We start from the raw sequence: 60,948 nt of genomic DNA on the forward strand, positions 1-60,948 counted from the left end.
ACACAGCACCTAAACTGCAGAGAAGCTTCCCACTCTGGCCCTGGAGACCCAACCGCCCTTTGCTCCTTGGCCACATCCCTGGTGTAACCAACTCACAATTCCCCGTGGACCTGGCCTTGCCTCTTCCCCCACTCGGCCACACCTCATTCCCCTCAGCTCTTTAGGTCTCCTGTCCTCCATCCAGCCACTGGGGTCTTCATACACCAACCCCCTCGAAAACACTTCTTCCCTACTTCACAGAGGGTCACCTCCTCCCTTCAGACTCAGCTCAGTGTCACCTGTTTCGGGAAGCTGGCCCCAATCCAGAATCAGCTGCAGCTCTTCCGACCCACCTCCCCTGAGAATGCAGGCGTTTCCCTCCTAGCACTCGCTTCCGCTTCCGCTCCTGAGCTCCAGGAGGCAGAGCCTGCCTCAGTCATCACTGCTCCCAGCGACCTGCACAGGTGGGTCCCAGGACAGCCACTAGAGAAACACTGAATGAATGAGTGAATGAAGTCTCTGGGCGGGAATGCTTCAGTGAGTACCTGAAAGGGTGAATGCTCTTCCCCAACCAGTGTTCCAGAGATTCGACAACAGACACCCCCAGCCAAGGAGAGGGCCCCATACTCCCTTTCAGGCCCTCCCCTATCCAGGTACAGTGAGTCTCACTACTGCCCTTCCTCCCCTGGGGACAGAATCTCCTGCTTTCCAGCCCAGTATCCACCCCCCACACTCCCACCCCCGTCTCCTAAGTGATTTGCCTCCATTTCTCCTTGTGGCATCCCCTCCCTCATGTGGAGGGAGCCAGGTGGTTCCTGTGGGAATCACTAACCCTCACCCACCACTCCCCAAAACCTGGCCAATCAAAGCACTCCCTCCCTCTCCAGTCCCTGTGATTGGTGCAGGGGCAGGCAAATGACCCAGCCTGGCCAATCAAAGCACTCCCTCCCTCTCCAGTCCCTGTGATTGGTGCAGGGGCAGGCACATGACCCAGCCTGGCCAATCAAAGCACTCCCTCCCTCTCCAGTCCCTGTGATTGGTGCAGGGGCAGGCACATGACCCAGCTGATCCAATGGGAGCTGGGCCAGAGTCTTTGGTTGAATAAATGAATGAAGGGGCCCTGGAACCAGCCATGACTGAAGCTAATACAACCTGGACTTTACAGTAACGTGAGCCAATGAATTCCCTTTTCTGCTTAATCCAGGACAACTTCGGTTTCTGCACTTGGAACTCAAAGTGTCCTGTGTAATTTGTTCCCCCTAAAGCATTCTCCAAGCCCCCAAGAAGGAGGGGCACAGGGGCCTCTCAGTACCCTGCCAGACATTACCTCTGGCTCGAAGTGCTGGAGCAGGACTTGAGGGGACCAGGGAAGGGTCTTCCTGACTTCTCAGACCCGGCACCGTCACCTGCCATAGGTTCCTGAGGCTTTTTGCCTCATTCCTGGGGCCCCAGGTCTCATGCCAACAGGGAACCAGTAAAGGCGGTCTTGCTGCTCTGGAAGAATCCCAATGGCAGGAAAGTTCTCGGTCAGTGTTTGCTGGATGGGCCCACGCTTGCGCAGACTGGCAGCTCAGCCATCAGATGGGCTGAGGAGAAAGGAATCTGATTTTATCTCTAATAGTTTGCCCAGATGGAAGGAGGCAATGAACGAATGTCATTACCTGGGGCTCATCCTGCAGCTTGGGGCCTGGGTCACCACCACAGTGTGTCCAGGTCCCAAGTGAGGGGGAGGGGGGGGAGGGGAGGGGATGGGAGGGGAGGGGGAGGGGAGGGGGAGGGGAGGGGAGGGGGAGGGGAGGGGAGGGGGAGGGGAGGGGAGGGGAGGGGAGGGGGAGGGGAGGGGAGGGGAGGGGGAGGGGAGGGGGAGGGGAGGGGAGGGGAGGGGGAGGGGAGGGGGAGGGGAGGGGAGGGGAGGGGAGGGGAGGGGAGGGGGAGGGGAGGGGAGGGGAGGGGAGGGGAGGGGGAGGGGAGGGACAGGCCCTAAGGCTTGAAGGGGCAGTTCTGGAGGTAGCGCTTGGGGTGTTAATGCGGTAATTACTGAGATATCATTCAAGTGGCCCCCTGGGGGTCACTATGATATGATTTGCAGTGGCCGCAGGCCCGTCCCACAAGCAGGCCTTGCCCTCTGAGCACCCCACCTGCTCTGATCTACAGAGAAGGTCCCACCGCGGTCCTGGTAGCTGTGGCTGCCCGGAGGGCTGTGAAACCCGGACAGCGGTCGTGCCCCTGAACCAGGCCTGGCCCACCGCTCGGGCTCAGCCTCCATCTCACACAGCCACCTCGGGGCCCTTAGCCCCACCGGGACACAGACCTGCCACTTGCACGCCCATCCCCGGCCTCAGCTTCAGTCCAGACCCCGCCTCCTGGCCCTAGCATCAGACTCACTCCAGACCCGGAGTAACCCCGAGCGAGGGCTGATCACACCCCATTAAGGCCTGGACCTCCTGAGACTTGATCCGCGAGTGAGCGGGACTGAGTTTTCTGTGTGAGGCCTGCCCAGTGAAACTACAAGGTGAATATTCTCATTTTCATTGGGTTCCTCAAAACAAATGCTCAGACCCTGGCAACAGCCTAAAAGCGGTTGTCATGGAACCGGCAGTAGCCCGTGGGGGAAGGAGAGCTGCCAGTGCCCGGGAGCCAAAGCCTGCTGCCCACTCTGATGCAGATGCGGAAAAACTGGCAGGACGAAGCGGGAGGGGGTGTGTGTCACACTTGGCTGGAGTGGGAGGGAGAGTAGTAATCCGTCACCCAGGAGGCCCATACTCATGCAGGGGGCTGGCTGTGGACGTGCACAGGGCCCTGCTGGTCACCAGCATCCCAGAGGACCTGGAAAAGGCAGCCATCGAAGCCGTCCTGCAGCCAGCCTTCCCGCGCCAGGGCACGTTCAGGTTGAGGAACACGAGGGACGTGAGGGAGGAGAAGGCCAAGGCCGCCTTCATGGAGTTTATGGCGGACATTAATCACGGTGCCATCCCCAGGGGGACCCCGGGCAAGGACGGCGTCTGGAGGGTTCTGTGCAAGGACACGAGAGTCCTGAGGCGGAAGAAACTGTCCTGAGGCAGCTGCTGCATGGAAGGCTCCCACGGGCTGCAGTGGCCAGGGCCCCCGGGTACTCACCTGCCGATTCAGAGACCCAGGCCCCGTTCCTGGTGCAGCCAGCAGGGCTAGCAAGGGCAGTGCGGGGCGGGGGGGGGTCTCAGAAATAGAGCCAGAGACAAAAAGAGGGGCCGAGGAGGACCGCCATTTACCTCTGCAAAAGAGAAGCTGAAGGATTCTTCCATCAGAGCCTGGGCATCGAGCTCGCAGAGGTGGAAGAGGAGGACTTGGGCTGGGATAAGTGGCAATGCCAGCGCGCTCTACGCAACACTCCAAACGGCTGCGAGGAAGCCGTGCAGAGAGACGTGGATGAGGCAGACAGTCAGTCTCCATGAAGTTCTTGGCCCTGGGGACCGTTTTGGACAAAGCCAAGAAGAAAGTGACAGAAAGAGCCCCCCGATGTGATCAGCTTGAGCTGATCACAGAAGCCAGAAGCGGCATCTGCAACACGGTGGCTCTCACGGCCACGAGGGACACACCTGATGAGGTGCTCAAGGGCAGTGCTTCAGGAGGTGAGTCTGAGGAATGAGGCAACCAGGTCACCCAGAAGGGCATGGAGAACCCCGAGTTCTAGACATCATGGCCTACAGGATTTCATCAGACATCAAAACCTGCAGGGAGACGTTGAAAATCGCTTCTGTGATCGAGTCGCTGGGCTGGAGCGGAAAGAAAGACAAGAAAGCTGCCCTGCCCGAGGTCTTGTCCGTCATGGCCAAGGACACTTCCGGAACCCGAGTGAAGGTGGAGGAGGCAGGCCGCCAGGTGGACGCCGTGGTCCTGAGGAAGGCCAAAGACGGCGCTCACTTGCTGGGATGCATCTCCACCGGGGCTGAACCTCGGACCACCTGCAAAGGGAAGAAGGCTCCCGGTGGCCCGCTGGGGGGCTGGGGCGAGGACGAGGAAGATGAGGGCGGCCTCCTGAAGCTAGCGGTGCTCCTGGATGCCCAGGACGTGGCTGAGGTGATAGGAAGAAAAGGAAAAGGCCTGGCAGAGCGGGAGGTTCAGATGCGCCAAAGGCAACCTGGGGGAGGTCTTGGCGCTGCGGGCGGCCCGCGGGAGAGGGAGTCGGAGGACGTGGAGAGCGAGGAGTCTGAGCCCGAGGACCGTGCGTCCAGGAAGCCCCGGGCCAAGCGGGCCCGCCTGGCCTTTAGGGCCCCGGATCGGGCGGGCTGGGCAGCGGCTCCCGCCCCGTCGGGGACCCGCAAAACCCGAGGTGGAGGCGGCGGCCCCGGCGGGCTGGGCATCCCTTCCGAGACGGAAGCCCAGGACGAGGAGGCAGGAAGCAAGAGCAGGAAGGGGCGCGCGGGCGCTGGGGAGCAGGCCAAGGGCGGCCAGCCCAGGGCTCGGCCGCCCGCCAGCTCCAAGTCCACGCGTGGGAAGAAGGCTGGTCGGGGCAAGAGGCTGCCCCCCAAGTGCCGCTAAGGCCACGGCGAGGCTGCCGCTGCCGGTGGGCCCCCAGCTCCGCCCCTCGGCCCTCCCCGCCGTGGAGGCGGCAACCTCTGAACCGTGGGCACTGAGCTCTAAAGTGCGCGCCCGCCCACCGCTCGCTCCCCTGTCCTTTCAGTCCCTCCGTTGCAGGTGGCGCGAGCGAGCCCAAGGGAAGAAGGAAGAGTGTAACGGGCGCCCGCGGAGGCAGCAGCCCTAGGTGACGGGACGGGGTCTCAGGCCCCCCCCCCAGCGGGATTGTCTTTGGGTCTCCCGCGTTAGCGCAGGGGTGAGCGTGTCCGTGGACACCGGGCACTGGGGGAGGCCAGCAGTGCCAGTGAGTTCTTTCTGGCTGTTCGTAGAGCCCCGATCCCTTCCAGACTCATGCTTCTGGCCAGCGTCTCTGGGCCCCTGTCCTCCACCCCAATCTGATGGGGGCCGGGCTCTGTGATGGAAGCTCGGCCACCCAGCCGCGTGGGGGTGTCAGGATGTAGCTGAGCCTTCAGTCAGGAAGGCTGAACCTCCCTGCTGGGGGAGGAGATGATTCCAGGGAGAGAAGCCTGAGAGGCAGAGGGGTTGCTCCTGGGGGAGGGGAAAAGAGGTGAGGGAGGGAAAGGGAGGGGCGGGGCTCTGGTGACCAGGACCAAGGAAGGAGGGGAAGGAAGAGAGAGAGAGAGAGACCCACACCTGCCCTGCCCATCTGAAGTGTAGCTGGTACAAATGCACCAGCTCCTCAAGGCCAGAGCCACCTGCTGGTGCCCAGACACTGAATCTGTCACTCAACCTGCACGGTGTTTTCAAAAAATGGGTATTATTTGAAACATTTTCTTTTTTAAAAAATATTTATTTATTTATTTTTGGCTGCGTTGAGTCTTCGTTGCTGCGCGCGGGCTTTCTCTAGTTGCGGCGAACGGGGCTACTCTGTTGCAGTTTTCAGGCTTCTCGTTGCGGTGGCTTCTCTTGTGGAGCACAGGCTCTAGGCGCGCGGGCTTCAGTAGTTGTGGCATGTGGGCTCAGTAGTTGTGGCTCGTGGGCTTAGTTGCTCTGTGGCCTGTGGGATCTTCCCGGACCAGGGCACGAACCTGTGTCCCCTGCATCAGCAGGGGGATTCTTAACCACTGCGCCACCAGGGACGTCCTATTTGCGACATTTTCAATTTGGGACAATTCCCATACAGAGTGTTGGCTTTTCTCTGCAGTACCAGGCGGTGCTCCTCCCATGGGCCTGTGGTTCCCCCTGCACGTTCCACGAGCTGCCCCCACCTCCCGTGGGCTGACTGTCCCCTCAGCGCTGGCCTGGTAGCCCCTGACTTAAGGTGATAGGGTTCCCCAGTTTGCTGTCTGAGTAAATCAAAGGCCAGAGGGAACTCTGAGGGGGAACCTGTGAGGGGCTGAGGCTGGTCTGGGCCAGTGTCGGAGCTGCCCCAGGACCTGTCTTTAGAGGGGAGGAAATGCCCCCAGAAAGGAAATGCCCACAGCCTGGCCTTAGAGTCCCCCCAAGTAGCCTGGCCTGGCGCTGTCAGGGGTCAGCACGTGCTGTCCAAGTGAAGACGCTTCCGGGTTGTGTCCGCGTCCGTGTGGTGACACGGGCACCAGCCTCCTCTGCCCATCGCAATGTTTTCCCTGAATCGCTATCTCCACCACTGCCCCTCCAGGTCCCCTTGTCCTGGGGCCATTTGTGTATCTGTGTCCAAGTTCCCGTGCCGGGAGGGAGCCCTGCACATCTCGAGGGAGGCACAGGGGCCTGGGGGGGGGTGTGTGTGTGTCCCCACAGCCCAGCTGGACGGTCCGAGCCCCACCTCGGGACACCCAGGGGCAGAAGCTGACTCAGGAGCTGCTTCCCCGGTCGTGGTCGGAAGTGGCCCCCTCTGGGCTGCAGGGACCTCCCCGGGGACAGAGAGGAGCTGACCCTGGAACAGGCCAGGGTGGACCTGGGGCTGGGGACGAAGCCCCTTCCTCCCCAGGAGGCTGAGGGAACTTGGGGGCCTGGCCCTGGGCTGAGCAGCCTCCGGCAATGTGTGGGGTGGTGAGGCCCCACGTGTGACTTCTCCCTGTGTCACCTGGGATCCTGCAGTCAACTGAGTTAAGCACCTGGCCTGGTCTCTGGGTGCTCCGTGCAATGGGGGAGGGGAGCGTCTAAGGCTGGGTAACAGATGCCCACGTGTCATGGCTGATGTGTGGCCAGAACACCCTGGAAACACCCTGTCTCTGTTTTACACCCAGTGTCCTTTGCTTCTTCAGTGCCTGGGCCCCCGCCTGGCCCTTAGCCCAGCATCATCTCATCCTGAGCAAGTAGGATGAGACGATGCTGGGCTAAGTAAATTAAGCTCCACCTCTTGAAGGGAAGAGCATCAAAGAATTTGTGGTCATATTGTAAGATCACCACAGAGATCTTTATCATTTCTTGGCTCATTTTCTGCCAAACCCATACAAATTAAAGCTGCATTTGCACAGGGGGAGAAATTGTTGGCAGTTCCTGGGATTTTCTCCATTCTCCATCACAGCACGTGCTCATGCATATAAGGATTTGCTTGGGACTAAGGTAAAAGGTATGTAATGGGCTCAAGGGCAGATTCCTTCATTTCTTAACAGCACCTTCTGGTTCCATAGGAATTCACAGTTTCCGTCCTGTCTAGATCTAGGGCACATTGAGACAGATAGGGAAATTACAGCAGAGATTCATTACAGGGCAAAAAGGAAGCCCAGTACATCATTAGGAACATTTTCAGGGACAAGTTAAAGAATACTCATTTAGTAGTGATTTAAACATAGCAAGAAGTCAAGCAGTGGGAGGTGCTGGGTTTGATTTAGCAGCTCAACAATGTGAATTTCAGAGTGTGCAATTTCCCTGGCTTCTCCTCATAGTCACAAAATGGCTGCAGCAGCTCCAGACATCATATTCATACACCATGTTCAAAGACAGGAAGTAGGGGAATGCAGAAAGCAGGAAATTTCTCCTCCTTAAGAGTAGGAAAGCCTTTTCCCAGAAGCCCCCAGCAGACCTCCTTTTTTATATCACTTTGACCAGTACGTGATCACATGGCTACCCCCCTGACAAAGGGTGGAGTTGATTAAGGTCAAGGAAGCTCTGTCTGACACCTGAATAAAATCCAGTTTTTGTTAGGAAGAAAGAGGGGCAGGGATAGCTTTGTGGATAGGCAGTAAACAGTATTTCATACATGTTCTGGTTATCTATTGCTGTATAACAAACTACCCCAAAACTTCATGCCTTAAATCAACAAATATTTTGCACACATTCATCTCTTCTCCATGCGGCATTGGCTAGGGATACCTCTACTGAGAGCTAAGGATCCTCTTCTAAGATACCTCACCCCTTTGGCTGGCAAGTTTGGGCTGACTGTCACCAAGAAACTATTCCTAATCGATTCACATACCATGGAATGTGCTATACAAGTGCTTCCCACGCCTGATCTCATGGACTCTGTGCAGCACCCCTATAATGGAGTTACTATGATTTCCATTTTAATGAGGCCCAGAGAAGTTTAGAGCCTTCTGCATCATCACACAAAGGGTGCGTGTCAGAGCTGGGTTCTTTGAACCCAAACCTTCTGGGCTCCAAAGCCTCTTCCATTAAGCTCAGTAATTCCCAGCTCCCTGGATGCACTCTGCCTCTTCCTGCCCCCTCCAGAAATCACGTGACAATGAAAGCGGGGCAGAGTGTGGTTGCTATAGAAACAGCTCCGAATCCACCCTGGTTTATAAAATCGAGCGCATCCCGTGCTGACTTGTACTGCGTTAGCACAGGTTACCTATGACCTGCTGGAGACACGCGGGGGGTGGCGGGGGCGTGTGGGGCTGCTTCTGATTGACTCACTGCTTATGAGTCACAGCTGTGACTGTAGGTGTCGCTGTAAAAAATACCCCGACATCTCAGCGGCTCGCGGCAGCAAAGGTTTGTTTCTCAGGCGTGTTGTTACACATCTGTGCAGTGGGCTGTGGATATTCCCCATTCTAGAAGCCTAAGGGGCAGCCCTCATTTGGGTGTCTTCTTCTGATGCTGGCAGGTCAATGGCCAAACCTGCAGCGTCTGTCACAGCTTCCGCTGGCATCGGGCACTCGGCACATCCCCTCGCAACTGGACCAAGGCAAATCACAAGCCGCCTTGATTCTTGGGAGTCGCCAGCTACTTGGCGACAATCAGGAATGTGTACCCTCCTTAGAGGATCGGTGAACGAATGGAACGATAGAATAATCTAACCCTCCACCGTCACACAGCAAAGGCAAAACCTCTTCCCGTGGGACTTTTGAGCTCTTGTCTCCTGCACTAGGCTGTGCACTTGTCTGTCAGGTTTGGGGATCAGACTGTCCTCAGCTGAGCCCCTCGCTGCCCTGAGCCTCAACGTCCTCATCTGTAAAATTCAGCCTCGGGTGTTCTTGTGAGGTTGGGCTGTGATCGTTCATGAAAAGCATTTAGTACAGCCCAGGGCACGAGATAAACCTAAGCCTTGGCTGTGAGGGTGTTAGGAGCCGGAGGCTGGGATGATGCGTGGGTTTGGAGCGCCTTCTGCTGGAAGAAGACATAACAGCAGGGCTGCCCAGGCCGGGGACCACTGCATCTCAGAACCTCATCTGTAACCATGACCTAACGATGATGTCAACATCGTGCGATTGCTTGAGGACTGATGGTGTTAATGCATGTAAAATTACTAGAGTAATATGATGAATTAAAGGTAAGTGCAAATTCTTTATCCTTCTCCCCATCTGGAGGTGGAGTTTATTAGAATGAAGCGGTAGTCACATTGAGGCTGCCTGCTTCTGCATACGGACTTTTGGAACATTTGCTCTCGGGAAACTCTGTCGGAAGACCCAGCCGCCAAGTTTTGGGAAGGCCGAGCCACATGGAGAGGCTGTGGGTAGACGCTGCAGTTGAGAATCCCAGCTGAGGCACTAAGAGTTTGTTCCCTAAACTACACTATACCATTTGATGGAGGGTAGAGAACCCCACCCAAAACAAATCCTTTGTAGCAGAAGATTTAGATCTAATGGCTGAGGGAAACACTACGTATTTGTAATTTGGGCTTACTATGCCCCCAGGAAAGTGAGCAAATCCAGAAGCCTTTTGGGACTGTTCAAAGAAGGACTTCCCAAGAGTATAGGAGGAATGTATGGCTGATTAATAGAACAGTTTCCTGTTTTCCAACAGGAAGCTTGGGTATATATGCATGGTGACGAATCACTCATCTTCTGGTGAAATTTTTTTAATCCTTTTTTTTTTTTTTTTTTTCTGGCTGCACGCAGCATGTGGGATCTCAGTTCCCTGACCAGGAATCAAACCCGTGCCCCCTGAAGTGGAATCACAGAGTCCTAATCACTGGACCGCCAGGGAATTCTTGGAAATTTTTAAAAATAATTCTCAAGGACTTACATTCTGCATTGGTTAGGACTATGGTTGAAGCTGTTGGCTGCAAGTTCCAAAGGTGCTGATGGGTGTATGTATTTTCTTGAGCTGCCATAACAAAGCACGACAGCCTGGTGGCTTAAACAACAGAAATTAATTTTCTCACAATTCTGAAGGCCAGGATTCTGAGATCAAGGTGTCAGCAGGGTTGGTTTCTTCTGAGGCCTCTCTCCTTGCCTTGCAGGTGGCTGTCTTCTCCCTGTGTCCTCACAAGCTCTGCCCTGTGTGTGTGTCTGTGTCCTAATTTCCTCTTCTTATACCATCAGTCCTATTGGATTAGGGCCTTTTAATCCAATTTAAGCTCATTTAACTTAGTTGCCTCTCTAAGCATTTTATCTCCGAATACAGTCACATTCGAAGGTGCTGGGGGGTTAGGACTTCAACATATGAATTTGGAGAATGACACAATTCAGCCCATAACAATAGGAAACTCTGGCCTGGAGAGACTGTTGACACAAATATTTTCCGGGCAGGTGGGGGAAGGTTCTGGTTAAGTTTCAAGAATGTAAGATCCTTACAAACAGGGACCAGTGCCTGATTGTTCACTGTTAAATCCCCAATGCCCTGCACTGTGTGTGGCACAGAGGAGAAAATAAATGTTTGTTGAATGAATGAATGAATGTATGAATGAATGAGAAGCTTGCCTGTAAGAGGCCATTTTAACCCTACTGGTTTTTTGTTGATACCTTCTGGAATGTAACTCTTCACCCTGAGGCCATAGTTCCTACAAAACGTGTTTCAAATGTTTGTGGTGAGAGGGCTTCCCTGGCGGCGCACTGGTTAAGAACCCGCCTGCCAATGCAAAGGACACGGGTTTGAGCCCTGGTCTGGGAAGACCCCACAGGCCACAGAGCAACTAAGTCCATGCGCCACAACTACTGAGCCTGTGCTCTAGAGCCCGTGAGCCACAACTACTGAGCCCACATGCCACAACTATTGAAGCCTGCGCTCGTAGAGCCCATGATCCACACTGCAATGAGAAGCCCACGTACCGCCACGAAGAGTAGCCCCCACTCACGCACAGCAACAAAGACCCAAAGCAGCCAAAAATTAATTAATTAATTAATTTAAAAAAATATTTGTGGTGAGAAACTTCATTCACTGTACATCTAAAAAATAGGAAATAGAATGCATCACTCCAGCTGGAAATATTTAACTCCCTGATTAAAGCATCACTAATCCTGTTATAATTAACTCACCTTGTCCAAAAAGTGGGAAGGGTCTCCTGGAGTTAAGAAACGGATTGGTGTGCTTTTTCTCCTTTTATAAGTTTATGTAAGTAAAAGGAAAATAAAGTTATAGCAGCTTCATTTTCACATCAGCTACCTGGTCTCTGGATATCTGAGTTTGGGAGCTCTGCTCTAGTGCAATCTGGAAAGGATCATGGATCAGCAAGGGGTGTTTTGGCTACAAGTTACAGATAACCAAACTGACAGCAGACATAAGCAAAAAGGATATTTCTTAGCTTTTTAACTAAAATTTTGGAGGAAGGAGGCTTCTGGGTTTAATCAGTCAAGTATGTTATCAAGGACCTAGAATGTTTCTATTCCTCCACTTAATAGCTTTTGCCTTCCAGCTTGCTGCCTTATGGTTACAAAATGCCAAGCTCCAGGCATCACCTTTTCACACAAAAAGCAAAAAGCAGGGAGGTGGGGGTGATGAGAGAGTACTTTCCTCTCATGCCTCTCCTCTTTTATCCAGCAGCGAAAATATTTCCCAAAAGCCCTCAGCATACTCATTGGCCAGAACTGGCTCACTGCATACAGTAGCTGCAGGGGAGTCTGGGAAAGAAGGGAGCTGGCTTTTTTAGCTTTTATAGTATCACAGTAGTATGTAGGAAAGGGGCTGGAAGTGATTGTTAGATCAGCCAATCAACATTATTAATGACTGAGGTGCACTCATGCCCACCGAAAAAGTAATTTTTATAAGTTTTTTTAAATAAACTTATTTTATTTATTTATTTATTTTTGGCTGTATTGGGTCTTCATTGCTGCACACAGGCTTTCTCTAGTTGCCGTGAGTGGGGGCTACTCTTCATTGCGGTGTGCAGGCTTCTCATTGCAGTGGCTTCTCTTGTTGCAGAGCACAGGCTCTAGGCGTGCAGGTTTCAGTAGTTGTGGCGCATGGGCTTAGTTGATCCATGGCATGTGAGATCTTCCTGGACCAGGGCTCAAACCTGTGTCCCCGGCACTGGCAGGCAGCTTCTTAACCACTGCGCCACCAGGGAAGCCCACAAAAGTAATTGTTAAACATTAAAACAAAGAGAGAGAGATGAAGCTGTCCCTTCTCTCCTGCAGCTTCAGTGGGAGGGTTACTACCTCTTATCATAAGTCTTTCTAAAGAATCAGCTTCGAGGGGACTCCGTGGCCGTCCAGTGGTTAGGACTCTTTGCTTTCACTGCCCAGGACGTTGGTCGGGGAACCAATATCCCCGTAAGCCACATGGTGTGGCCAAAAGACAAAAATTAATATTATAAAATAAAAATCAGTTTCCATAAAGTGGCAGATTGAGAATAATCCCCAAACATCCATATTGTTTTCCTGTACAGCCAGGAGGCTTGAGTGAATTTTCCTGTTACCAGCCTCCTCTGTTCTCTGTTCAATTTAAGCCTGTCCTTGGAAAGAGAATTTGAACAAGAGTCTGGGAGATTCTCTTAGAAACTGTTGCAATTTCCAAAGAAAAATAACCTCCCAAAGAAGCCTACTTTTCTGATTGGCTGTCTTCCTTGATATTTGTTGCCATGGTGTTAACAAGATTAAATAGTCTATTTTTTAAAGAATAAATAACCATAGGTCTTCTCTATCAAATCAGGAAAAGACTATTTCTATCCTTCCACGAACATTATGAATTAAAGGCCCAAGTCTTTTCTAGACTTGCTTTTTAACAAAGAAATCGAAAGTCTCATCCCAACTAAATTAACAAAAGCGTTTATCACAACATCTACTCTCCTGCTAATGGCAAGTATTGATATCGGATCCAGCGCGCCATCTGGTGGTCGGTGAGAGAACAGCAGGACTGTATCTACCGCAAGTCGCCCGGTTTGCGATATGTACTGTTACGGCAGCCCTAACAAATAATGCAACAGGTTTGTTTCTGGTGGTCTTAGACTGATTGGGCCAGAACACCTGACTGCTTTGACCAACAAAATATGACAGAAGTGACATTATGCCCGTCCTGGACCCAGCCTTTAGAGGACAAGCAGCTTCCATTGTGACCTCTTGGAGCCCTGATCTGCCGTGTAAGAATTGCAACTACCCCAAGGGCATCCTGCAGTGAGAAGGCCCAGGAGAATCGAAGCTCCAGGCCTGTGAGTGAAGAAGCCATCTTGAAAATGTATCCTCCAGCCCCAGCTGCCTCAGGTGATGCCACGCAGAGCCGAGATGAACATCCAACCAAGGCCTTTCTGACTTCCTGACCCACAAAATTGTGAACTCCAGTTTCTAGGTACTTGATAAATGTCTGTTGGATCGTTCAATGTATAAACGCCCTCCTCCTTCTCCACAGCCACTTTCCTTTGGCTTCTAGTGTCTCTCACTGTTCTTCTACATCACAGCTACCCCTGGTCCTCCTGATGATTCCTTTTTTCTCACTTTCTTGAGCTTCCATCCTCCAGAGGCTTTGTGATCTAATCCCAGAAGCGACATACCTTTTTTTTTTTTTTTGCCATATTGTATTTGTTAGAAGCCAGCCACTATATCTGACCTACCCCCAAAGGGGTATAAATCTCAGAAGGATGTAAATGCCTGGTGGCGGGATCGTTGGAGACCATCTTAGAGGTTGCCTATCACAAGTACATGAGTTAAGGTGATTATAAATATGACCACGGCTCCATCTGGTGGGAAATGCTGGTAAACAACAGAATATGTGACAAACTGGGGAGTTTTAACAATTCGGACTCCATGAAATACAGAAAACACAGGACACCCAGTTAAACTTAAATCTCAGAAAAACATCGAATACCTTTTTTAGTGTAAGTATGTCCCATGCAATGATCCGTACATACTTATTGTAAAAAATAACTCATTGAACACCAAGGGAGGGGCATCCACGGAGCCTTTGGCTATCCAGCCCGGAACTCAGACACAGGGCTGGTGGGGTCGGCAGAATAATGCCCCCCAAAGATGTCCACATCTGAATCCCCGGAACCCGTGAAAATATTACTCTACATAACAAAAGGGAATGTTTTGCTGTGATTAATTTAAGGCTGTTGAGATCAGGGGACTTCCCTGGCGGTCCAGTGGTTAAGACTTCACACTTCCACTGCAGGGCATGGGATGGGTTCCATCCCTAGTGGGGGAACTGATTCCACACACCACACAGAGTGGCCAAAAAAAAAAAAAAAAGAGGCTATTGAGATCAAGAGTTATCTTGGATTCCTTGGGTAGGCCCACTATAAACACCATGGTCTTGATAGGAGTTGAATTGTATTCCCCAAAGAGATATATTGAAGTCCTTTCCCCTGGGACCTCAGAACGTTCCCCACAAAGATATACTGAAGTCCTCTCCCCTGGGACCTCAGAACGTTCCCCAAAAAGATATATTGAAGTCCTCTCCCCCAGGACCTCAGAATGTGACCTTATTTGGAAATAACGTTGTTGCAGATGTAATTAGTTAAATTAAAATGAGGTCTGGGCTTCCCTGGTGGCGCAGTGGTTAAGAATCCGCCTGCCAGTGCAGGGGACACGGGTGCAAGCCCTGGTCCGGGAAGATCCCACATGCTGCGGAGCAACTAAGCCCGTGCGCCACAACTACCGAGCCTGCGCTCTAGAGCCCGTACTCCACAACGAGAGAAGCCACCGCAATGAGAAGCCTGTGCACCGCAATGAAGAGTGGCCCCCGCTCTCCGCAACTAGAGAAAACCCGCGCGCAGCAACGGAGAAACAAAGCAGCCAAAAATAAATAAATAAAATAAATTTTTTTAAAAATGAGGTCAGACTGGAGTAGCATGGGTTCTTAATCCAATATAACTGGTGTCTTTATAAGAAGACAAGGTGAGGATGCGAGGGAAGGATGCCATGTAAAGATGGAAGCAGACAGTGCAGTGATGCAGCTGCAAGCTAAGGAATGCCCCGGCCACCCCCAGAAGCTGGAAGAGGCAAGGAAGGATTCCCTTACCGGTTTCAGAGGGAGCTTGGCCCTGCCAACACCTTGATTTCCTTTGTTGCTTTTTTAAAAATATATTTATTTATTTATTTGGCTGCATCGGGTCTTAGTTACGGCACACGGGATCTTCGTTGCAGCATGCGGGATCTTTCGTTTCCATGCACGGGCTTCTCTCTAGTTGTGGCGCCGGGGCTCCAGAGCACGCGGGCTCAGTAGTTACATCGCGCGGGCTTAGTTGCCCTGAGGCATGTGGGAACTTATTTTCCCGACCAGGGATCGATACTTCACCCCTGCATTGGAAGGTAGATTCTTAACCACTGGACCAAAACCATGAGATAATAAATTTCTGTTGTTACAAGTCACCCCATTTGTGGTACTTTGTTACAGTAGCTCTAGAAAACTAATACAGTAAGGAAAAGAGGGATGCCAGAGAGAGAGAGAGAGATGTGATGGTGGAGGTAGAGGTCAGAGAGGGAGAGAATGGAAGATGCTCTGCTGCTGGCTTTGCAGATGGAGAAGAGACTGTTACTGACCAGGGCTCTTGGCCTCCTTAATCAATAGAAATTGATCAGAGGCCAGACAAGAAATTCAGGCAAGGCTTTATTGGGGCCCCTGCTGCAGCAGAGGGGAGCGAGAACAAACAACAGGTTCCCTTGCTGGCTCGCTCCCTGGGGCCAGGGGGTTGGGGGGCGAGCTTGTTCCTTATATGGGGTGAGGGTAGGGGTGTGTCCAGGGGCCGGGCCGGAGGGGTGGCTTAGGTGTTTTGCCCACCCCTTAGGTGGTGGTGTGTGCAGGGGGCGGGCGCAGTACCCTGCTTTTGCTCCAGGCTCTTCAAAAGTGGCAGTTGGGTTTTTTGGTCTCTTTGTATCTTTGGTCCAGAATTTGCCCCAAGTGCACATGCACGCAGTTATTTTTAGTCCCATACAGTTTCTTTGTATTTTGTTGCTGGAGGAGGGATGTGTCCAGGTGCAAGCATGGCAGCACTGCAGCAAAGGGTCCCAGGTCCCAGCCTGTCTCAAGGCCACGAGCCAAGGAAGGCAGGTGGCTTCTAGACGCTGGAAAAAGGTTAGGAAATGCATTCTCTCCAGAGCTTCCAGAAGGAGCACAGCCCTGCTGACACCTTATTTTAGTCATATATAACCCACATCAATCACCTCTGCTCCAGAACTGTAAGAAAATTCGTACGTGTTATTTTAAGCCACTCAATGTGTGGTGATTTGTTGCAGCGGCAACAGGAAACTGATATGGCTGGGCTGAGGACAAAGATGCAGGCAGGCAGACAGGAAATGTCATTAGAGAGAGAAGCATAGAGACGAATAAGATCAGGGTGAAAGGGTGAAGATGCCTAGAGGGCCTGAGCACGGGGTGGGGGGAGGGGTCAGCCAGGTACCATGCATAGACCTGGGAAGGGGAGGCCCTGAGGGAGGCTGGTAAGAAGCCATCAGAGAGATGATCGGAGTGCAAAGGACAGAAGCCCAGGGCTGACGCCTGTCATTCATGTAGGGTGGGGGGTGGGGGTGGGGGTGGGGCGTGGAGCTCCCACTTCTCAGGGATGGTCCCCACGTCATCTCCGTGCTGATGTCTTCCCCATACGGCTCTCGCACCCAGCCCGGCTGCCGGAGCACCAGGTCCCATTGGGCCTCGGCTGCAATTACATGCAAACCATGGGTGACGAGTCCCAAAGGTACAAATGGGAACCTTGAATGGAGAGACTGGAGACACAGTGTTTCCCGGTGAGATGCAGTTAATGCGCCAGTTCCACTGGAAAAATGGAAAATCCGAAAGAGCACAAACTTGTCTGTTTTGTCCACCTCTGGATTCCTAGGACCTAGAACAGCAGCTCTTGACGGGGGCGGGGGGGGGGGGGCAAGAGACATCTGGCAGTGAAACCTTTTTGTCTGTCACAACTGGAGTCAGAAGTGGAGGTGGGGCAGGGATGCTAAATGCCCTACAGTGAACAAGAGAGCCTCCTGAACACACACACGTACACACACCCCCCTAAGAATGATCCTGACCATGGCAGACAGAATAATGACCTCCCAAAGCTCTGTGTGTCCTAACCCCCAGAACCGAGGAACATGTTAGAATACATGGCCAAGAAGAATTAGGGTGGCAGATGAAATTAAGGCTGCTAAATCAACCTAAATTAAGGAGACTGGGAATTCCCTGGCCGTCCAGTAGTTAGGACTCCCAGTTCTCGCTGCCAAGGGCCTAGGTTTGAGCCTTGTTTGGGGAACAAAGATCCCCACAAGCCACGCGGTGCGGCCTAGATAAATAAATAAATAAATCCAACCGCATAGGAATTAAAAATAAAACAAAATGGGGAGATTATCCTGGATTATCTTGGTGGACCCAAGGTAATCATAAGAATCCTTAAAAGTGGAAGAGGAAACAAGAAGAGAGAACCAGAGAGACGGCAGCATGAGAAGGACCTGGCCTGATGTTCCTGGCTTTGAGGATAGAAGAAGGGGCCACAAGCCAAGGAAAGCACGTGGTTTCTAGAAACCGGAAAAGGCAAGGAAAGAGATAACAGATTCTCTACTAAAGCCCCACCACCACAAAAGGAATACAGCCCTGCTGACACCTTGATTTTAGCTCATTAAGACCCATTTTGGACGTCTGACCTTTAGAACCGTCAAAGAATAAATGTGTGTTGTTTCAAGCCAGTAAATTTGCGATCATCTGTCGCAGAAGCCATAGGAAACCAATACAGGCCCCAAACGTCAATAGATGTGGTTTCAAGAGAATCTAGCCTTGAACAGCACCTGGCATGCAGTAGCTGCTCAAAAGATATTTCTCGAAGGAATGAATGATTGAAAGTTGGATCTAGGGACTTCCCTGGTGGTCCAGTGGGGGGGACTCTGAGCTCCCAATGCAGGGGGCCCGGGTTTGATTCCTGGTCAGGGAACTAGATCCCGCACGCATGTGGTCACTAAGGGTTCGCATGCTGCAACTAAGAAGCCCTCATGCTGCAACTCAGGCCCAGCGCGGCCAAAATAAATAAATAAATAAATATTTTTAAAAAGAAGGTTGGATCTATACAAATGATTTCCGTTTTGTGACAGAAGAGTGTTTCCTGACTGGTTTCTTAGCCAACAGATTGCTAATGAGAGGTGCCTTTCCACATCATCACCTGTGTTCATTCATTCTGGAATTTCTTTTTCTTTTTTTAAATTTTGGCCACGCAGCATGGCTTGCGGGATCTTTCTTCCCGGACTAGGGACTGAACCTGGGCCCACAGCAGTGAAAGAGTGGAGTCCTAACCACTGGACCACCAGGGAAATCTCTGGAATTTCATCTTTAACCCTGAGGCTGAGATGACCACAAACTTGGCTTACACGTTTGCTACTAGGAGGTGAGTTTAATTATTGTGTGTGCGCGAAATAGAACTTATCCCTCAAGTTTGAGATTTAACCCTTCATGACACCGTCACTAATCCAATTATAATTAAATCACCTCGAGCAGAAGGGCCAGAGGAACTCCTGGAGTTTTGAAAAGAATCTGTGTGCTTTGCCTCCTATCATAAGTTTATGTGAGTAAATATAAAATTAAGTTCGAACAGTTTCAGGGTTTCTGTAAGCTTGATAGGTATATAGTTCACATGCCAGAAAAATCCACCCTTTTAAAGTGTACTAGTCAGTGGTTTGGGGTATATTCCCTGAGCTCTGCAGCCGTTAGCACCATCAATTTTAGAACGTTGTCATCACCTGACAACAGAAATCCTGAAGTGTTCAAACAAAAACTTGTACATCAATGTTCTCAGCAGGATTATTCATGACAGCCAAAAGGTAGTGACAGCCCAAATGGCTATCAACAGATAAATGAATAAACAAAGTACAGTGTATCTGTACAATGGAATAGTATTCAGTCATAAAGAAGGAATGAAGGACTGATACACACTACTTCTTTTCCCCCCACCCCCACCATCCCCTTCTGGCTCTTGCTCTCCTGGCCCTTTGGACACCCTTGTAATAAATCCCCTGCGTTAAATTTCCTCTGCTTGAAACACCTGGAGTAGCTTCTGTTGAGAAGACACAACTCTACAGAGCTCAATTTCTGTGAGTGTATCTCTATTCCAGGCAGAGCACAGCTGGAAAGGGAGCAAGATGAAGGGTGGTTATTATGACAGTGCCTCAACTAAAGACGAATTCTAGGAAAATAGAACTTTTTTTTCAACCTCTACCCGCTCAGGCTGATCCGGGACAAACACCCTTGTTCAGGGGTGTGTAGGGGATGGGGTTGGAGGAGAGGTGTGTGTTACTCTGTGGGCCCCTGAGCCTAGGGGCGGAAGAAGGGAACTCAATGTCTTAGTTTGCTCACGCTTTGATAACAAATACCCTCAATTGGGTGGCTTTAACAACAGACATATATTTTCTCACAGTTCTGGAGGCTGAGAAGTCCAAGATCAAGATGCTGCTTTTTGCCTGTGGTGTCAACCAAGGAGATTCAGAATCAGCTCCTTAAAATGCAAGTTCTCAACTAGTAGCCAATGCAGTTTGAAAAAGTGATTTTAAATTTTTAATAAAAATAATGTTTGAAATGTAAAAAAGAGGACTTCCCTGGTGGCGCAGTGGTTGACAGTCCGCCTGCCGATGCAGGGGACGCGGGTTCGTGCCCCGGTCCGGGAGGATCCCGCGTGCCGTGGAGCGGCTGGGTGCGTGAGCCATGGCCGCTGAGCCTGCACGTCCAGAGCCTGTGCTCCACAACGGGAGAGGCCACAGCAGTGAGACGCCCGCGTACGCAAAAAAATAAAATTAAATTAAAAAATAAATAAAAAAGAGGGACTTCTCTGGCGGTCCAGTGGTTAAGACTCTGCGCTTTCAATGCAGGGGACGCGGGTTCGATCCCTGGTCAAGGAACTATGATCACAACATGCCACGCGGCCAAAAAAAAAAAAAAAAAAGTAAAAAGTAAAAGAGGTGAAGATGTTCTCTCTTCCCTGCAGCTACATGCATAATAAAGCCCATCTAAAGAATCTGCCCCATAAGGAAACAAACTGAGAACACCCATCTGGTTTTCCTGTGCAAGCTGGAGGCTTGAGTTCCTGTCACCAACCTGTTCTGTTCATTTAAGACTGTCCTTGAAGGATAATTTGAACAAAAGAGTCTTTGAGAGTCTCCTTGAAATTGTTGCCGTATCTTGAGAAAAATAACCTCCGAGAGAAATCTGCAATTCTGATTGGTTTTCTTCCTTGATCATTTGTTGCCATAGTGATAACATCATCTCTATTGTTAAAAGGAATAAATGTCGGTTTTCTCTCTCTCTCTCTCAATCCGAAGAGGATCGTTGGCACTTTTCTCCCACAAACATAATGGAAATAAAAGCCTGTGACTCTGCTAGATTTCTTACTTTTAAGGAAGACATTGAGAATCCTGACTCATTTAAGTGAACCAAAGCGCTCAGCCACTATGTGCACAAATGGCGGTAGCAATGGTCACCGCGATGGCGGTGAGTTGCAATCCTAACTTCACCAGAGCGCCCGCTGGTGGGAAATGAGAGAACAACAGGTCTGGCCCTGCTAGGAGACCCCCCCCACCTCCCCTCCATTCCTCTTTGGAGCGCTCACCACCACCAGCCACCTGGTCAGGCTCGCGATGGAGGACAGAGAGAGGACAGAGATCCTTGCAGATTCTGCAGAGGATGGAGGAATAGCCTCTCCCTCTCTCAGCACACGCTATGGACACCTACTGTGTGCCAGGCATTGTGTCATGCCTTGCACACTATCCAACATCATTGCAACCCCTTAAGGAGGAAATATGACCCTCCCGCTTTCTGCAGATGAGGACTCCAAAAACAGAGGGGTTAAGTCTCTTGACCAAGGTCACACACCCAGAAACTGGAGGAGCCATGAGTTATTTAAAACCAGGTCTCTCTGACTCTAGGCAGAGAAATTCAGCACAGAGGAAGTGTGATGGGATCCAGAAGGCTCCCAATCTACCTTCAAGAGAGCTTATCCAGTAAGGGGCTTTCAACATCCAACCATATAACTGTCCTGGTAAATCATGGCTAACAGTTACTGAGCACTTATTATGTGCTATGTTCTTGGCTAAGCACTCAAGATACATAATCTCACTAAATCCTCCTGATAGATTTAGGGAGAAAAATTATTGTGCCTATTTCATAGAAGAAGAGACTGAGGTTCAGAGAGGCCCATTAAATTGCCCAAGGTTACACAACTGGGAAGTATTGGAATCAGGATTATGAATGCATGTCTGCCTGGCTCCAAGGGTTCTGCTCTTCTGGACTACACTATTTAGGAAGAGAGACAGGATTTGGATTTGAGTGTGGCCCTGACTCAGTGCAAAAAGTGCTTTCTGGACCTAGGCACCAACTGTGACATTTTCTGATTATAGTCCTTCTGTATCCAGGGGTTCCCCATCCACGGAGTCAACTAACCTCGGATCACAAATATTTGAAAAAAATTCCAGAAAGTTCCAAAAAGCAAAACTTGAATTTGTTATGCTCCAGCAACTATTTACATAGCAAATACACTGTATTAGGTATTATGAGTAATCTAGAGATGGTTTAAAGTACACACGAGGATGTGTGTACGTTATATGCACATACTATGCCATGTTATGTAAGGGACTGGAGCATCTCAGGATTTTGGTACCCATGGCAGTGTGTGTGTGTGTTGGGGGGGGGTTTCCTGGAACCAATCCCCTGTGGAGACAGAGAGACAACTGGTAGTGGCTTAGTTTTTTTGTCTCGGTTATCTATTGCTGTATAACAAATCACCCCCAAAACCTGGTGGCTTAAAACAACAATTATTTATTCTGCTCACAAACCTGCAATTTGGAGAAGGCAGTGACAGTACTCTGCTCCACATGGTATCACCTGGAGAGCATCAGAATCTGCTTTCAAAATGGCACACTCATGTGAGCTGTCTTCTGGGAGCTCAGCTGGAACTGAGGGCTTGAGGCCTCATTTCCTCTCCACATGGTTTCTTCCTCTGGCTGCTTGAGCTTCCTTACAGTATGGCAGCTGGCTTTCAAGAGCAAGCGTCCCAAGAGAACAACTCAGAAGTGCATAGCATTTTTACAAGCTAGCTTTGGAGTTACGTAACATCACTTCCACTTTATTGGTCAAGGCCCACTCGGATTCCAGGGAAGGAGACACAGACTCCACTCTTGATGCAGGAATGGCAAGGTTCTAGAAGAGCATGTGGGATGTGAGACATTTTTGTGGCCATCTCCGGAAAATAAAATCTGCCACACTCCTGAAGGCAGCATAAGGTAGAGGGAAATCTCCCACTTGATCTCACTTTGCCCACTCTCTGGGAGGAGGGGGTGTTTTACTGAGGGAAGATGGGAGGCTGAAGACCCTGCCTTGGTCTTGGAGCCCTAAGAATCCAAGACTTGTTTTGAGGACAAAAGGTGTCGTTTGGGGAGAAGGTATCTCTTTGCGGGGATATTTAAGGATCCATGGGCTGGACCTGCCTGTTATTGAATGGCTTACCAAAGACCTCCAGATAACTCAGTGGGTAATTCTGGAAACACCAAGGTCAAGATCCCAGTCTTTGCGGCCAGGCAGGCCAGTGTCCAAACCCCAGCTTTGCCGCTATCTGTGTATCTCTGGTCCATTGCCACCTCACTTTCCTAACTTCCTAATCAAAAGAATATCCAGTGGGGGGTCCAAGGAAGATTGAGGTACAAGGTGTATGGATCAGAGCAGGATCTGGAGCAAGAAGCAGTATTGGTGTTGCTGGCGGGTGTTTCAGGCCCACCGCGGCTAACATCTATTTCCATCGGTGCCGCAGCTGCTCCCTGCCCCTGTAGGGGCACAAGCTGCTACAACTGGGTCATCCAGGTTCACAGTACCTGTCCCCATCAGAACTGCACACAAGCTGGGATGTACGCCATATAAATGGAATAAACTACATCAGTTTAACCCACAACGACAGATGCCCCAAGGTGAAACATGCAGTGAGCTTCCAGAGAACAAAATCATCCCCTCCAGAAATTTAACGTCTGTGACACTTTTGCCAGGGAAGAAAAGAGGGTGGCAGAAATCTGTGCAAATGGTCCCATGCACTGCCGTTTAATGGTCGCAGACATGAATGAGGACCCCTGGGAGCATTTTTGCTGAATATGGTCCTTGCCATTTCTGTACTGGGAGAGGGTTAATGAAGGGATTGAGATTAGGCTGTCCTACACTTCTGGGGTGAAAAAGATATGATGACAGAATAATATATAAAGACAGAAAAGCACTAATTATAGCCCTGCTTTTGAAGAGTTCTGTACATCATTTGGGGACCTCATCGTTTAGACTGGATGGTTCTTTTTTTTTTTTTTGGCTGCATTGGGTCTTCGCTGCTGCGCGCAGGTTTTCTCTAGTTGTGGCGAGCAAGGAGTACTCTTCACTGCCGTGCGCAGGCTTCTCATTGTGGTGCCTTCTCTTGTTATGGAGCATGGGCTCTAGGCGCACGGGCTTCAGTAGTTGTGGCACGCAGGCTCAGTAGTTGTGGTGCATGGGCTCAGTTGGCCTCAGCATGTGGGATCTTCCCAGACCAGGGCTTGAACCCGTGTCCCCTGAATTGGCAGGTGGATTCTTAACCACTGCATCACCAGGGAAGTCCAATACTGGATGGCTCTTGGGTAGCAGTCTGTGGAAAAAATTAAGTAATCTAAAGCAAGCAGAGGAAGGTCTGATGAGCACTGATATTTACGAAGTGTTGGAGTATTTCCCTGCAGATTAATTACAAAAGGAAAAAGAGTAACTTTACAGCTAGAAACATCACCATTGCCAGTAATGGGACAAAATGCATCATCTGCCTCCAGATAAGATGCACTGAGGACACAGAATGACTTCTACGACAGTCTTTCTTTTTAAAAACTATATAACCTGGGGCTTCCCTGGTGGCGCAGTGGTTGGGAGTCCGCCTGCCGACGCAGGGGACACGGGTTTGTGCCCCGGTCCGGGAAGATCCCACATGCCGCGGAGCGGCTGGGCCCGTGAGCCATGGCCGCTGAGCCTGCGCGTCCGGAGCCTGTGCTCCGCAACGGGAGAGGCCACAACAGTGAGAGGCCCACGTACCGCAAAAAAATCAAAACAAAACAAAACAAAACTATATAACCTGAATCTGGTCGTGAAAAAACATCAGACCAACCCAAACAGACATTCTACAAAATAACTGACATGAAATTTCAAAACTGTCCATGTCATAAAACACAAAGAAAGACTGAGGAACTGTTCCAGACTAGTTCCAGACTGTTCCAAAGCAGTATGATAGTTAATGGAATACGTCATCCTGGCTGGATAAAATAAAGGAAAAAAAAACTTTTTTTTTTTTGCTATAAAGGTCATAATTGGAACAATTGACAAACTTTGATAAAGCTCCATAGATTAGATAATTGTATCATTGCTGAATTTCCTGATTTTGATTGTTGTAACTGTAATTTCATAGGCAAATGTCTTTGTTCTTAGGAAATTCACATTTGAGCATTTGGAGATAATGTGGCATGAAGTCTGCAACTTATTCTCAAATGATTCAGAAAATATATACATAAACGTATGGATGGATAATAATGCCATATTTAATCAATTCTCGGTCGCTCATTTTAACGTGTCTGAATCCAGGCTTCCTCTTCAACAAAGGTCAGCCAGGTAGCTGTCCACCTGAAGATGTCATCAGCTCTCTGTGTACATCTAACCTTGTGCATGGGTGACAATGGCTTGGAGGAAAATCCTGGAGACAAAAACAGCACCGTTTAACAAATGCTGCCTCATGATGGCACAAAGAATGATATCTTGAGTAGCAATGACCCTGAGCAAAAAGTGCATCTGTATTTACCTAGAAATAATCCTAGAGAACAATTTGATATAGTATTAGAACAAGCTTCCGTAAGAGGCTGGATTCAAGATCACTTATAAAAAGTCATAACGTCAATACACACCAGGCTGCTAGAAAATTGTGGAAAAATTGGATCCCATTCAGATTGTCAACAAAAACTTTAAAATATCTGGAAATAATCCTGCCCAAGTTAGTAGGAATCAAATGAAGAAATTTTTTTTTTTTTTTTTTTTTTGCGGTACGCGGGCCTCTCACTGTTGTGGCCTCTCCCGTTGCAGAGCACAGGCTCCGGACGCGCAGACTCAGCGGCCATGGCTCACAGGCCCAGCCACTCCGTGGCATGTGGGATCTTCTCAGACCGGGGCACGAACCCGTGTCCCCTGCAACGGCAGGCGGACTCCCAACCACTGCGCCACAAGGGAAGCCCCTCCCAGTCTCTCTTGCAGTTATGTCTGGCCTGCGTCTGGGTTCTGGCCAATGAAATGCAATCAAAATACATGAGCTACATCCAGGACAAGTCACCACAGGATCCTCTGTGTTCTCTCTTTCCCCAAATTCTGGCTGGACAGAGGATCCAGAAGAGAAGTTTGAGTATGCAATGGATAACAGAACCATAAAAGAAAAGGAACTGGGTCTCTGAAGACCATCTCCCTAAAAGGAACTCCCGCATTAGACATTGTGTGAGTGAGATATATATACAGTTTTATTGTGTTAAGCCACTGAGACTTGGGAGCTTATTTGTTACAGCATCTCAGATTGCTTACCCTGACTACTGCATCTTCTCAGTGACAACACTAAATGTCCTTCTTTGCCTGTTTTTTACCTTCCTGCTAATTGGGAAGTGGCAGCAACTGTAGCAGCTCCTTAGGTACGTTCGTGGAACCCACATGTGGATGATGGCAGGGCCAACCCACCAGCCCTGGATGACCTCATGTAGTAATACTGGGACTGAATCAGCTGCAGGAGATGATTTTTGGAGGAAGAAAGTGAGTTTGAGGAAACTGCTTTGGGAGAAAAGGTTTGGAGACAAAATAGAAATGAGTAAAGAAGGGGATTAAGAATGTTTCCCCATGTCATAGACAACTTAACTTTCCTCTTTTTTTCCAGGAATTTGCCAAGAAAAATCCAAGACATTTTTATGTGGTGGACCTTCTTCCCACCACACACCCCTCTTGCTAACCCGACCCCAGTTTTGTCCAGGTACCAGGTAACAATGTGCTCAAGGAAGGTGTGCCTTGACCCAAAAGGTGAACCTTGTTTGGTCTAAACCTTGTTCCTGTTTGCTAGTGATTGATTTAGGAGTGATCATGTGACCCATTTTGTGCCAATGAAACTTGAAGGGGGTTTGAGAAAAGGTTTATTCTCTCTGATAAAGGGAAATAAAAGAACCTTATTCAGTTCCATCCTGACTTTGGTTACTGCCTTGGGAAGTAACGTCTGGAGCTGTGGGAGCCACCTTGCCACCATAAAGCTATGAGCCTAAAGACAGAAAATATTGAAGATACCAGAGCAGAAGGAGAAAAAAAGTCTGGGTCCTTGGTTGCATCATTGAGCCACTGAACCAGTCCTGATCTGACCCTGCCTCCAGACTATTATGTAAGATAATTTTTTAAAAGAAAACTTAGTGAGGTAAAAAAATCACAGATAGGTGACCAATTTAAGGATACTTGGAGCAATCACTATAAAAATGCAAAGAGGTAGAGTTAAAAAAAGCAATCTTCAATAGCAACAAGGACACTCAGAGCCCAGATCTTAGTTTCTAACCTAATTATCCAATAAAAGGAGCCTGGGCTCCTTAGAGAAATGGCTGATTGTAGGATTGGAGCAAGAAATATACAAGATGAGTCTGGAACAGCCTAGAAAGTAGTAGCCAGAAAGTAAGGAAGTGCTAACACACACACACACGTGCGTGCACACATGCGCACACACACACACACACACACACACACACACACGATGAGGCTAGTGGAATCAGTAGGTCACAGCGAGCATCACTTCTGAAACATGAAATGGAATGGGAAAGAAAATATCAGAGTGCCTTGTCTATAGTAAGACTAAGTTCTGCTTCTGAAATTTTTGTTTCAGACTAAATATATAGTTTCTGAAAAAAAAATATATGAAACATGGCTGGATTATGATGTAAAATGTGGTTCTTGCTGTGAAGCTCACTCAAAATAAGTTGAAAGCCACTTATCAAGGATATAGTTAAGAGTAGAACTGCTAGATTTTAGCAAATGTACACGTTCAACTTAACAGATATGGTCAAATGTCTCTCTGTGACGAAGACCATGGTATGATCACCAAATTCTGTTTCCTGTTTCCTCTTCTGGGGCACGGGAGAAAATACACTTCTCCATCCCTTAGCAGTGACATGGGACCATGTGGCTGGTTCTGGACAATGAAATGTGCGCTGAAGTGACAGATGTCACTTCTACTAAGACAATGAAAACTCCCTGGGACATTCTCCAATCTCTCTTCCCCTGCTGTGGCAACATAGACACCCTCAGGAGAGAGAAAAGAGCCTGGGACACTGAGTCACCACATGGAGGACATCTGTCCTGCAGAGAGGCCAAGACACTTGGTGGATTTTATGTGAGTGAGAAAGAAACTTTAACTGTGTTAACTGAGATTTTTGCAGCTGTTACTGTACTATAACCTAGCCTACCCTAAATGGGACACTCACTAGGGTCCTTGTATCAATATATTCTCCCACCAGCACTGTAGGGGAATTTCCATCTCCCCATATTTATCTAGTTATTTTTAAAAAGTATTTATTGAGCACCTATTATATTCCTGGCTCTGCTTTTGGCACTGAAGATACAACAGTGAACACAATAGAAAGATCAGACCTCATGGAACTTATATTCCAGTGGGAGAATCAAACTCTAAATAGAATAAATAAGAAAAGTATATCATATTTGAGAAAGTGGTCCCACCTATGAAAAAAATAAGGTCAAGTAAAGGCAATTGGGAGTGTTGGTTTACAATTTTAAATGGGATGGTCAAGGTAGGCCGTCACTGAAGACGTGTCATTTGAACAAAGCAAAGGAGGAGACAAACCACATATAACTATCATGGGGAGAGCATTTGAAGAAGAGGAAATAATACAAAGGCTCTGAGGCAGGAGTCAGCCAAATGTGTTCAAAAAACAGCAAAGAGGCCAATGTGGCTGGAACCAAGAGAGTGAGAGAGGAGTGTGGGGAGGTGATGTCAGAGAAATAACAGGGTCACCAGATCGTGGCGTGGATCCAGCAACAGATCGTATTATTGGACTTGGTGTTTATCCAGCTGGTGGAAGTGAACTGGGATGTTGATGATAATGGGGTTAAGCCTTTGTTTATTGATCATTCCTAAAGCTCAGAAGATTTGAAGCCACTATCGAGATTCTTGCCTGGCTGTAGCATAGGACAACCTGAGACCTGGAAGTTCAGGTGGTCCCCTGTAAGTTCACTAAGCTCATTTCCCAACCATGGAAAGAAGGTGCTTTGAGATTAGGATCACCAGAGTTAGCAATTAGAAGTACAGGACTCCAGTTGAACTTGAAATTCCAGATCAACAACAAAAAATATATTTTAGTATAAGTATGCTCCATGCAACTTTTGCTCAAAAATATTACATTGAGGGCTTCCCTGGTGGCGCAGTGGTTGAGAGTCCGCCTGCCGATGCAGGGGACACGGGTTCGTGCCCCGGTCCGGGAAGATCCCACGTGCCGTGGAGCGGCTGGGCCCGTGAGCCATGGCCACTGAGCCTGCGCGTCCGGAGCCTGTGCTCCACAACGGGAGAGGCCACAACACTGAGAGGCCCGCATACCACAAAACAAAACAAAACAAAACTCTAGAACAGGCAAAACTAATCTCTAATGACAGAAACCAGAACAATGGTTGCTTGAGGGGGACAGGAATTGACGGGAAAGAGCCACAAGGGAACTCACTTCTGGGATGATAGAAATGTTCTACAGCTTGTCTTGGGTGGTGGTTACATGGCGTACACAATTATCAAAACTCATTGAACTGAACACTTTAAGATCTGTGGCATTTTATTGAATGTAAATTATGCCACGCCTGGAAAAAAATAAGAGTCATACAATTGACTCTGAACCACTCAGAGGTATGGAAGCAGGACATGCTGATTGGTTTACGCCTGAACCACATGACCCCTCACTAATGTAGGCATAAGAGCTTCCACCAAAGCAAGGGCAGTAACCAAAAAGGGGACATGTATGTGTTTGGCTGTTATAACAAAGTGATCCAAAATAACAGTGGCTTAAGCAATACAGAAATTTATTTCACTCTCGAATAAAAGTTTGGCACTGGGGATGGAAGGGTGGGCTCTGCTCCAGGCAATCATCAAGGTGCCAGGTGAGTATGGTCACCATTGGTCTCTCATCTAATGCCTACAAGGGCTGCTCTACTAGCAGGCAAGAGGAGAAGAAGGAGGGCATGTCCTCCCCTTTAACGGTATACCCAGAAGTTTCATATATCACTATCCTTTCTGGCAAGAATTCAATCAAATGACCACTCATAAGGGCAAGGAAGGTTGGGAAATGTAGTTTTCATTCAGGATCGCAATGTGCCCAGCTAAACTTCTATTATGCTGGAAGACAGGGAAAATGGATAATAGAAGACAAATATGATCTCTCTCACTGGTAGTGTAATGCTGTTTAAGAGTGTGGGGTTTTCAGGCAAACTGCTGGGGATCAAATCCTGACTCTACCTCCTACTGTGTGACCATGGGCAAGCTACTTCACTTCTCTGTTTTTGGTCAAGCTTTCATACCTCTCTGGTCTCATCTAATTCCAGTGGCAATAAAGCAGTTTCATCAGGTGGAAAATGGAAGTAACAAACCCATAGGGATATTGTAAGAACTAAATAAACTAATGGATGCAAAGCAAATGGAATGGTGCATGGAACAGAGTAAGTGCTCAAACATGTTAATAGTAGTATATGTATTATTTCGTAGGCCTAAGTAAATCAGAAGTTAAGGTCTGCCTGGCAGAAATCAAGACTCAGAGACAGGGAGGAGAGAGAAGGGGGGAGAGAGCATGAGCCTGACTTCATTTTGCTTATTTGTTCAGCAAATGTTGACTGGGTCCTTGGCCTTCTCTGTTTCAGGGCCAATGCTGATGACCAAGACAGAGTTTAGCCCAGTTCACATCCATCAGAAAATCTTTGGGTGCAAGTGACAGAAATTCAACTCAAACCAGTTTGGGATAAATGGGAAATTTTAATAGCTCATATATGCAAAATCCTGGCATGATGGCTGCGCAGCTGGCCTCAAGAGTACTGGAACCAGGGAAGTGAATGGCAACAGGACTCTCTCACTCCATCTCTTCTTTGCCTCTCCTTGGTATCACTTTTATTCTCCCCTCCAGGGTGGGAAAATGGCCACAGACAGTGCCAGACCTATTTCTTCACAGCCTCACCACGCAAAAAGAAAAGGCTTCCTGTCCCCAAACTCTAGATCCAAAAACCTAGGGAAGGACTCTCATTAGCCTACATCCTGTTCCAGGTGTGACATAATGATTGGCGAGTGAGTCATTCCTCAGCCAATCACCGAGAGGGGTACGGGACATGTCATCGAATGGCAGCTCCCATTCTAAACAAGAGAAGGGGAGCGTTTCTGAGCTCCAGTAAACAGTCTCAGCTAACCTTGGCACTCTTTTTCCTACTATGGCTGGAACCTTAGAACAAGGAGTGCAAAGACTCAAGTGGTCTACAAGACAACAGGACAATGGTTGGGAAATTTGGTCTCCCCAGCCCAGCCAATCACGGGGCCCTACATTACACCAGGCACCCAATTCAGTCTTTTTTAATGAATGACTGAATTAACGCCCTGTTCCCAGAGGCTGTCCTGCGACGGCCCCACTTTCACAGACCCTGAGCCAATCAGGAGTGAAGCGGGGATAGGGGTTCCGGACACCTGTGGAGGGTGTCACAGGGTGCACACACCTGTCCCAACGGACAGCACCTTTAGGGTAAGAGAGGAACCTTGAAGACCCCGCCACATCGTAGAGCGCAGTTGGGGGCGGGGCTTCCAGGCCAGCATATTGGATTGCACCATCTTCCATCTGTTAGAGGGGAGAGCCGAGAAAGTGCTTCTGCATCTTCCGCCACCCCTTTACCACTCCCTGACCAAGAAGATGATGTATTTGCTTCTCTAACAGTCACACAATTTTCCCCTTCGCCTCATTACGCCTCACAGCTCCACGCAGACACACATTTAGGGCTGCCCACCACCACCACGCAGTGGCTCGCCCCAGTTTGACGCATTGCAGGGAAGGCCGGACCAATCGGCACCGCGCTCTCATTTCCGCCGTCGCCCAGGCCCAATAGCGGCGCGGCTCACACAGGAACGCGTCACGCGCCGCCGAGCAGTGCCCCTCCGCCGAGGAGAAAAGTAGAGTGGGCACAGGGGGCGGGGCGCGCGGCGACGGAAAGTAGTCCCCCGGCGGGTGCGCGCGCGCGCGGCCGGCCACAAACCCAGCCCCGAGCGGGGTGGGAGCGAGAGATCCGCGGGCCCGGCAGTGCGGAGAGAGGCGCGGAGGGATCCGTGGGAGCCGCAGTGCGGCGGCGCGCGGACCGGGCGGGGCGGGGCGCGCGCGGCGGCCGTTGAGGGACCGTTGGGGCGGGCGGCGGCGGCGGCGGCGGCGGCGGCGGCGCGCGCTGCGGGCAGTGAGTGTGGAGGCGCGGACGCGCGGCGGAGCTCAAGCTGCTGCAGCTGCTGCCGCCGCCGGAGGAACCTTGACCCCCGTGCTCCGGACACCCCGGGCCTCGCCATGGTGAGTGAGGCTGAAGGGCCGCCGAGGCTGGGAGCTCTGAGGTGGGCGCGGCGGGGCAGGACCCCCGAGAGCTCGAGTGGACCCAGAATGGGGGGTGTTTGGGCCCCGGAGAGCGCCTCTGGACCCCTCTGTGCCCCACTATCGAGGGCATTCGAACCCAGAGCGGGACGTTTGGATCCGAAAAGGGGGTTGGGGCTTCCAAAAGCGACTTTTAGCACCAGATGGGTTCTCTGGTCCCCAGAAGGGGCACCTGAGCCCTCCAAGGGGGTATTTGAACCCAGGATGGAGCATCTGGACCTTCAGAGGGTAAGGGCTCTTGGACCCAGGATGGGGCGTTTGGTCGCTAAGGTGAGGTGTTTGGATTCCCGGGGGGCGAGGTAAGAAACATTAGCTAGGGAAGGGGGTGATTTGTGCCCTGATAAAGGCTTTGGGTCCTGAGAGGATGCAGGGAAGGGGGCTCGGAGGGAAGCCGGGCTGCTGGGGAGCTCCCCGAGAGGGGGCCGTGGGTAGCTGGGCCTGGATGGGGGGAGTGCTCCTGGAGCGGCGGGGGGGGGGGGCCCTTCTACAGATCAGACCCTTGAGGGGAGAGAAGGAGGTTCTCCAAAGACCGACAGTGCAGAGGAAGGAGGAGGAGGGTGAGATGCAAGCTTGGGGAAGAAGAGCCTGGGGTGGGTGGCAGCCGAGGTTAGGAGATGCTCTGGAAACCTGCAGGGACTGAAGAGGATTGGGGTCGGGGAAGTGGTCAAAAGGGGATGGCGAGCTTGCCAGTGCTGGGGGGACAGGGGGCCTCGTGGTTGATGTGGGGGGCAGCCAGAGAAGGTTCTGCGGTTACTGGTGGGTTAAGGCTATTGAACTAGGAAGGGAGGTTGGGTTTGGAAGTGCGGAGTGTTGCGTTTGGGTCCATGAGGAGGTGGCTTTCCGAGGTGAGGGGTGGGAGAGGACTTTGGCTTGGGTGGTGTGGGAGGTGGGGTGGAAGGAGATCTGGGGACGTGTTGGAGAAAATGAATGGCGGTGAGGTGGGCCTCGGGTTGGAGGTGGATGTGGGTAGCTCCCTGGAAGTTTCCAGGGCAAGCTGGGACAAAGACTGTTCAGTCTGGATGGGGGGTGGGCTGCAGAGGCCGGAGGGAGTGGCTCTCGGGTCCCCTTCCCAGAAAGAATGAAGCTGGGCAGAAGGCAGGGCAGTGGGAGCAGGTGGGCGGAGTTGTTCGGGCCCCAATGGCGCACTGACGCTGTAGGAAATGGGGGTGGGAGATGAAAGTTTGGGCTGCATCAAACGAGCCAGCTTTTTCAGCCTTGAACCTCACCCGCTCACTGTCCCTTTCAGACCAAGAGAGCTGTTCTTTCCAAACAGGAATGCTGGTTTTCTCATGGTCTCCAGCTCCACGCACCGCTCTGCATCTCCTCACTTGTACCAAATGACAGTGCAGTGCAGTGTGGCGTCGGTGACAATCGGACGCCTGTTCCTGTGGCCTCGGGGTGGGGACTGCAGAGCTTGACTAGAGGAGACTTCCAGAAGGACCCCTTCATCAGCCCGAGGGCCGCTTGTTCTGTTCCGGGCCCTCACTGAGTGCTTCTGTTAATTCACACAGCTGGGGCTTTGAGAGAAAACCAGCAGACTAGTTCTTTCCCGGTCCCTGCTACCCACAACACCCCTAGCCCCCCAGGCTTAGCCTCGGGACCGGGCGCAGCCATCATTCCTGGCAAGGCTGGGGAGAACAGGCCGCCGCTGCTGTGTATCAGATCTCATACTTGCTGACACAGGCTTCATGGCTCCTCTCACCTCTCCCCCATTTTCCCCCAGCAGAACCTTGCTAAACGGGCGCCGAATCACTGGCAGGTGCTAGGAGGCCCCCCGCCTCCCAAATAGGACCCGAGCTTTGGCCCTACTAGTTTCCCTTTCCATTTGTAATCGGCAAGGTATGGATGGGTGGGACAAGTCACTGCTAACTGGCCTTGGACTTTGGCCTGAGCTCTGTGGCTCCTCCTTGGCCCGGGTGAGGGGCCCTGGCCTTGGTTTCTGATCTCATCTAACACTGCTCTCTGGCACTGGCTGGGGGCTGGGGCAAGGCAGAGAAATAATACCCTCTTCCCTCCCCCACCCCAGGATTATTTTTTTTTCCTTGTCCAGCTCCTTGCTGGAGCCTAAGATGAGGGGCATGGAAGCAGGAGACCAACTGGGTTATTTTGGAGACAGTTGTTGGTGAAAGCTGAAAATCTTCAGCTCTGGAAAGGGAAGAAGCCCTGAGAAGGGCTCCCCAGCGGTGATCAGTTTCCTGGGCAGCAGCCATGCTTTGAGATCTCTAGCTCGGAGCTGGGACCTTTCCTTCTCCAAGCAGGGCAGAGGGTCTCCTAACAGGGAGGGAGAGAGTGTGCGATGGGCCCTACAGTCAGAGCCACGCCTATTTGCAGTGACCCTGTAGGAGTGTGGCCGAGCCTCTCTGCGCCTTGCAGCTTGGCGGTGGGGAGCGGCAGACACCGGCCTTCAGAGCCACTCTGGGCCATTCTGCAGCCTGTGCCAACCGCCTTGCCCGCAGCCCCTGCCACTGCTGCCCGAAGGTGGTGTGGTAGGGGCGCAGAGGTCCCCGACTGGACTAGCTTTTTCCATCCAGGCCAGGGGAGGAGGATGAAAGCAGAGGGGATGGCGGCCCTGCTGCCCAGACTGCTGCTCTCCCGTCTGCCTCCTCCCCTCCCCTCCCCTGGCATCACCTGGCCTTGGTAACCAGAAGCCCATCCTCTGTTCTCACTTTCCCCCAGCAGCTTCCTCGGGTGTCAGGACCTAGGGGATCGGCTCCGGCTTCTTTACCCGTAGAAGCCAGGGGAAGCGGAGGAGCAAGGGGCTGTGGGCCTAGGGCTGCCAGGCTGGCGTTCAGGAGCCCAGCAGCCCTGGGTCTTTTTTGAAAGTGATGCAGAAGTGGCTCCATTTGGCCTCCTAACCTTCCCTTTAGACTTTGGACTTTTCCAGAATGTGCATGTGTGGTGTTTTTCCTTCTCTACCTTCCTGCTTCCCCCTCCCTTAGCCATCTCCCCTCTGTCATCATCACTTTGATTTCCCCTCCCATTCTGACTATTTGGGGCTTGGCCTAAGTTTCTCTTCCCTTAGATTTAAAATAAAAAAAAGAAAGAAAGAAAAAGGACATTTGAGACCTGTTCTAACGTGATCGGTCTTCATATTTGGGACAGGGTTGGGGGGTTGTTGCTAGCTCTGGAAACTTTATAGAGAATAATGCAAATACACACAATGGCATGCATCAGTTTGGGGGGCTCTCAGAGTCAACGCTAGAAGCCCCTTTCCCCTAATTGTGAAAGGAAATAAAGGAAGGGGATGGTGGTCTGGGGAGAGCGGTGCCTTTTTGGCAGCATTCACAAAAACCAAGGAAAATTCCTTTTTTGATGCTAAATGTTGGGATTTTGTTCCCCTCATGGCTGCTCCCCCGGAGGATCCCTATGCCTGGCTAGTTCCCAGCACACCAGTGTGGGACAAGCTAGCCTTTGCGTCTCCTCTGCCCCGCCCCCAAGCCCCGCATGCAGTAAGGGCTGCCTGCCACCGTCCTAACGACCAAACGGAGCAGCCAGGGCCGGAGAGGGTTCAAAACTGCAGTGCAGCGGGGGAAGCTGACTTTAGTCCTCCAGCCTCTGCCACCACTGCCTGCTGCAGTCCCCTCCCTGACACCCACCCTTCCTGCCCAAAAGAAACAGCAGAATGGTGCCCCGTGCACAAGAGAGTGGGGGGCTGCCCCCTGCCTGAGCAGGATTCTGTTAGGCACTCGGAGCGCCTCAGAGCCACCAGTTAGAATTGTTGCCAGCTGGGTCCACTGTGCTCGGACCTAGTGCCTCCAAATCTGTGACATAGAAACTAGCGAAGAGCCCCCAGACGCCTTCCCTCTGCCCTACCCAAGGACTGGCCTGTTTTGGTCTGGAGCCTTCTAGAGCTGCTTGATCAGGCCTCTAGGGCAACTGCTCCCTTCACTCAGCCTCTGGGGCTCCCGTGCTGTGCTGGTGCAGCTGGGTCGGGTCTGGGGCAGCACTTCTTCCCGTCCACCATGGCTCCAGAGCACTGGGCTGGATTGGAGACCTCGGAGTCTGGGCAGTGTAATCAGGCCCTGCGTCAGGCTGCTCTGGGTTTCCAGCCCACCTTAGTCCCCAGCTTCCTGGACCACCAGACTTTATCCCAGACCCTGGCTCTGGCATGACCTCCCTTGCCCAGGTACGTGGGTGCCGTGTGGAACCAGCCTCACCAGAGGGGGCCGGGCTGAGCAAGGAAGATGTACCAGCCTGTGACTAACTTTCTCCTTCCTGCTTTTCCAGGCTGACCAGCTGACTGAGGAGCAGATCGCAGGTGAGCTTGCCTCCCTCCCTCCCTCCCTCCCGCTGCCGCGGGAAGGCCTCTGCATCCCCAGCCAAATCTTGCTCCGGCCAGAGGAGCGTGTGACAGATAAACCTATTGTGTGTAAGAGCACGCCACTGCCCCAGTAACACCGAACCTCACAGTCCTGAGCCCGAAACCCACCGGACGGCAGGGCTGGCTCCTCTCCTGGCCATGGCTCCTCGGGGTCTTTTAATCAGTGGCTGCAGGGTGAGCCCGACCCCTGCCGGTTAGGCTCAGAAGGTGAGCTCCCTGCCTCACTGTGGGGCTGCAGAGCTCCTGGCCCACTTGAGGAGCCTCCCAGGAGATGGCTCGGCACTCCCACCTCCGCAGTCGCCTTTGCACGCGCTCGCACTTGCTTCCTCCTGGGCCAGAAGTGCCTTCCCCCGGCGGTTTGCACTGACGGGCAGCTCCTTCTCATCCTTCGGGTCTCGGCTCCAATGTTGCCTTGGAAGGGACTTCCCTGACTCCCCTCTCAAATAGACAGCTTTCCTTTACTCTCCTTCAGGTCACTCTGTTTCCTTCACAGCCTTTCTCTCTATCTGAAATTATTTTATGATGTCTTTACCTGCTGTATCTCCTGTCACTAGATGAGTTCCTTATTTGGGGACTTTGTGTCAGTCCCTGCTGTATCTTTGGTGCCTAAAACATAGTAGGTGCTCTGTAAATTTTTGTTGGCTCAATAACTAAAATGAATGAACAACGGAATGATCACATATTTCCCAGTAAGCTAAAAGAAATCCTTGAATCCTGTCTAATTCATTTTTGTAGCCCCACTGTCCCCTAAAGCCCAGGAAGTCACAGCTGCAGGAAGTACTGTGTGTTGAGCAGGTTTCCCTGCCCCCCGCCCCAAGACGATGCGCTGCCTGAGGACAGAGGCCAGTTCTCAGTTACGCTCCACAGCCATGGGCTGGAGCAAAGTAGCCCCTGGGCCCCAGCAGCTACCCAACCCCAGCTTTGCTGTCACGTTCAACACGCTCCACGTAACTGGTACTGAAGGTCCAGCTTCTGAAGTGGGAGGAGACAGGGATGGACTTGGCCTTCTCTCCTTTCCTCCCCTCCCCGCACCCCTCCTCCTCCCCCCACACTTTCTGCTTCTAAACTTTGGCCCCCGGTGGCTATGGAGACCCACCGAGGAAAGCCAGAGAACCCCCTTGTTGTTTAGTGATCATGAGCGCAGGGTGCCCACATGACCCCCTCCCCCAAAGAACAACAAGGCCTCAGCACAGGGCGGTGGCAGCATCCCCAGGGAGACACTTAATGCTTCTCCAGGGCCCAGGGGCTCGGGGGCAAAGCTTCCCGGCTGTACGTGTGGCTCCTGCCACACTCAACCCCCGCTCTGCCCTCGGGTAACACAAACACACGCTCCACGTCACGCCCCCATCCCCACCACCACCACCCCCCACCGTCCCCATTAGCAAACTGTCCACCACCTCACCCCAGCCCACGCCCTGTGGGAATAGGCTGCCAGGCATCTGTTCTCTGAGGGTTTGGGGGTGGGGAGAACCAGGTGCCGAAATGGGCCCAGTGGGAGGGCAGGAGCCACGCGCTTCTCTCCCGCTCCTGATGCGTCCCCAGCTGTGGCCTTCCCACTCAGTGCCACTAGCGCCTCATCCTCCTGGCTTGGCAGCCATCCCCTCTCCTTCCGTCCCCCCACCTACCCCACGCATCGTCCGTCAGCCGTGCTCTGCTGCCGGCCACCCCCAGACTCCACCATACACAGCGCTCGGCTCCTCTGGAAACCAGGGAACTGGGCTGGCGGTACCAGTCAGGAGGGATGCCGTGCCGCCCAGAGGCGTCCTGCACCTCTCCTTCCCTTCCTTTCCCAGCCAGTTGACCTTGGCTGGCATACTTCAGATAGAGACTTCCCACGGCTCTCATCCCCTCCATGACGTTGGTCCGTTTCATCATTTGAGGGAGAGGCTGAAGCCAGGGACCAAGAAGAAATGTAGGAAGGTCTAAGGCCACTGTCACCCATTTTCCCCTCTGTCCCCACTGAGCTAGGGTGACAGACAGGCAGCTTTGCCTGGCACAGGCCAGGTGCTCAGTAAGTGCCGACTGAAAGAAGGAAGGGTCCGGCCCTGAGTACAGAGGCGAGAGGCTTGGGCTGGAGTTGAAGTCTTGTTCTGGTTTCTTTAGGTGGGCCTGACTCTTTCGGCCTGTCTCCCAAGGTCAGGACTTCCCTGTGTCCTCAGCCTCTGACTCACTGTCTTTCTTCTCCCAGAATTCAAGGAGGCCTTCTCCCTCTTTGACAAGGATGGAGATGGTACCATCACCACCAAGGAGTTGGGGACAGTGATGAGATCCCTGGGACAGAACCCCACTGAAGCCGAGCTGCAGGACATGATCAATGAGGTGGACGCAGATGGTGAGCCCCATGGAGCGGGTGGGCAGCCCCACTCCCGGTCACCCTCACGACCACGGGGAACCTTCCTCCGCTGATGGATGAGCCGGTGTCTATCCTCTGCCAGGGCTCCGGGCTCGTCTCCCAGGGCCCAGGCCCAGAGCATCCCTGCTCCCTTCCCCACCTTGCAGGGAACGGGACCATTGACTTCCCGGAGTTCCTGACCATGATGGCCAGAAAGATGAAGGATACAGACAGCGAGGAGGAGATCCGAGAGGCCTTCCGTGTCTTTGACAAGGTGAGCAGGCCTTTCCCAGAGTGGCTCTGGGACTCCGGCAGAGAGCAGAACAGGTGGCGTCCCAGGATGCCCTGTGTAACGGGAGTCAGAACTTCCAGGAGGCCCAGGCTCCAGTGCCATCCCCGCTGCCGACTTGCTCTGCCACCTCAGGAAGCCCCCCTGCCCCTGCTGAGTGTGGGTGACTTGACAGTTCCTGCACTGTGGCCCCCAGGGAAGAGCCGGGCGAATGCCTCGAGCTCAAAGCTTTTGTCTGTCCCGACACCCAGGATGGCAATGGCTACATCAGCGCCGCAGAGCTGCGCCACGTCATGACGAACCTGGGTGAGAAGCTGACCGATGAGGAAGTGGATGAGATGATCAGAGAGGCTGACATCGACGGAGACGGCCAGGTCAATTACGAAGGTGAGCCGACCCGGCCCCTGTCTCTGGGCCAGCAGGAGCTTCTGGAACAAGCCCCCAGGTCGGGGCGGGGTGCGGGGTGCGGCTTGGGGCTGAGCCCTGCTCGCTGGCTGACCTCCTCCCTGTCTGCTTCCCTCCACAGAGTTTGTACAGATGATGACTGCAAAGTGAAGGCCCCCGGGCAGCTGGTGATGCCCGTTCTCTTGATCTCTCTTCCCGCGCGCGCATCTTCAACACTCCCCTGCGTATCCCGGTTCTAGCAAACACCAATTGATTGACTGAGAATCTGATAAAGCAACAAAAGATTTGTCCCAAGCTGCATGATTGCTCTTTCTCTTCCTCCCGAGTCTCCTTCCATGCCCCTGCCACCTCTTCCTTTTGCCCTTCCCCCTTCCATTCATATCTTCCAAGGCCTGATGCATTCATAAGATGAGCCCCCTAGTCCCCTTGTCGGGGGGGCCCTGCCCTCCTTCTCCAGCCCGGGTGGCTCTCGTCCGTCTTGGTTTGTTTCTTTTCATATGTCCTCTTATATTTTGGGTGCCGGGTGGCTGCCAGCCCTGTCCCGGGACCTGCTGGGGAGGGGCCGAGGCCCTCCGAGGGCCGGGCAGGAGAGCATGCCTTTCGCTGTTGCATGCGACCAGCCCTGTGATTCCCTGTGCCGATCCCAGCAGCCTGTTAGGGCAGGGGTGCCGAGAGAGGCATTGCAGAAGGACTGAGGACGGGGCGGGGGGGCGGGGGGGTTCCAGAGTTGTGGTGTTGCCTGGATGTGGCCCAGGAGGGGGTCAAGGGGCGAGGGAGGCTTGGAAGCCGGCATTCTTTCCCACTTGAGGAGGCCGGCTCAGAGAAGGGGCCGGAGAGAGTGGACGAGGCTCAGATGCCATTGGCTGCTCTTCTGAACCCATCTGATCGGCTTCCTGAGGTGGGGCTGAGCGGGGCTGCTCCCCGGACCCTCCTGCACGTTGTCCAGCCCGTGCTCCTGACGCGATCTCAAGCTGTCCTGTAAATACCTGGTGCTAACATCCCATGCCGCTCCCTCGTGACGCCCCTGCCCCCCCGCATCGAGGTCCCCTCGTCGGAATGGACGTGGGGATGGCCGCTTTGTAATATGCTGGTTATCCTTTCTTTTTCTTCATGCCCCTTAAAGCTTTAATTTTGTCCAACACCGTGCTGGGCTAGCTGAGGGGTGGAGAGAGGGAAGATGTGCCCCACCACACTCTGAAGAGAACATGCCTGCAATAAAACAGTCCCGTCGGCCAGCTGCCCTGGAGGACCAGTGGCCGCGGGCAGCTCTGCTTCCTCCGCCGGCCCCTCCCGCTCCCCTGTGGTGACTTGGCTGGCTCCCCGACCTTTGTGCTGTCTCTGTGCCCGCCTCTGTCCTCGCCCACCTGCCTGCCCTCACACTCCCCGGCCGAGAGCATGAGCCGTGACCTTGCTTCTGATTTTCGCCTCTGGGACAATTCAGTCAATGTGGGCAGTTTGGTCATCCGGATTTTTTTTTGTTTTTTTCCCTGTTCATTTCATCTGCCCTCCACTCCCTCCCCAGCCCCAGGTTGATCAAATGGCTTTTCCTGGGACCTGCCCAGCTTTGAGAATCTCTTATCCCCACCCTCGGGCACCCAACCTCCGGGGGACGGAAGGGGAGGGATGGGGCATAGTGGGAGACCTAGCCGAGAGCTGAGGGTTAGGGCAGGTAAGCGTTAGGCTGTGGATGTTTTCGGAGTGTTTTGGTTTGTTTTTTTTAAACCGGGCAATATTGTGTTCAGTTCAAGCTGTGAAGAAAAATATATATCAATGTTTTCCAATAAAATACAGTGACTACCTGACTCTGCTCTTCTACTCTTGTCTTGGTTAATGGGCCTGCTGCCTGCAAGGGCCTGGAGCCCTTCCCCGGAAGAGCCTGTCCTCCATGCTCGCTCAGGAGACTTGGCCTCAGCACTGCACAGCCACAGTTCAGAGCCCAACCAGACTGCCGGGTGGTTGAGGGCAGGAGTCTATCCTGGCAGCGCAGCCCGTCAGCTCTGAGTGCTCGCCATTGGACATCTTGGGACCTGCATGCGTGTGCGAGAGAGACTGAGCCCGCCTTAGTGGGGGCCTGTATCAGTCACACGAATGACTGCAAGATGAGGCCTGAGAAGGCCTGAGGCAGGTCCATTGCGTCACAAGAACATCCCAGTTTGGGGGTTGAGGGCGGCGGGCAGCATCAAGCTGAAAGGTGAGTGGTCACCGGGGTGTGTGGGGGTGGGGGAAGGAAAGGCATCATCCCAGAGAACAAGAAGGCAGGGTCAGGCCCTGGGGGCCTAGGCCGGGGGGGGGGGGGGGGGGGGCGGGGGCGGCGGTCTCGACAGGGTGCTTCGGCCAAGAGGTGACCAGTGTCAAGCGGGAACCCTGAGTGCCAAGTTCGAACACGCGGTGGGGAGAAAAGAGGCGTAATCCTGAGCTCACAGCTTCAGTCAGCTCCTGGAGAGGGCACACGACTAAGATTTGAAAGAAAAAGCCCCAAACAACTGCAAACCATAGAAAGCTCCTCAGCTTCCCTGAGGTAAGTGGGGATGAAAAAGAAAGGAGGGGAGGCCCTGCCCCCAACTACCAAACACTGGTCGATAGACGTCATCTAACATCTGAGCTGCTCTCACTCAACCAGGGGCTGGGCAGGAGGCGAGCAGAGACAGCTCAGTGGAGTAAAAAGACTTCTGCTCACCTTTACCCGGCCTTGGGAGGACGGAGAAGCCTGGCAGGGTTCAAACTCAGGGTCCTTCCTGTGGCGGAAAGGAGACACATCTTTCCAAAGCCCCAGTTTCTCTGCCCCCTTTTTCTGCCCTCTGGTTGTGGCTCGAAATTGGTGCAGTAAAGATGGTAGAGTGTTGTGGGTAAGAGCTCGGGGTCCGGGGCACTAAACTGCGTGCATGGCCTTGGGTAGACGGCTCTCTGCCCCTGTTTGGGAAGTAGGGCTGTGATAACACTGACCTCGGGACTTCCCTGGCGGTCCAGTGGTTCAGACTCCATGCTTCCACTGCAGGGGGCGTGGGTTCGATCCCTGGTCAGGGAACTAAGTCCCGCATACCACGTGATGTGGGCAAGAAAACCCACTGACCAGGGCCAGCCGAGGATTGGTGAGCCCGCAGGAGCCAGGCCTGGGGTGCAGTGAGCGTCCAGGGGGCATGAGCTGCTCTCCATTGGGTGCTTTCTACTCCACGGGCTGTCTTCTAAGCTCTGCCTCCGTGATCTCATTGAATCCTTCAAGCAGCCATCTGGGCTGGGTGCTGTTAGTCCCCATTTGGCAGACTAGGAAACTGAGGCCCAGAGAAGTGCAAGAACTAGTCCAGGGTGATTAAGCAGAAAGTGAGAGCTGGAATCTGAACCAGATGTGACCTGAGCAGTCAGTCCATGCTCTCAGCTGCCTGGCTTTAGAGTAAATGGTCTTTTTTTTTTTTTTAAGATGATTTCAGGTAGGCCAGAGACAGCCAGTGGGAAGGCTAGGCTGAGGCTGGGGTCACAATGGTGGAGTCTGTGATGGGAGCTGCCTTCTTAGCAGCCAGGATACCTGTGGAAAATTCTGGTCTTATAGCTGTGAAGAAGATAGGTTTTGGTGACTCACAGAATTGGGCTCCAACCCAGCGTGACCACGGCAGTGTCTGTATACTCACTAAGCCTCAGGTCCCACCTCTGTCACTTCCTACCTGATAACCTTGGAGCAGTGACTTCACTTCTCTGAGCCTCAGTTTACCAGTCTGCAAAATGGAGAATAGTAATTGTCTCTCAAAGGAGGATCAGAAAATATTGTGCCGCTTTTTAGACATCGTCTCATTTACTTCTCACCCAGGCCAGGTTGAGTCTTAATAAAATTTAGTATGCATTTATGACATGCATCCTCCCCAGTGGGCATATGAGCACAAGATAAGTTATCATCAAGAGCTGACAGGAGGGGGCTTCCCTGGCAGTCCAGTGGTTAAGACTCTGCACCTCCACTGCAGGGGCGTGAGTTCAATCCCTGGTTGGGAAGTTCTGCACTGCGTAGTGTAGCCAAAAAAAAAAAAAAAAGAACTGAAAGGAATGGAGGCGGGGGTCAGGGGGGCAGCTAAAACCTCTAGCACCACACTTCTTGGAAGTGGGTGAGCTGGGACTTGAACCCCAGATTATTCGCATCCCAAATGCCCACGATTTTAACCACCGCATTGCTTTGCCTGCACTTCTCTACTGCCCCGTCGTTTATTTTCCCCCTTGGGACCTGTGTTTTGACTTTTACTCCCATATGGCCTGCGTTATTAAAAAGTCATGACTTCCCTTTCCCATTCTTTATTAATGACAGACACAGAGATGGCGCTCTGCGCTGCTAATGACATGGGCAGGCAGGGAGGGGCAAGCATCAGCTGATGCTTGCTGTGGGTCATTTCCAACTCAGGCTTACAGATCCCGTGGGCCAGCTCAAAACCTGTCCTGAGAAAGTGACTACACAGGGGGACACATCGGGAGGTGCCCAACTGGGGCCCACTGGAGGGAAATCCAGGTTCCCCTCACCTCCCAGAGGGGAGCTCCAATGCAGTGGCTCTGAAACCACCTCTAAGTGTCATTCCCAGTGTGACCAGCAGGTGGGGCAGTGACCACAGAAGGCCCAAGAGCAGCTACTCCCGGGGACTGGCCAGGGTGTATATGTGTGTGCGTGCTTAAGTTCCATCTGTGCCCGAAAGTCAGAAATTAATCAAGAAATGAAGTTAAAAGTGCATAACGTCTCCTTGAGGGAGACAGACCTGTTCCCAGCTTGTCACTTCTTGACCCCAACGCCAGACCAGAGCGGGCGCCTCCCTTTCACTGTGTGCTCGGTACATTCCACAGCTTGTAAATTTATATTTTTGTGGCTTATTGTAATACATATTTCTGTGATTATTAAATTCTCACCACCACTGAATTGTGAGCGAGGCAGGGCCAAGGCGGTGTCAGTCACTGCTATTTCCCCAGCAGGCACAGAGCAGGCTCAAGGGAATGTGTGTTGAATGAATGAATGAAATGAAGGAAAGGAGGCATCAGAGGCCAGAGTCAGAACTGTGAGCACAACAGAAACACTCTTCTTTACTTGGTTCACTTTCTTCCAATCCTCAGGTCCTGGCTCAGCCATCTCCTCCTCCAAGAAACCCTCCCTGATGTCCTCCAAGACTCCACCCTTCACAACGTCCAGCCCTGCCCCCTCTGAACTGTGAGCTCCAGGAGCGCAGGGCCAAGGCTGTCTGTCCCTGCCATGTCCCCAGCGTCATAGGGACAAAGCCTGACATACAGTAAGCCCTCAATCAGAGCCTGCTGAATGAGTGAATGGATGTCTGTGCTACAACAGGCTGCAGTGAGGACCATTGTGGAGCCTCAGATGCACTGAGAGCGCCTGAGAGGAGTGATTAAGTCTTCAAGGAGGAGGAATAGCCAAAAGCAGGAACTTGAAGGGCAAGGGAGCTTTTGACGGATGGAGAAGGGGAAACACGTCTCATGGGAAGGGTGAGCTCAGCGAGCTAAGAGGTGGAGGCCCCAAAGGTCATGGGCTCTTTGGGGAAACCTCGGTCGTCTGCTGTGGCCAAGCAGAGAGTGTGGCAGCCCTTGGAGCTTGGCAGGCAGGGGAGGAACCATTCAGACAGGACCTCCAGACAGGACCATGGCAGCCAGCGGAGAGGCTACCCGGGCAGTCGGGGGTCAGGAACCAGCCAAGAGAGGAGCTTCCAAATCATCCTGGAGGGGCCGAGGGAGTTGTTGGAAAACCCGCACCCTGGCAGACAGTGTAGACATCCAGGCCAGAGCTGGTGGGGGTCTAAGATAAACAGTGGGATGCAGAGGAGGGGGAAGGTTCCTGAGATGTTAGGCCTGGTGGGTAAAAGCCCGCAGAAAACCAGCTTCAACACTTAATCCTCTCCTCCCCTTAATCCACATCCGCAAAATAGGACTGAAAATGGCACCCACCTTGGGCGAGGATGCCGTGGGTTCCAAAGCCCAGCCCTGCGCTGCCATTCAGCCAATGCTGAGGCCAGAACTGACCCACCTTCCAGGGGCGGCACAGAGAGAGGAGGGAAGCGTGCCCCCCACCCCCCGGGTCTTGCCTGGACAGGCAGCCCTGCCCCACCTCGACTCCTGCCTGAAATGCAGCCCCTCCATCCCATCCCTTCTGCACGCTCCTCCAGGGGCACCTTTGGGCTGGTTCCCACTGAGGCCGGACCGGGATTGGTAACAAAGGCCGGACCCCACCTGTTGTTTCTTGAACTGTTTTTTGGTTTGTTTTGGTACAAGTCAAATTTTTACTATTAAATTCAAGCAATAGGACTTCCCTGGTGGCGCAGTGGTTAAGAATCCGCCTGCCAATGCGGGGGACACTGGTTCAATCCCTAGTCTGGGAAGATCCCACATGCTGCAGAGCAACTAAGCCTGTGAGCCACAACTACTGAAGCCCGCGTGCCTAGAGCCTGTGCTCCGCAACAAGAGAAGCCACCGCAACGAGAAGCCCGCGCACCGCAACGGAGAGTAGCCCCCGCTCGCCGCAACTAGAGAAAGCCCACGTGCAGCGACGAAGACCCAACGCAGCCAAAAATAAATACATAAAATATTCTAAAAATAAATGAAAAATAAATTCAAGCGATACAATATTTCTCTGGCAAGATTGCTATAAAAGTTTCTAAACTTCCTCAATTTTTTTTTTCAGTATTACATTTTTTTTTTATTGTGGTAAAATACCCATAACACAAAATGTACCATTTTAACCATCTTAAAAAGTACAATTCGGTGACATTTAGTACATTCATGACGTTGTACAACCACCGCCACTATCTAGTTCCAGGACATTTTCATCACCCCAAAAGGAAACCCCATACCCATTAAGCAGTCGTTTGACCTATTTTTAACTCTCGCAGACACCCCTTCAAATGAAACATAATGTCTGGTGGGAAGAAGTCAAACCAATGGAGAAAAGCGTTGTTTTCAAATAGCATTTGCCCAGTTGCCAAAGACCACTACAGTAGCCACAACAACAACAACGGCAGTAACAGTAACCCGTATTGTGGGCTTTACTCCAGGCCCTGTGCTAAACTGCTTTTCGGGGGAATTATTTAATCCTCAGCACGGCCTTGTAAGCTAAGTATTAGATTATGATCACCATACTACGCAAAAGGAAACCAAAGCAAACTCATCAGCCCAACAGTGATCTGAGCTAAGAAGCTAAAAAGATAGACCAGGGACTTCCCTGGTGGTCCAGTGGTTAGGACTCTGGGCTCCCACTGCAGGGGCCACGGGTTCCATGGCTGCCGCTATTGTCTTTATAGGAAGCTCATGCCTCGTCTACTCCTCCAGTCCTCCCCAGGGGCAGATTTACTGTTTTAACCCTGAAGCCAAGTGAGAAAGGGGAACCCAGGGCTGGGGGGGTGAGTCTGGGGGGACTTTCCCATTCACCTCCTCCCACCAGCAGAAGCACCACTTCCTTTCATGTTCACTCCTGGAAAACCCTTGAATTCTGTACCTGAGGGCAGGGGATGGCAACGAGAAGGGGGGAGGGGTGGATGGCTGGACATCACCCCAGCAATCAGAAGGGGAATTGAAGGCTGGAAATCACCCCAGAGGAATCCAGGGTGGGGCCGAGACTGCTCTGTGTCCCCATCACTTGGTAGAGTCAGCGCCCACTATGTTGAATGAATGAATGAATGAATGAATGATATTTGGGTGGCAGTTCCCAGGACGCAGGCGGTGAAGTGAGGCTCTGAGAGGGGGCATAGGGACAGGCACAGGACTTAGGTCTGAGTTCTTGGGCCGTCCCTGGGTTCTGTACCTCCCACCGCTTCATTCCCCAGCTTCTCCCCCAGCCCAGGGCCCCACCATCCACATCTTGCAACTCACCAAGCCATGCAGTTTCCAGGCACCTGTCCAGTGGTGTCACCCACAATGCAACAGTCTCCCCTTCTTCACCTCCCCTGCAGGGACCAGGCCTCCCAAGTCTGATGGGGAATCAGAAGTAAAAGGAAGCAGGGAGCTTGTCGGAGAATCCTGGGCTCCCATGAGGCAGAGAGAGGGTGGCTCTTGGAGTGCACTGGGAGAGGGCAGGGCTGTCCGCTGGGGGTTTGGGGTGGGTATCCAGGGCACCCTGCATGAATGAGGATCAGAGCCAGAACCCTAACCAGAGCAGACCTGAGTGCACAGAAGCTGTTGGGAACTTTTCTGCCTTCTAAATATTTAGACAGCGAGATGGATAGGCAAAGCGAGGGCCAGACCAGGCCACCCAGGTCACCGGATATTTTGAGAGAACTGTTCTTTTTATGCTCCGGGATAATTGTTTCCTCTCCCTCTCTCCCTCCTCCCACAGCCCATCGTGGCCACCCCGAAGGAGGAGAAATAGCAGCTGATCACCCCCCTGAATCCAGGGGGTCAACATTCTGGCCGGCTGGGCTCCAGGATCCAGCTCTGGGCTTGTCCACCCGCAGCCACCGGTCAAGTCCCTGAATTTCTGGCTGCTGCTCTCGGAAGACAGGGCAGGAGATCACGGGGCAGATGTCAGCAGAGGGAGCAGGCTGTCTCGGACCCCACTTTGGACGGTGTTCCCACGGTGCTGCTGGATGGCTGTAGGACAGGCAAGGGTGCCCCCTGCCCCTCGCCCCAGGCTGACGAATGCACCCAGCTCCCATCCTTCCCCCCGACAGCAGTGGGGGCCCTTGAGCCCTTCCTCCCCGAGGCCGGCTGGGAGAGGGACGTCTGCAAGTCGCCCGGGCCAGGCCTCAGGCACAAGCAACAGAACCAGAGCTTGAGCCGCTGGAAGACGGCCTTGCGGAAAAGGATGAAGACCCAGGGATCCAGGATGGGGTTGAAGGCATTGAAACGGAAAGCGAGGAGGTCCCCCATCTCACTGCTGTCCGGGGCGATGGCCTGGGTGAAGCCGTGGATCTGAGGGCAGAGTGAGGGTGTCAAGCAGCACCCACGAGTCCTCTGCCCCCACCCACGCCCCACCCTCGATCCCCTCCCCCCACTTGCTCACTGGCAGAAACGAGGGAGGGGTGGCCTGTCCAAAGGGGAAGGAAATAAGATAAGATGAAAACTAACAAACAAGTGCATCTGGGGAGCAGAGGGAGAGAAAGCCCCAGGAGACAGCCAGCAAAGCCCTAGAGGGAGAGAGATGGGGCGGTAGGGCTGGGTCCCAGGGCTGTGTCTGTGTGTGTCCAGTTTCTGAGTCCTCTGTAACCCCCCAAAGGTTTGACGACCCTCAGATCTAGCCCAGCCTTTGCGTTTTACAGAAAGAGAAACCGAGGCCCAGAGTATAGACAGGATGACTGGGTGCCACGGGACCAGGGTTGGCCCTGCTGCAATTTGGGAGGGGCAGGGCAGGAGTTCCTGCAGGAAAGGGGCGAGGCCAGGAGATGCCAAGGGCAGACCCATGGGTGGGGCTGGGGAAGTGGGGAGCACGGTGGCAGGGAGATCAGACTCTGGCATCAGAGGAGCCCAGGGTGCAGACCTGCCTCTGTGTGATCATGGGCAAAAGACATCATCACCTGTCCTCTGTAAAAATGGTGACAGGGCAGAGACTTCGTCACATTTCTTGCTAAATGCTTGTGGAATAGATGCATAAGATCATTTTGGAGATTATCGGAGAAAGGATTTCTAAACCACTGAGCACAGGGTGGACAGAGAGCAATGAATGGTGGACCTTATTATCATTGTAGAAGGAGAAGGTTGGTGGGGGGTGGAATTGGTAGGGTTGGGGGGCTAGAGACGTGGAAGGGGGAGACAAGGGTCAGAAGGGGTCAAATGGGGCAGAAGCAAATGGGGAGACTTCTCCAGCAAGTTGGGAGTTGTTTGACCCTGGACAAAGCTTCTCATCTCTTCGGGTCTCAGTTTCCCCATGTGTGAAATGGGTACAAACGATGGAGGACGGCGCTGGGCTCTGCCTTCCTCCCCACCGCCCACCCCGATCTGCCGAGGGGACTCACCGTGAGAGGCAGGGAGCACACGGCCATGATGCCCGTCATGAGGGCCAGCAGAATCAGGTGGTCAACCTCGTCTTCGCCCGCCCGGGGGCTGGGGACCAGCGAGCCGTGGTGGCGCCTCTGCTGGCGGTACATGCGGCAGAGGCTGAGGGTGACTGAGCCGTTGCAGAGGAAGATGGTGGCCACCAGCAGGGCCACGAGGCTGGCGTAGGCCAGCGAGAATGCGCAGCCGCCCAGCTCGGCCGAGCGCATACGGATGAAGCACCAGCTGCCCGGGCAGTACTGCTGGTGTTGGCCCAGGCCCAGCAGGGGCAGCGAGCAGAAGACGGCGCAGAAGCCGTAGATGGTGGGCAGCGCCAGGCGGGCGCGGCGCGGCCCGTCCAGCCGGGCGTAGAGGTAGGGGTGGCTGAGCGCCAGGCAGCGCTCCACGGCCATGGCGAAGAGGATGAGCGTGGAGGCCAGGCCGAAGAAGGTCATGGCGAAGGCGAAGGCATCGCACAGCGCCGGGCGGCCCCGGGCCAGGCCCAGCAGCGAGCTGTTGCGGGCGTAGGCCGCGAACACCACTGGACTCAGGAAGCACGTGCCCAGCAGGTCGGTGACCGCCAGCCCGGTGACCAGCACCGCGAAGGCCGAGGGGCGTGACCGTCGCCGCGCCCCCAAGATGCCCAGCGCCAGCCCGTTGCCCACCACGCCCGCCACGAACATCAGGGCGCTGGTGGCCGGGCCCACCGAGTCCCGCACGTACGTGAGGTTCTGGCACGAATCCGCCATCCCCGGCCTCCGGCGGCCGCCCGGGCCGGAGGGGTCCCCGGGGTGGGAGGTGGCGAAGGAGGGGAGCCGCGCCGGGTCCGGCCCTGCGACGACCACCACCGCGTTCCCCTCCCCGTGGTCCTCGCTGCAGTTGGAGGTCGGGGGGGGGGGGGGGGAGGGAGGGTCCCAGTCAACCCACCGCAATTCTTGTGCGACTGTTTCTCTCCCCTCTGTCTTCCCCAGGCTCTGGTACTCTCTCTCTCTCTTTCCCCTATTTCTTTCCTTCCCTACATCTGTCTCTCTGTCTAGTCTTTTCCTCTTCAAGCCCCTAGTTCTTTCCTTCTCTGTCTCTGTCTCTTGCTGTGTCTCTGTCTCTGTCTCCTCCCTGGTCCACCCCCTCTGCCTCCCTCCCTCCCTCCCTCTCTCCTGACAGCCGTCTATTCCCTTCTCCGCGTTTCTGCTTTCCCAGCCCCTCCTCACTGCCTGCGGTCTCTCTCAGCTCCTCCTCTGTCCCCTCGCTGCTTCTCCGGGGTCGTGCTCGCTGGGTCCCTCTCCGAGTGTCAGCTTCTCCCTCCTCCCCTCCCTCCTCCCTCCCTTTCTACTCATCTTGCCTGCTCACCCCGGCTTTTTCATTTCCTCTCTCTGCCCCACGTTCCCCCGCCTCTGCTTTCCCCAGAGGGCCCTGGCCTCCGTCCGCCTTCCCTGGCACGCTCCCTCCATGCCCTCTCCCCAAGACATCCATCTCCCGCCTCCCCCTCCCCCTCCCCGTGTCCCCTCACGGTCCCCATCACCGAGCCACCTGCCACCTCGCAGGCTCAGGACTCTGCCAGCGTTCTTCCCTTCCCAGCGTCGGCCGGGTGGGGATCACCCGAGTCATCATCACCCTGGAGTTGGGAGCTTGCCAGCAGGGACGCGGGCGGGACCTGAGGGGCACAGCCGACCAGTCTGCAAGGCTGTCTGGGGTGGCTTCTGGCATCTATTCTGGGCTCAGGCCCCACGGGGTTAGAACATTGCCCAAGGATTGAGAAATGACCAGGAAATTCCTGCCTGATGTAGTGTTTTCCAGGCACAACTGAGCTTGCTTTTCCCTGGACACAGTTCACTCCTTCCATGAGCCCTGGGGGGGTGGGGGGCGGGGGGGAGAGGAGAGACTTGGCATCTGCTGGTTCGGGACCAGCCCCCACCCCATCCCGCCAGGATTTCCACTGCTCAGCATCAAAGGGGAGCACCCTCCTGCCCTCTTGCCTCTCACGCTAGCACTCCCAGGCCTCAGGCCAAGCTCTGGTGACCTTGACTTCAAAGAATAATATTTTAGCCACAGACAGCCGTCCAGGGCTCCAGCACTGCTGTTCCTTAATTCCTCCCACTCCTCTACAAACACACCACCAGCGCAGAGCCGCCACCCTCCAGCCAGTGTGAGCAGCCTGTGTGTCCCAGACGCCAGCACAGCGGTCACCAGTCCCTGTTGCCACTGAGCCTGTGGCTTTCCATGCAGCCTCCCAACCCATAAGGGCCAGATGGGACCTCAGAGACCTTCTCAGACACCTCTTATTTTTCAGGGAGTCAGTTTAAGTGCAGAGATGACAAATTCAAGCTCTCACTCCATTTGACTGGAGTTTCTGCCCCAGTTGGACCACCTCCTTGCTATGGGATAGTCCCAGGCCAGGATGAGAAGCCAGTGGACCTCAGTTTCTTAATCTGTACAATGGGCTTCGTGGGCCTGGTGGCCAACCATGGCCAGTGGCCCATCCCAGACCCCCCTTTGTAACAAGGAGAGAGCCTGTGTACGTACCGTATCCCAGCCAAGGCCAGGAAGGATGGTCCTGACCCCAAGGACTGGACGTTGGGCAGCTACAGACTTCCCCTCTCCGTCGCCATGCCACCCCTGCTTCCGTGACCACAATCCCCTCCCCCCTCCCCCTCCTCCATCTCCCTATCACCCATGCCCAGCTGGTACCCCCAGCTTCCGCCAGGATGGATGCCCCAGCTCCAGCCACACCAGGGGCTCCGAGAATGACCCTTCAGCCCCACTCTGAGGGTGCCTGTGTGTGTGTGTCTCAGGCATCCTGGCCACGTGGTACCGCCCTCACTCTCTGCAATCCCAGGCGGAGCAGAGGGAACTCAGGAAGTTCTATCATATTAATGATGATGCCTGGCAGGCTCGCGTCCTGTCTCTGCATCAGGGATGTTGCAGGAGTGCCAGGGGAGGTGGGGGTGGAGCTCTGGTTCCTGGAACTTCCCTCCTACTGGCTTCCTGCCCGCACCAGGCACTGCTGAACGTTCAGGAAGTCCACGCTGCTCCCATGCCCATCGGGGCCTCAGACAGGCGCCTCCCCCAGGCCTCAGTTTCCCCACCTTTGCCGCTGGGGGCCGGGAGCCCTGGCGACCCTGGCATCAGTTCTGTGCTCCAGAGCAGGCAGGAGAGGTGGCAACTGTAACTCGCTCCTAAGGAGAGGACTAAGGGTCCCTGGGGTCCATGCCAGTGTTGGACACGCTCACGCCACGACAAGGGCACAAAGCGTTCCCCTTCCACCCGGGTGCCCTGGGGTGAGAGGTCACCCCAGCTGGGCTGGGCTGGGGGTGGGGTGACTTCTGGGGCGGGAAGAGCTGTGGGAAGGAACTGCTCTGGATGGGTGAGTCAGCACCCTCCCCCTGCCACAAGTCAGGCCTCCCCAGAGGGACCCTGGGGCAGCGCCACAGAAGAGAGAGGACAGCCCAGAGACAACTGGAAATGGACGCACAGCACTGGGAGCGGGGGAAGAACGGGTACCTGGGAGGGGGTGTGCTAGGGACTGTGGGTGTGTGAACTTCATGTGTGGGTTTGTGTGACCTAAGTGAGCATCGTATCAGCATAGTGAGTGTGGTGTGTGTGTGTGTGTGTGTGAGTGTGGTGTGTGTGTGTGAGTGGAGGGCATTCTTTCCTCTAAGGTCTCTTTGTGCATCTGTGTCTACCGGTGCGTCCACGCGTGTCTGTTTATTGGGGCCCACCTGTTTCTTTATGGCTGTGTTGGCCCACGTGGGTCTCTAAGCCTCGATGTTCGTCATCACATGGCTGCCATGCCCTTGGGATGTTGTTGGAAGGTTAGAGACGGAGTTCACCCTGCCTGCCTCTAGGAAGTCCTCAAACAGCTACCGTTGGTGTTGTTATTCAGCGAACCCTAACCCACTCACCGTGGGTCAAGGGCTGGGGGCGCAGAGGGCCTCAGAGGACACCATCTGATGGGGGCGCGGTCCCAAGTGGCGTGCGACAAGTGATGGGAGAGGAAGGTCATAGCTGGAGCCTGGGCAGGCCCTCAGCTGAGTCATTCCACCTGGGTGGGTGTGCTCAAGGGGGCAGGCACCAACCAGGCCAGGAAATGGGACCGGGATGGGCTCTTCCACACCTGCCGGCCAGCGCCTCCTGCTGCCTGCCCAGGCCTGCCTGACCTAAGATGCCAGCCCACCCTGCGCCCGACCCTCTCCTGGCTCCCTGGTTTCCGTCCTTCTGGTCCTGCCCTGGGAGGAAGCTGGCCTCACCGCGTACCCCACACACACGCCACCAGCTGCTCACGCCTGCCAGGCCCGCCTGTCGCCTGTGCCCGCTCACTGCTGTGAGAAGCCGCTGGGTGTCCATCCTGACCCATCCTTCCTTAGCAGGTCCCAGCCGCCCCAGCTAGAGGCCAATTTTCTCTGCCCACCGCCCTTTTCTCCACCACCAGTGGGTCCTTGCCTACCTACTGGCCGCTGTTTCCCTCTCCGGCTCCTGGTGTCCCTGCTCTGTTGCTCCTTTCCCACCTTTGCCTGGGCCGTGCACCTCACCTGAGGTCCCCTCACTTCTGTCCTTCAAGGGCCCCTTTGAACCCCTCCAGCACCTCCTGAAATCATCCATCGACTTCTCCCACTCCATCCTCAAACCCCGACTGACCAGGTGACATCACTTCTCCATGCCGCTCTTCCATGTCTGTAAAATGGGGGTAAACAGAGTCTTTTGGGGGCTACCATGAGAATTACGGGAGATGGGGCTTGTGAAACCGGACTCCCAATAAGTGATGGCCGTGATTCTGGATCCTTCTGGCTCTGGGCTGTCCCACCCCTTACCCCCGGCCCCTCAGTGCCAAGCACATGGGTGGGGTGTGGAAGGAGGACAGCTGGGTGGGGCAGCCCCCAGCCCTGGGGTTTGGGGTGAAATGGGAGAGAACTGCTGGGCGCAAGCACTACCCCAGGCCTTCACCTCTCTGCCTCTTGGCCTGGCTCTGCCTCCAGCCTGGGCCTGACCCCAGAGCTGACTTCAGAGCTGGGGGTGGCAGGAAAGAGCAGCGGGTAACCAGAAGCGGGTGCTACGGAGTCCTACCCGCTAATGACGTTATCTGGTTTGCAGGCTGGTCACGCAGGACCTGCTCTGGCTTCTCCCTTCTGGCTTCTCCTCCCTCCCAGCCTCAGTCTGGGTGCAGGCTCACCCAGCCCCCCTCCTTCTGCAGGCAGACATTTCCTCCCACTCCCTGCCCCCCACCAGGTCAGCCAGCCCCACTTGCTTCTCCCCAGCTTCCATTCCCCCAGACCAGTTCCAAGGTCCCAGGGCTCAACGGATCTAAATCCCAACAGTCCAGCCTCAAGAAATCCTTACACTCCTGAAGTGCCGAGCTCTGGAATCCAAGCCCGACAAGGGTGCTGGACCCCAGCATCCTGGCCCCGCACTGGTCAAAGACTCCAGAATTCCAGCCCTCCAACTTCCTGGGATTCTAGACTCCTTTGCATTTCGGGTTCTAAGATGCAAGGATGCTGGGTCTGTGAAATTCCAGAATCCTTCTGGCAACTTCCCTCCCAGCATCCCTCCTCCCCCCACTCCCCACCCTGAGCTCATCCTTGGCTCTCTCTGTCCCCCATCTCCCCCGGGGCTCCCACAGACATGATGCAACCAGACCGGAGCCGGCTGAGAGGTAGGAGACAGGAGGGAGATATAATTACAGCTTCTCTTGCCTCAATTCAACAGGAAGCTCAGAGTTGGGACCCAGGGGACCCTAATCCAATGTGAATAATGGAGCACTTGCCAGACGCAGGCACAGTCCCTCTCTGGGCAGCGGAGGCCCAGTGAGCCACCTTCATCCAGATCCAGGGTGCAGTCTCAAGATGAGAGAGTGAGGAGAGGGGAGAGGTTGCAAACTCAGTGGCCCTTGGACCAACCAGGTAAAATAATTAACCAAACCCACAGGTCACCCAGTCTGCATTTCTGTTTTTCTTTTTTTAAAATTTATTTATTTATTGTTGGCTGCGTTGGGTCTTCGTTGCTGCACTTGGGCTTTCTCTAGTTGCGGCGAGCGGGGGCTACTCTTCGTTGCGGTGCACGGGCTTCTCATTGCGGTGGCTCCTCTCGTTGCGGAGCACAGGCTCTAGGCGCGGGGGCTTCAGTGGCACGCGGGCTCAGTAGTTGTGTCTCGCGGGCTCTAGTAAGCACAGGCTCAGTAGTTGTGGCGCACGGGCTTAGTTGCTGCTCCGCGGCACGTGGGATTTTCCTGGACCAGGGCTGGAATGCATGTCCCCTGCATCAGCAGGTGGATTCTTAACCACTGTACCACCAGGGAAGTCCAGTCTGCATTTCTTTATTTTCAACAGAGACATGGGTTCAAGATGTTTTACCTTTCTCTTCATTCCTCTGTAAGAAGCCCGCGGCACAGGCTCTGTGATAGATAGTAACTGACTCTCAGCCTCCTTAACTGGGAGACAATGGGGTATGGTGGGGACCTTGGCAAACTAGAAGGCCCAGGGCCCATCTCATAGCCTCTGGTCACCCTGCAGGGTTGTGCAGGTCTGAGGTCACCAGCCCTTCCAAATGGAAGAAGCCAGAAATATGGACTTTTATGTGAAGTACTCCTATCTAACTGCAGGCTATATAGGTCCTGCAGACCACCAATGTGTGAAGTGGTAAACACAGGACAGGAACCAGGGCTGTCACAGTCACCTGTGTCCAGAACAAAGGAAATCGGGAGGAATGCATACATTAATTTGTCTCCCGTAGCCACACATCTCTCTTCTCTGGGTCCCCAAGTTTTTGTGTTTGTTTTTTCGGGGGTTGTTTTGGCCACACCCCGTGGCATGCGGGATCTTAGTTCCCCCCGACGAGGGATCGAACCCGTGACTCCTGCAGTGGAAGCACAGAGTCCTAACCACAGGACCGCTAGGGAAGTTCCCTGGGTCCCCAAGTTTTATTATCACCATGTCCCAGCTCAGATATTCCCTCCTCCAGGAAGCCCTCCCTGACCTTCAAGCTGAGTCAGGCATTCCCTCTGAATTCCCCCATCCCAGCCTTGCCCACTCTGAATCATCACTATCTGGGGACAGGTCTGTCTCTCCCACTGGATTCTGAGCCCCAGAAGCCCAGGGCCAGGACTGTCTCAGTCATGACCGTGTCCCCAGTTTCAACCAGCACAGGGCCAGGAGTGTTTGGAATAATGAATAAATGAACAGAGAAAAGTTCAGTGCTTAAGGAGAGGGGGGCCTGTGTCAGGGACTAACCAGATGTGGAAAAAGGGGGTGGAATCATTCAGGGGATGAGAAAGGTGGACACTGGGGATTCTAAGAACCTCCAACTCAGGAGGGAGGAGAGAAGAGAGGCCAGCTGAGAGGTTCAGGTAGCGCTGGAGTCCAGTCTTCACCCCATTATCTCCTAGCCACCTTTGGCTCAGTTTCCTCATCTGTAAAATGGGTGTCATACAAGTAGCCAGCTGCTTTCTGAGGCTGCTGGGTCGATTAAATAAATTCAGAATCGCGGAACACTCTGTGGAGGCCAGAGCCAGGAGCGCTCATTTCCTCCCCTAACCCCTCCGCATCCACAAACCCCGCATAACCTCACGCCCCGCCAGACACTCCACACACACTCAGAAGGGGTGAGACGGGACACCGGCTCCCCTACGGTGGCCCCAAGCTCTGCGCGTGCCTCAGTTTCCCCGAAAGCACAGGCACCACCACAGTCACCACGTTTATTGGATTCATACTTTGACAGGGGAGGGTAAGCTGTCGGGAGGGCTCAGAGCAGGACGCAGAAGAGGCGCTTGTCGCGGAAGGGGTTCTCTGCGGCGGGTACCGGCGTCACCAACGGGTCGTCTTTGGCATGAGTCTCGCAGAAGGCCAGGAGTTCGGCCGCCGCCTGTGATACCTGCGGGCACCCGGGTGGAGATGTTCACGCCCCGCCCCGCCCTTTGCCTGGGCCCCTCCTCGGGTCAGGCCCGCCCCTTATCAGACCCCGCCCCCTTGTCCGGACCGCTCCCATTACCCGGGCCCGCCCTTGGGCCCCGCCTTAGCTCTGGCCACGTCCCTTATTGGGCTCCGCCCCCTTGCCTAGGCCCCCTCCCCGGGTTCTGTCCGGTTCCGAAGGGGATCTCTACACGGCTCCCGGCCCCACTCCCAACACTGACCGGTCCAAACCCCAGCCCCGGAGCCCCCGCCTTCCTCCCCACCCCGACCCAGCACCTTCATACGGTCGATGTTCACCTCCAGCTTCAGCTGTTCCACCGTCTTCCGGGCCTCCGCTATCTTGGCCATGTTGTTGGACATGGCTGCGGCGGGGACAGGGTTAAAAGCCGGCGGGAGTCGGGGCGGAGGGGCAGGCAAGGGCAAAGCTGGGTCCCCAGATAGGGATGGCGGTGGTGATGGGACCCAGTAACAGGGGCGTGCGTGGAAGGGCGCACGAAAGGGGTGCCCAGAGGAAGGTGGAGGAAGGGACAGGAAAACAGAAGAAAAGGGGAGAGATGAAGATCTGCGCAGATGGGGTACCAAGAAGCCGGCCGAAAGAGGGACAGATGAACAGAGAGGAGAGGGGCAAGTGGAGGGATGGAGGGGTGCACGGATGGGGTACCTAGAGTCAGGTGGAGGGAGGAACAGAGAGAGGAGAAGGAAGCCGGGAGGGAAACACAGGTGGGAGGCTGAGAGGCAGGTGGAGGGAGGGACAGAAGGACAGGGCCACAGGTGTTGGATCAAGATCCAGGGATCCAGGTGTCTTCACCTCCCGGGGATACAGCATGAGCCAGGAGGGGTCCCTCCCCAGGCCAATTAGCGGTGGCTCCAGGGAGAAGGGGGAATTAAGATCACAGTGGGAGGGGCCCAGAGGGGGCCTCATTAGGGCCTTCGCAGCAGCTGCCCCCTCCGCCCCCCTGGGGGAGCCCCCCTCACCCCAGCTCTGGCCACCTCAAAGGCTTCTCTTGCTCATTAGCAGCCGGAGAGAGGGCTGGAGAGGGGGGGCAACCCAGCCATGACTGCGAGAGGGGCAGAAAGGATGGAAAGAGGGAAAAACAGAGGGGCAGAGGAAGAAACAAAATGACAGAGGCAGAGTCTGAGGCACAGGGGGGAATAAAGAGACTGAGGAGGGATAGAAAGATGGAGAGATGGGGAGGGACGGGGTGATGGAGGGAGCAGCGAAAGAGGGAGACAAATAGAGGGGTAAAGAAAGGGACAGTGATACAGGGGGAGGGAAGCACAGAGGGGACGAGGGGACCGAGGGAGGATAGAGAAGGGGAGATGGAAAGGTTGGGGAGGGATGGAGTGATGGAGTGGGAGAGGAGAGAGAGGGACAAATGGAGCGGTAGAGGGAGGGACAGCGAGGAGAGGGAGAGAGAGGCACAGAGGAGATAAAGGGACAGAGGAGAGAAGGGGCAGGGGGACAGAGAGAAGGAAGTGGAAGGGCAGGAGGAGAGATGGAGTGACGAAAGGGGACAGAGAGGGGCACATGGAGGGACAGAGGGAGAGACGGGCTGCTGGAGATGCAGAAGTGTAAAGTCATTCATTCACTCACGCATCCATTCATTCCCAGGCAGAGGAACTAGCTGGCGGGGCCGAGACCGGAGCCTCCTACCTGTTGCTGCTCAGGGCCGGGATGGCGGGCGGGTGGCAGAGGCTGGGAAGCAGCGTCTGGGTCCCCCCTCAGCCCCGCCCCGCCCCCTCTCCTGGGGCACAGTCTCTGAGGACCCGCCTCCTCCTGCCACTGCCACCACCATCCCCTTCGCCCTCGCTGCCTCGCCTCCGTCTCTCTGGGTCCTCTTGTTATGTCTGTCCGTCCCCCTCTTTGTCTTTGTGTTTCTGTGCCTCTCTCTCTCCCTCTATCTCTCTTGCAGTCTCCCCTCTCAATCTCTGTCTCTCACTCTCTTTCTCTCTCTCTCTCTCTCACACACACACACACACACACTCACAGGTAAAGACAGTCTCTCAAGATGTGCCTCATGCTCTGCTGCATTTATTCCACAGTCACACAAATCTCTCCTGTGGGTCCCACACAGCCTCTCACTCCATTACATATGCTCTGCCACCCTGTCACATCCCCCACCTCAGTGTCACCCCATCCCAGATGACCCCTCTCAGCAAGCAGACTCACACTCACCGTCCCTGGCAGAGAAACGAACAATATCACATTGTGTCACACGGTGCTGCACACGGTCTCCTGAACCAGCTGCGCTCAACACACAACCTCCCAGAGCGCCACAGTCACACAGCCTCTCAAAATGTCACACGGTCCCTCACAGTCTCTCCGAGCCTGGCCCATCCTCACTGGTGACATCTTACACAACTCGAGAGTGTCAAGCATACACACACAGCTCCGCACAGGATCGCACACAATCTCTCAAGATGTCATGCCGAGCCTTACACAGTGTGTCACACACAGCTGTCGCCCTCACACCGCAATCTCCTGGTGTCACACACGTACACTTACACACACGAGGTTTCTCTCGTACACCCATCTGAGTGCCCAGGACGGTTGAACACGCTCTAATGCACTGTCATGACACTGGGCCAGTCTCAGTGTCCCACATGATCCGTGTTACACACAGTCCCACCCAGCTTCTCCTACGTCATCAGTGTGGCTGAAACATCCTGTCTCACACTCACATGGTCACTCTCACACCCAGCTCCCCCGCCCCCGGGGCCTCTCACACTGCTTCTCACATCATTACCTGGTGGATCACACTTATTCATTCTCGCCCTCTCTCACACACCATCTGCCCGTGTGACACACACAACTCTCCTGTCCTCACCATGTTGCACAGTGTCACACACGATCTCTTGCTCACGTATGGTTTCTCGATGCCACAAACATCCCCCAAATAGTGTCTCAGGGACACCCAACCTCACGGTGTCACACGCAGTCACCTATAGGTCATCTCGGTCACCTCACATACACTGTCACACACAACGTCTCGGTGTAACACGATTTCACACAGTCACACTCTGTTTCTGGTTGTCACAGAAAATCTCACAAGGTCACACAGCCACACACAACCTCTGGCGTCACGCGCGATCTCAAGTAGTACACACTCACACAGTGAGTCTCTTGGCGTCACACACTACCTCCCGGTGTCACCCACGGGCGGCCACAGTGTTCTGCACCAGGCACAACTATGCGGGCGCGCGCACTCTGCCTGCTGTCCTCTCCTTACAGCCCCCTGCGGGCCACACGGGGGCGCCCGCGGCCCGCCGAGCTGCCCACCCTGCCGGCGCCAAAGCCGTAGGAGGCTGTGGAAACCCTGAGGGCAAGGCGCCCCCGCTGTCCGGCTAGGCATGCAGACGTGGGAAAGAGACACAGAAAGGTGGAGGGAGCTAGAGGGAGATCATTGAAGATGGACTGGGACACGGAAATTCAGAGAGGGAGAGAGAGACGCAGGGAGAGACAGAGGCAGAGAGAGATAGGGACACAGAGACGGAAATTTGGAGATAGAGACCTAGGGACTAAGACAGAGACAGGCAGAGGGTTGCAGAGAGAGACAGACATAGAGACGTACAGGGTACAGGAGACACACACAGAAAAGTACAGAGACAGAAATAGTGACCGAGAAACACAGACACCCAGAGACACAGAACAGAGCGGGGTAGAGAGACAGAAAACTCAGACCGCGCCCTCCGCAGGGGACATGAAGGCGGAGGCGCGTCCGAGGGACCTGACCTCGGGGCCTGACCTCCGGGCAGCCAAGGGGGCGTGGTGGTTCGGGGCGGGGTTTATAAGGGGAGCGTTCGGAGGGCGGGTCGGTAGGGGCGTGGCCTGGGTGCGGCGTTTCGCCCAAGTGGGCTGCGGGAGGGGCTGAGGCAGAGCCCGGGGAAGAGGTGGAGTTGGGGGAGAGCCTCGTCTCTACTGCACTCACCCCATCCCAATTCGGTTTTTACCGCTTGAACAGGGAAACGAGACCTGCCGGGAGCGGATACGGGCCGGGGTCCCTGGTAGCGATTTGATAGGGGGGTATCGGACTCTAGCTCCCCTCCCTCCTACCCCGCGGGAGCAATGGGGCCAGATGGGGGAGGGGAACCAGGCTCACATCTGGAAA

At 53.8% G+C, this 60,948-nt stretch overlaps 3 protein-coding genes and 1 pseudogene across 7 annotated transcripts; 2 read left to right on the top strand and 2 right to left on the bottom strand.

Moving 5' to 3' along the window:
* Window positions 1-3,322: 3,322 nt before the first annotated feature.
* Window positions 3,323-5,095, top strand: LOC117201826 (paraneoplastic antigen-like protein 8B; annotated as a pseudogene).
* Window positions 5,096-31,219: 26,124 nt separating this feature from the next.
* Window positions 31,220-40,819, top strand: CALM3 (calmodulin 3). Its single transcript, XM_004271137.3, has 6 exons — window positions 31,220-31,592; window positions 35,898-35,928; window positions 38,180-38,323; window positions 38,491-38,597; window positions 38,864-38,999; window positions 39,139-40,819. The coding sequence occupies exons 1-6, from the start codon at window positions 31,590-31,592 to the stop codon at window positions 39,165-39,167; spliced, it is 450 nt and encodes a 149-aa protein (XP_004271185.1). The 5' UTR covers window positions 31,220-31,589; the 3' UTR covers window positions 39,168-40,819.
* Window positions 40,820-45,026: 4,207 nt separating this feature from the next.
* PTGIR (prostaglandin I2 receptor) lies at window positions 45,027-50,651 on the bottom strand. 3 transcript variants are annotated; one of them, XR_004483897.2, is made up of 3 exons: window positions 48,926-50,651; window positions 47,355-47,885; window positions 45,027-46,945 (listed from the first exon to the last, which is right to left on the bottom strand). XR_004483897.2 is itself a non-coding variant. In XM_004271136.4 (2 exons), exons 1-2 carry the CDS (start codon window positions 49,691-49,693, stop codon window positions 47,499-47,501), a joined length of 1,155 nt encoding a protein of 384 aa, XP_004271184.1. In that variant the 5' UTR covers window positions 49,694-50,651; the 3' UTR covers window positions 45,027-47,498. The 3 variants fall into 3 exon arrangements, 1 of the variants encoding a protein (XP_004271184.1); XR_004483899.2 differs by having other exon boundaries at window positions 45,028-46,633; window positions 46,848-47,885; XM_004271136.4 differs by having other exon boundaries at window positions 45,027-47,885.
* Window positions 50,652-56,611: 5,960 nt separating this feature from the next.
* GNG8 (G protein subunit gamma 8) lies at window positions 56,612-60,584 on the bottom strand. Of its 3 annotated transcripts, none has more exons than XM_033430665.1 (3): window positions 58,494-60,584; window positions 57,116-57,201; window positions 56,612-56,801 (listed from the first exon to the last, which is right to left on the bottom strand). In XM_033430665.1, exons 2-3 carry the CDS (start codon window positions 57,197-57,199, stop codon window positions 56,673-56,675), a joined length of 213 nt encoding a protein of 70 aa, XP_033286556.1. In that variant the 5' UTR covers window positions 57,200-57,201; window positions 58,494-60,584; the 3' UTR covers window positions 56,612-56,672. The 3 variants fall into 3 exon arrangements, with proteins under 3 accessions (XP_033286556.1, XP_033286557.1, XP_033286555.1); XM_033430666.2 differs by lacking the exon at window positions 58,494-60,584 and adding an exon at window positions 57,815-58,487; XM_033430664.2 differs by lacking the exon at window positions 58,494-60,584 and having other exon boundaries at window positions 57,116-57,805.
* Between the last annotated feature and the right edge of the window lie 364 nt (window positions 60,585-60,948).

This window comes from Orcinus orca, chromosome 20, assembly GCF_937001465.1.
Source record: "Orcinus orca chromosome 20, mOrcOrc1.1, whole genome shotgun sequence".
NCBI classification, from domain to species: domain Eukaryota; kingdom Metazoa; phylum Chordata; class Mammalia; order Artiodactyla; family Delphinidae; genus Orcinus; species Orcinus orca.

What these genes read in the sequence shown, in the direction of transcription:
- CALM3 (XM_004271137.3), top strand. An exon ending in GACTGAGGAGCAGATCGCAG is followed by an intron (nt 35,929 to 38,179) that starts GTGAGCTTGCCT and finishes TTCTTCTCCCAG; the next exon opens with AATTCAAGGAGGCCTTCTCC. An exon ending in CCTTCCGTGTCTTTGACAAG is followed by an intron (nt 38,598 to 38,863) that starts GTGAGCAGGCCT and finishes CCCGACACCCAG; the next exon opens with GATGGCAATGGCTACATCAG.
- PTGIR (XM_004271136.4), bottom strand. Translation starts at nt 49,693, where the DNA reads ATGGCGGATTCGTGCCAGAACCTCACGTACGTGCGGGACTCGGTGGGC. An exon ending in TGTGCTCCCTGCCTCTCACG is followed by an intron (nt 47,886 to 48,925) that starts GTGAGTCCCCTC and finishes CTCTGCCCTCAG; the next exon opens with ATCCACGGCTTCACCCAGGC.
- GNG8 (XM_033430665.1), bottom strand. Translation starts at nt 57,199, where the DNA reads ATGTCCAACAACATGGCCAAGATAGCGGAGGCCCGGAAGACGGTGGAA. An exon ending in TGAACATCGACCGTATGAAG is followed by an intron (nt 56,802 to 57,115) that starts GTGCTGGGTCGG and finishes GGGTGCCCGCAG; the next exon opens with GTATCACAGGCGGCGGCCGA.